The following is a 60,948-nucleotide window of genomic DNA, read 5'->3' as shown; positions in this document are numbered from 1 at the left end:
CCTAAGCCAATAAAGTGAGATGAGCGCCGCAACCCCAGAGTCGTCCGCGACTAGACCTAATGGTCAGGGGCCCGTTCACCTTTACCTAGATACACCAGGGAATCTTTTGAACATGGGACCTCTTGCAGGATTGGCCACTGAGGTATTGCATGATTGCCCTCTGGTGCTTTTCCTGTGCTTTTTCCTGTCTTTTCTCAGCAGCGGGGGGGGGGGGGGAGGCAACAGAAAACAGGCAGTACAATCTTTCCACATGAGTATAGCTTTAGCACTACATCCCCATCTTCTCAAAAAGGCATTGTTTTGATATATGCAATGATATACGTATCAAGATGTTGAACCAGTAAACATACTCCTGTATTACCTTTCCTGTAGGTGCATTTTGGGAATACTTCCATTGATCTTTTACTTTATACTTTCCCACCTACATAGCTCAGTTGGTTAGAGCATGGTGCTGATAACACTGAGGTTGCAGGTTCGATCTTTGTATGGAACAGCCGCATATTCCTGCATTGCATGGGGTTGGACTAGACGATCCTCAAGGTCCTTTCCAACTCTACAATTCTATGATTATATGATCTTTTAATATTCCAGAGGTAGCCAACATGGTAACTTCCATATTATGATGGACTATCATTCTCATCATCCCTGACCATTGGCCATGCTGGCTGAGACTGAAGGTGTTTTACTGCAAATTTTAAAGCATGATTTAAAAAAACCTCCACTGCCTTTCTTGTATTTCCAGTTGGCACCTTTTTACCACCATTTTAAATAAGGTTTCTAGTGTTATTTTTTGGTCTACTATTTAATGTTGAAGGTAAGCACTGAAACTTGAGTGGTGTTTTAGTGCAAATTAAAAAAAAACTGTTTTGCAAGCAGGTTTTAAAATGGTATCCTCAGGTGAAATGTCCCTCCCCAGCACCAGCAGTCATGTCCACCAGTGTGAATGAAATGTAGCAGAGGAAACTACAACAAAACCACAATACCACTCGAAGTGTGGAACATCAGCTGCAATTCTATTCACAGGAGAAGGGCAAAGACTGGACAGGGCTTGGAGCTGCCCGTATGAATTCACTCTAAGGTTTAAGTGGCATGCAGACTTGCAGAAAATAACCACTGATTATCTCTAGGTCATCCCATGCCAACAGAACTTGTGTTTGAAGAACATGGGCAGTGACTTATAAAAGATGAAAAGCTTCATATTACATCCATAATGTGCACAACAGAAATTAATGCAAACAGCCATAACATGATGTTTTTTTTATAGTGCTTGGTCCTGTCAAGTTTTATTTATTTAGCCTTTGATCTTCTGTTTTAATTTAATTAAATGGGGTGGAATAATATATCAGTGTCATGGTGCGACAATTTCATCAACAGCTGCTAATGATTCATTTCGTACATTGCCACACACACATATATCATACTGGATTAGGTTGGCCCTTAGCATTGAGACAATTATTTCTCATTAGTGGTCACCAGCAAGATTTCCCATGGCTTTTAGGTGACTATAATTTTCAAATTTAACAAACCTCTTGATTCCCCTTCCTTTTCTTGTAAAACACACACACACACACACACCAAACCATGACTGTTACAGCAACAAAGAAAGAGGATGGTTAGGCCTGGTAAGCCTTTAAACTGAAGAAGGGAAGTTGAGGATGTACACTTGAATGGGTCCCACAATCTAAATGACACCTATTCTCACTCTGCAGCTGTGTCGATCACATCTGTGCTACACATCTGCTGTACAGATGTGTGGAATCAGCATAAGGGTACTGTCTACATCCACTGCCAGTAAGTGCTATTTTGGCTTGCATTTTGCCTGTGTGAGCATTCCATTTTAGCAGCTGGGCTGTCTGAAATGATTTTGCTGCCCCAGGTGAGATTAATCACCTATAGGCACCTTGGTCTATGCAAGGGGAGGCAAAGGCAAATTATGCTTCCCTGTACAGCAGTTAGGGTATCGGACCAGGACCTGGGAGAGGGGAGGAGAGTTCCCACTTGACCATGAAGGAAGCTCACTGGGCGACCGTGGGGTCAGTCATTGCCTCTCAGTCTAATCTTCCCCACAGAGTTGTGGCGATTAAATGAGGAAGGGGAGACCCAACCATGTAGGCCACTTTAAGATCCTGGAGAAAAAAGGTGGAATATAAAAATTGCTGCTGTTGTTGTTGCCCTTTGCAAGGGAACTCTAAGGGACACCTACAGCACCAGGATTTTTAGATCAGTAGGGATGCATTAAGAGAGAAACTGTCCTCTCCCTTTATATGATTTTTCTCCAGTTACAGGCCCCTTCCCCTACTCTCTACAAACAAATGGGACCTTTTGCTCCATTCATTTGTGGAATGAAGAAAGAGGGAATTGACTGCAGGCTGAAAAACAGGTATCTGGTGTGTATGTGTTTAAATTCCTCCTTGAAGGATTTCCTGAGTAGCCTGGAGCCCTGAAGTTCTACTCCCTGGGCAGCCATCTGTCCTGACTATAGGGATTGTGTAGAACTATAATAATCATGATATTATTTGGAGGCCCTTTCTGAGGTTTAATGGTCCTGAGTGCCATGATAAAATGTTTGTATTTTGGCCTGCACTTGGCTTCTTTAAAATCTCCTTCAGCTCAGAATGCGGTATTCCATCGTCATAAAATCAGGGAAGAAATAGCCAAGGCCCCTTTCGGAGGAAAATTGAGTAGCACAGGTAGCCAAGTCAGCATGAGAAGCAAGCTTCCTTTGCCAGATGGGTGGGGTATAATAATAATAATAATAATAATAATAATAATAATAATAATAATATAGTGTAAAGACAAGGCTGAATGGAGAGAGGTGGGGAGCCCTATGCCTAGGACTGCAGGAATTTGGATGGAACTGCCTTTGCACACTTTCAGACATGAACATATGGCAACCTACCTTAGAAGGGTGTTGTGGTACAAGCACGCACACAGAAAACTAAATAATAAAAGACAATTTAAGACTGCCTCAGAATGATGATGCATAATGTGTGTCATTAGCGATGAGGCTAGTCAGTGTGTGTCACTCACTATCCAGGATTGGACAAATTACAGGCTCCCATTATATGCAGGGTTGCATGGAACTGAGGTCTCTCACATAGAGTTCATGTATATGCCAGCAAACCCGAGCCTCTGGACTTCACTTCAGACTGTAGGTCCATTTGCATGATGGAACATTCTTCTGTTTAAAAACAAACAAACCTCTACACACCCAAAATACATAGCCATAGGTGATGACAATTCTGTGTGGTGATCTTTTACACCACCGGTGCTATATCATCTTGATGATGCGGCTGTTTTAAAGGAGAGAAGCACACAGCGGCTTAATCTGATGGATATGCTCTAAAGAAACTGAGATATAAAGTCTTGTTTTTAAAAGCAGGAAGTCCCGTGGGTTTCCATGGGGCTTACTCTCAGGTAAATGTGTACGGAACTGCAACCTAAAACCCACTTTGTTGACCACGCCCTCAAAAGTTAGCCACCCCAGAAATGCACTCTGCAGATGCTCAGAGAGCCCCTCCTTAAATCTTCCTTTGCTGTTCCTGGCATTCAGAACAAGAACTGTGGAACCTTGGCAAGCCAAAGCTCACAGGAAACGAAAGATTGTCTAGTCTCCCTCCATTGCTTAACAAAGAGCAGCAACATGAGCACGCCATTGCCAACTGCCTTCGCACTACACACCCCACAACCTTTCGCTGCAGCTCACAGCACCTTCAGTAAAGATAATCCCTAGCCAGCAATAAAACTGCGCGTCCCGGAAAGCCATGCTAGGCAGGAATGCAGCATTCTGATTGGCTGCTCTGACGTCACACTCCAACCCGATAAAGCATTGTGCAGCAGTGTATTTCGGCCGTTCCTTTTTCTTCCCTCCCCCTCCAACCCCCGTTCCGCTTTTGCTCCATAGCCTTATGAATGGGTGCGTTTGTTCCTTAAAAATAAAATAAAATAATCCAGCGTGCTGAATAAATAACTACCCGTCACAATGTCCCCCTCTCTCGCCTAGGCATCTCCCATTAACAATTTAGCCCTTCTGAAATTATGCCACGTAATGAATTAGGCTTTAAAAGAATTGGTTGACGCTTTCACGTTGCCAGGTCTAAATTATCTCCTGCTGGCTGATGTATAGGCATTAAATTGTAACTCTGATTTGAAAAGAAATCAGAGAACAGTTATAGTAATTTATTAATGTATATTTTCACTGTTAGACATGCTGTTCTCTCTCTCTCTCTCTCTCTCTCTCTCTCTCTCGTGTGTATGTGTGTGTTCGTTCTACCCTACCATTCTAAAACAGGAGTGGTTCTTACTTTATGTGATGAAATAACTGGATTCTGGCCATCTTTAACACAAGTTGGGAAGACCAGAAACTTTGCACATTTATACAGTACCAGGAATAAAAGGAGTCGTGGGCGCGATCCAAGAATATGTAATCCTGAGGAACAACTTCCTATACAATTCCAAATATTGTTGGTCTGCTGGAGATTTTTTATTCACATTCACTTTGAGGGTTACCCGCTTCAACAGATAAGAATCTTGGAGGAAACGTTATATTTTTTTGAAATCGGGGGTATTTCACCAACAAGCATTTCAAAGCGCCCTCCCCAAAGGCTGATTATTACACTTCATATATGTGTGTTTGCGTCACACGAAGAGCTATTCTATTCTATAAGCTGTATGCGAGATACTATGACTGCATTCTATTCAAAACAAGGACAGTCTGAATATTTGTTATATTTATCGGTCGCTTCATGCAAGGAGCCTCTTCTAAGCGACGTACAATAATGCAAAGCAAACATGGAAACTTCAAGTCTAACTGAAATCTAGTTAAATAAAAAAATTCCTTCAGTAGCACCTTAAAGACCAACTAAGTTTATATTTTGGTATGAGCTTTCGTGTGCATGCACACTTCTTCAGATACACACTTCTTCAGATACACACTTCTTCAGTGTGTATCTGAAGAAGTGTGCATGCACACGAAAGCTCATACCAAAATATAAACTTAGTTGGTCTTTAAGGTGCTACTGAAGGAATTTTTTTATTTTGCTTCGACTCAGACCAACACGGCTACCTACCTGTAACTGAAATCTAGTTGACTTCAGTAAAGAGATGTTGCACCCTACTAGGCAAAATTATGCTTATAAACTGCTGGGATCTCTTTGTTTAACAAAGCTGCCCCTAATCTGGAGGATTTCTCTCATTCTTCTTCTAAATATTAATTTGTAGACGGAAAAGGTAAACCTGCATAAATGACAGGCGCAAATCATCTAAAAAGGAAAGCATTGGTTTGTCTTTATCTTTACTTTGGAACGTAATCTAGCAATTGAATTAAATGGGGGGACTCCCTCCCACATCCATAGGTGGGATCGGGACGGCAAGGTTTGCACATATACAGTCACTCGGATGTCAAGTATAACTAATTTCCAGGTAATTTCCAGGTAGGTATCCCACTATCGCAGCCTAAATTATTGGCGAAGGGTCGAAATGAACGAAAAATGTATACTATTCATGGAATGATGCGTTGGTCACAACGGGGAAAAACAAGAAACATGCACATTTCTTTCTTCACTGTAGCCTTTATTACGATAAATTGCTAATAGTTGCACTGTTACACACACACACACAGTGATCCCTTAAACCAACAAACATATTTATTGTGGCATAAGCTTTTTGTGCGCTACAGCCCATTATCAGAAGCATGGAGGGTTTTCTTGATTCGCTCTGTGGGCAGACATACAGGTATGCATGCATACATAGGGATAAAGAAAGCACTGGGAAACAGGGAGGCAAATTTTCCAGAAGCGTTCTGTCTCATCAAAAACAATGAAGCGTCTTCATAGCGGATTTATTATGGCATTGGATTTCCTGAACTGCAGTCTATTTTATCAGGTGCATGAAGTGATTACCTTGAGTTGCAGGTATATGTGGTGTGTGTGTGTGCGTACACTCAGACATCACACACGGTTGGAAAGGGAAAAAAGCGATGCGGACCGTCTGTGAGATATTATCTATGTATGAAAACCTCAAATCTGTGCAAGGGAACCGCAGTGATAGTTTCCAACAGCAGTAATTGACGATAACATAAACCTTCGTAGTTTTGCTATGCGATCAGGATGTTTACCTTTATTATTTCTGTCTTAATTCTATAATCATCTCCGTACAATTCCCCTAAATAACCAGAAAATTTAATTTGACATTTAATTTTAATAACAGTAACTTTGAATAAAAGAGGAGAGAGAAGGCGCACCAAAGCACCGGGACATATTGCAAACTACTTCCCCTTATTTCTGCCTTTTAGTTTTTGTTCCCGGAAAATAATCCGGTGATAATTAGGGGCGGCTGTGTGTGTGTGTGTGTCATCTTCGTGATCACGAAGTTTTTACCTTATAATGCACCGAATGCAAATGTAAATGGAGAAAATTTTTTAAAGGTTTCCGTAGGAATTCTAGAAATACTTAGCCAAAATATTGCCTGTCCCCAACAGTCTCTAGCCTATTCCTCCCACCGACGACTTCTTAAAAGTCTTCGTGAGGCTTAGATTCCTACCGTAGGTAAAACTTCATAGTAAAATACTGGCAAGTTTTTAAAGACTTTCCTGCCATAAAAAACAACAGACAAACCGAATTCATAATATATGAAGGCCAGCTTCCAAACATATTAATTGAGAATGTTGTATCTTCCGACCAGGAGGACTTACTTTCACTCAATATAAGGATCAGAGTGTAAATAAGACTCTTTTTAAAAAAGAAGAAGTAGTTTATAGATTGTTAAGCAACTGAAGATTTCGAAATTAATTTTACTTAAAGATAAAAGTGAAGACCATCCTCCCAGGTTTTGTGTTTTTACGTGAAAGAAATGTTTCTGTTTTGCTACACATTTTTATGTTGTTTTCAAAGGCTGAATCCCAAGCTGTGCCGATTTTTAGCTATTCCTAATTCCGAGTATAAAAATTGCAGCAATCGCATAAAAATGAAGGGAATGTCTGTATATGAAAGCATAGAAAGGGCCCACGGCTGTCCAAACTCAGCTATTCCATACTCTAAAGGCTGCACAGTCTTAAATGTATATTATATTTATTTGCTTGTAATCAAGAAGGCTAGAAGCATGAGTTTTGATTCTGATCTGAAATCTGATTTTTTTAAATCCTAGTGCTCCTGTTATGAGTAGGGCGTAAAGGAGATACAGTATTTGCTGGCAGAATGTCATTTCGCGCTGCTTCTCTGAAGGGAGGAATCTTATTATTTCTAATAAGAAGGTTATTCCCCCCCCCCCAAAAAAAAGTGGCAATCCCCTTCTCTTACTCTTAAGGTGCCCGGGCTATTTCGATTGCCTCTGATGATAATAATAATAATAATAATAATAATAATAATAATAATAATAATACCATTTATACTGTATATTTCACAGTTTGAACAGCGATTCACGTATATTACCTCGGCAACCAATGAACACTTCTGAAAACAAGACCAACAAATAACAACAGTAAGTTAATTTATTAATCTTAAAAGTGTATCCTTAAGTGAAGTAATGGTAGAAGAAAATCCGAATGAGCATACAGCTTGAAAAGGGTGCTGTCCGTGTTTACAACCACTGCAGAGAAAACTATAAGGGGCGGGGGGCGGAGGAGATAAAGATTGAGACTTCTGCATTGTCCATATTCGTATTCGGATCACGCCTGCCTGCAGTTGGTGGCGTGGAAATGGAGCGAGAATGTTAATCAACTGCAAACTCTTGGGGAAATCCGCGGGAATCGCCCTTTATTTTTATGCTATGCTTGAAACTAAGTAGGCACGTTTTTCTTTCTCATCCCCCACCCGCACAAAATCCTCACCAGAAGAAAAGAATTCCTTTCCCCCTTTGAGCCAATGGACGTCAATTGCACTCCCTCACCCTAAGCATCTCTTTTAGTTCATTAAAATAAAGCCTAATTGCAAGCAGCAAGGGCCCTTTCGGTCTTCTGGGACTAGCTATCAACTGACTGGCGCAATCTTCGAGGGAGTTGCGCTGCCAGAGCTAGCTTCATCCGCTCCATCACTTCAACAACGAGGGTTGCTCAGGAGAACTTCCTGGAGGCTTCGGGCCCTCCCGTTGCTCAGCTGTGATGCAACCGGTTAGCAAATCCCCAAACTGCCTGTCGTTGCCAATTTAGCCGAGGACCATAGCTGCCAAGTTTTCCCTTTTCTCGCGAGGAAGCCTATTCAGCATAAGGGAAAATCCCTTTAAAAAGGGATAACTTGGCAGCTATGCCGAGGACAGCTGGGTCGAAATGATGCACTCACCACTCCGCAGAGGGGGTTGGGTGGGGGTGGGGAAAGAACATTCGGAAGACAATCCTGCAACACGTTGCCAAATGTAACAAACTTACACCATACCTAACGATCCCGGTGTCCGGAGCCAGACGAGAACAGCATTGCAGCCCAAAGACAGAGAACCGTTCCTCTCGTTACTCCTTGTTCTAATTCCAAAATCTCCCCAAAGCCCTCGCTCTATCAATCGTACATCTTTTTTAAAATAAAATAAATTTTGGCTAAAGGGGGGGGAGTTAAGAAATACCATGGATTTCTTCATTGAAAAGGCCTGGGTGGGGATGGGAGAGGACACACGCTCACACCTTCTCCCTTCCTACCTCACCTCCCCCTCCCCCACCCCGGTGAATCACTAAAGTTTAATGCTATCCTCTCCAAATACTTGTGGGGGTCAAAGAATGTTTACAACCAGGAGCTCAAGTTCAATAGCAAAACACTTTGCCGACCAAACAGGGCCCCTCCCCCTTCCCACCATTGTGGTGTGCCTCATGAACTTGAACAAAAGAAGAAAGGAAGAGAGGGAGGGAGGGAGAATGAAGGAGAGATAAGGCAGTTGACTGGAGTCTAACTGATGTTGAAATGTTTGGCTTTCCCATGGCCACAGGTACATGATAGGCAGCAGAGGGCCTTGTGGAGCGGGGAACTCAGGCCAGAGAGAGATTTGGAAAGGGAGACCACGCATAGGCGTTTGTATGTGGATGTTAGAGGTTTATAGACTTTTATGGGGAGGGGTTGGGGGGGAAGGCTGGTAAAGTGGAGTGTTGGGCATTGTATGGAGAAAGTGGAGAGAGTGGGTTTCCTTGCCTCCCGCTCTCATCTAATAAAGCTGAATGGCCAAGAATTAGGAGGACATTCAATAAAAGGAAGTCCTTCCTCATCCAAAGTCAACTGGATCAAATTTTCAAAATATGTGATGGCCACCAATGTAGACTGCTTTATTTTCCTTCCTTCCTTCCTTGATTTTTTTTTTGGGGGGGGGGACCTCAAAGCAGTCTACAAAAACATACAACAACCAAACTTTAAGGATGTGTGTATGTCAGGGTGTGAGAAGACAAATTCACCAAGAGCAGTGCAACACTGTACACCTCTACCCAGAAATCAGAACATAAGACGACACTGCTGGATCATGCCAGTGGTCCATCTAAGCCAGCATCCTGTTCTCACAAGGACCAACAAGATGCCCATCAGAAGCCTGCAAGCAGGACCTGAGCACAAGAGCACTCTTCTCTCCTGTAGTTGCCAGCAATTCAGAAGCAAACTGCCTCCAATCGTGGGGGCATAGCCATCAATGAATGGGTCTTGCTCCAAGGTAAGTGGGTTGAGGATTTCAGCCTAAAGTTATCTGTCAATGGCTGCTAGTCATGGTGGCCATGTGCTCCCTTGGAGACTTTGAATGATCAAGTCCTAAGGAACAACCATAGGAAGAGGGCCCTGGGCCCTCCCAGTGGGCTTACCTAGAAGCATTTGGTTGACTGTTGTGCAAACAGGTTGCTGGATTAGATAAGGTATTTGATCTAACCCAACAGGACTCTTTTTATGCAGGCTCTGAAAGAAGGAAGGAAAGACGGAAATATATCAAATAGATTGGATTAGGTAGCTGGGGATTGCAAAATAAAGGTCCACGGGTGAGAAGGAAAGAGACTAACTTGTTATGAAGAGAGGGGAAATACACACATTCGAAAAGATTAGAAGAAAGGTAGCTGTTATGGACAAATACCAGGTCGCAATTATGATGATGATAATGGATTATGGATGGGTGGGTGGATGAAAGCTAGTGTAGTGTAATGACTGGAGTGATGAACTATGGCCTAGAAGACCAGGGTTTGAATCCCCACTCAGCTGTGAAGCTCACCTGGTGACCTTGGGCCAGTCACCATTTCTCAGCCTAACCTACCTCACAGGGTTGTTGTGAGTATGAAATGAGCCGCAGGAGAAACATGTACACCACCCTGGACTGCTTGGAAGAAAAGGTGGTATATAAATGTAATAAAAGAAAATGGAAAGAATGAAGGAAGACAGCCAGTGGCCCAAAATATGTTCCCTTTCTTTGCCGTTTCCCCTCGAAAACAGGCAGGCGCAGAAATCCTACTTCCTCGCCTACACAAAGTTCATGAATAAAAAGTTAGACACGCTCCTGTTTTTTCTGCCTATAGAATTGAGGGTGTCAGACACGGATATAAATGCAAACACGAGACGATACAATATAAATACCTGGGGATATAAATGCAAACACGAGACGATACAATATAAATACCTGGGGCCTTTCCCTGCGATATGGAAAGTCTCAGGAAGATGCACACCATAATTGTCTCCATAGGGAAACTCTCCTGGGGTGCAGTCCTATTCCTTTTGAAGTACTGTATATAGAAAGCCCCCCCCTCCAAAATAGAGCATGGATTGAAGTGTGTGTGTTTGGGCAGGGAAAGAAGTCCAAGATCATTTGGGGTAGTGATACTAGTACTTCTAGCATCACCTGATGGTTCTGAACAGGACACTTTTCGAAATTAAAGGAAAAAGAGAATGAATTGCTATGGAAATACCCAGCACCTGTCCCCATCCTAAGCACACGGACTTAGGCGTAAATACCTTTGCTTTCAGCGGAACTTACTTGAAAGTTATGTATACAGCTCATAGCTCTTATTCCTCTGTTCATCTGTTACAGCAGCTCTTAATGTGTAAAAGTTACTATTTAAATGACCTATGGTTAATATTATCCTCTTTTATATCATTATTTATATTTCACTCTTCTTCTGGAGAGAAAAAAAAGTCTGGGCAGCACGGGATTTTTGTCCTTATTTTATCCTGCCAACAACCCTAGAAAATGGATTAGGCTGAGAGATGTGGATCAGTCCAAAGTCATCCAGTGAGCTTATAGCTAAACAAAGAACTGACCCATGAATCACAGGTCCAAACAAAAATCTAAGTCACGCGTCTGTTTTGCTCAACTTTTGTTTAATTAAACCTGTGTTTGCTGTCCATATTTCCTTGAATTGTAGAGAGGAGTCCAGCCCTACTTTTTTAAAAAAACAAACAAACCCACAGCTAATTGTTTTGATAGGAATAATCTATTCCTAACACTTTCTCGTCATCAGAACGAAACCCCCCTACAGAGGGAAGGAGCTCCGTTTGAATGAATGGAGTCTCCTTGCAAGTCAAGATTTTGTGGATTGGTTTGGAGAAGAATTCTCCTGGCCCAAGAAGAGAAGAGAAGTTGACCCCTGATCCAAGAATCGCTGGGGATCAATGGGATCTCGCTGACTTTAACGCTGCAGTCTTATTGCACCTTTACCTTAGAGTAAGCCTCACTGAACACAAAGGGATAATTCCGAGTAAAAATGCACAGGATTGTACTTCACCTCCAGACTTTCTTCCCCCTCCCTCCCGGTGTGTTCGTACACACACTCTCACACGTGTAGAAATCTATGTCTAATCCATGAATCTCAGTGGGCACCCGTCTCTTTCCTCCCTCTCCCCCAACAACCCGCTTTCCCATCCTCCACCCAGTCTGTTTCCCAGAACTGAGTGATAGATGTCTCTCTCCTCCGGAAACGGCTGGAAGGCGGTTTTTGCCATTGAACTTGACAACAAAAACCCGATCTCTCTCCCCCCCCCTCCCCCTTGTTTACTAGGCCCTGGGAGGTTTTCGTAAAGCCTCATTCACAGGGTCAAAAACGTGGAAGTTGAGGGAGGAGGGTTAAAAAGAAAGAGAGCGATAAATAGCTAAATTGGAGGGGGGGGGAGGGAAGACCTTTTAGACACCGTTAGACGGTTGGGGAATATAGATACAGAATATAACGAGCTGAAATATAACCGGGAGGGAGAGGGTCCAGGCATTCTCCCCACCATACTTTTAAAAAAAATCCTTGGAAAATTCTTGATTGTGACGTGTTCGTTTCCTTCCAGGATGTTTAACAAGAATTTCATGCGTGCTTCATCCACCACTGGGTAAGATCTTAATGCTTCTCAGCCAAACTTCCCCCTGACCATCTCCAAATTTCTGCAGCATTGGGAAGGTCCTCTCCCCCTGCTTCTCAGATGAAAATAAAATAAAAGAGGAATGAAGAACAGATGCATTTTCAAAACCCATGTATTCCACAAGTTGGGAAGCTAAAAGCATATAATCAAGGGGTGTGCAGTTTATGGGAAGAAGGAATGTGAAAACCTTTGCTATCTGGAACAGGGAGAAAACCTGATCCATCTCCAGGTGCTCCCCAGTGGTTCGATTACAAGTCAGTAGGGTTGCACGAGAGTAGTGTGTTATTAATTGTGGCCTCCTGTATGTATTGCCAAGTTATGTCATAGCAAGTGATGATTCTAAGACATCTTCTAGGAAGGAGGAATGCAAGCGAGAGAACAAGAATTAATCTTTTGTTTGTGTCTAGGCAGAGACAGTGTAATAAACAAGCTATTGATCCACAGAAGCCTCAGAGGGGTTTGCGCTGGAAGGTGATCCATGTCGCTGTTAGCTGCTTTAGATAGAAGTAGTCCTCGTAGATAATCATGCAGCTTCTTTTTGTATGCATTGGGCAATAAAGAAATCTTGCTAAAAGAAACAACCCCAAACACCAACACACTGTTTCTGGAGGTCCCTGGCTCTCTAGTTGTTTTAACTCTATGCAACCCACTTTCTGCATGCTGCGCTGCACCCAGACTTCCCACAGACCCTTTGCTGTGTGCTGTTCTGAAATGCACAACAGGTTTTTTTGGGACTGAGGCATAGACTATGGGCGCCATCGAAGCAAAGGGTTTTAATTGCCTGAGTCTAACTAAGGATTTTTATTCGAAAGCAAGTCCCATGAAATACAGTGGGATTTACTCCACAATACTGTAAAAGTGCTTAGGATTGCAGGCTTAACCACAAAGGCATTTGTTTTTGATGTTCGGTCGGTGGTATTTTAGTGGGGGTGGGGACTTGCCATACTGTCGCCGCTTATCTGGGAGTAAGCCCCGTTTAACTCAGTGGGACCTACTTCCAAGATAGGAGGGGGCTGCTCGTGTTGCATTCGGAGAAGGAAAGAAAGACGACCTGTGTCAGGCAGACCGTGACATCATTTCTATTGGAATGAATGGGACTTAAAAGGCACCACTTTGAGCAGGGTTTGCCTGGGAAGCCCAGCGCGCTTGTGTGAGGGAAGGAGCATTTCTTTGTATTTCGGAACACAGCAAACATTGCAGGCAAATTTAAACCCTTTTAAGTGCCATCGATTTCAGTGCTGTGGCAATAAACACGCCAGTGAGAGTCCGAGAGATTTTAAAGTGCTGCTTTGAGCCCCATATTCTTACTTTTAAAGGCCTGTTTTAAGGCTATGAAGGCAGGCTGTAAAATACACCCAAGAAAATGTAGGCACAGGCACACAGACACACGCACACAAACCCCATGATATCCCCTCCACTTTTTTCTTTTTCTTTTTTTGCCGTGTGCCTCTTCTCCTCATCATTTGATTCAAATACAGAACAGAGAGCAAGGATTGATCTTCTAGATAGCACGTTTGGTCTCCCATACGTCTTAAGTTCCAGACTCCAAACAAAAGGCAACGTCTCCATTCAGACTTTCGCGGAGACGAAGCTTCCTAGAGAAACTGAATCAGAACTAAAAGGGATTAAGGGAACCTTGTCCACAGCTCCATTAAATGAGTAGGGAAGGAGAACTAGAGCAAAACTGGTACAGAATTTTAGACTGTGGTCTGTATCAGAAGGGGGAAGTGTTTGAGGGTTATTCATTTGAGGATCATTCGTTTTGGGTCAATAATATGTACGATACACAGAATATTCCCCCCCCATCATTTAATATAGGTGCTTCTTAATCTAATGTAACCAAATAATAATATGACACACCTACGTTTTATTCCATTTTCGCTTGAGCTAGAATGAGAAAACTTGACGCCTGTGTACACTTACTAGTAGAAACTACAACCCCTGGGGTTTAATCCCCCCCCCAAAGGAAGTAGATTTCAAAAATTTAAGGTTTCTGCAACTTGTTTAATTTTCTCACAGGAGGAGGCTTTTCACTCCCAAAGACTATCGTTTTCCAAGACTTTAGACTTGCTAAAGATTGTACATGCAACACCCGCATTTGAAGATGTTTTCCTAAAGACCGTTTACCCGGATTTGCAGGCAGGTGGGATTCGGTTTCACAGAGTAAAGCATTCCAATAGGAGCTTTTTAATAAATAAAAACTGGGCTACCCAATTTCCCAAAATTGGAATTTTTACATTTGATTAGCACCAAATCCCCCATGGGGAGCGGTGAGGGCTGGAATATCAATAGTCAAAATTATATCTTGGGCACAAAATAAAGGGTTCAGTTCAAGGATCCTACATACCGTATAACCTGATCCCCAAGTAGGAGATATTGATTTTTCAATAACATAACGGTAAATAAATAGTAGCAGTAGACAATCCCAGAAAAAAACAGCAGTATTGGAAGGTGAGGAGATGAATTGGAAATATAGTTTGGAGCGCATGTGTTAGTTTGTAAAGTCCCAAGTTAAAAAAAATATGAATAGATATTTATTCAAAATTTCACACAGCTATGGATTCAGTGTGTGCGTCCTTGGGCCCGTCATTTACCTAGAAGCCTCAGCCTTGCCATCTCTGGAATGGGGAGAGTACAGGACTGCCTTAAAGAGAGCGCTATAATTCACAGTGTACGGATTAAAGAGACAGGGCATGCAAACACCTCGGAGGAAAGCGTTACCTAAGCATGGCAATCCTAGTTTGCGAGGGGCACAGATGATGTGGTTATTCAAGATTCACACATGCACTCTCTTCTGTATATTCCTGGCATTCCAAGGAGGTCCCGTGTCTAGGTCGTGAAAATTCCGGTGACAATTCGATCCCCTTTTTAACGCATTTGTTTAGGTGGGGTTTTCTGGGATGTGTGTGAAGTTTTGTGTAGCCAATTGGCCCAGCCTTAATAATAATAATAATAATAATAATAATAATAATAATAATAATAATAATAAATCACACACTGCACCAATTTCTTCTTTTGCCTCGCCTCTTGTCCCATCTGCTACCTGATTTTGGAAATAAGAAAAGATCTTATCCCACACAACACACGCCCACAAAATTGCGCAGGAGCGCGTGCTTAAGGGAGTGCAGAAGAGTGAAGCCAAGGAAAAGGCTATATACTGTATAATCCATAACATTACACTGATACGCGTGACCGGAAGGTGGAGCTCCTGACCTAATCTTGCAAGCAAACGCAAAAGCGTCATTTCCCCACCTCCCCACCCCCGTCGCAAAAAGAGGGAGAAAATAAATGCAGTAAACTCCTTTTGATCTGAAGAACCTCCTTTTCCGGGGAGCGTGAGGAGGGGCGGGCTGGAGTCAAGGTCAACACCGCCTATGTGCCAGGAGTAACCCGACCTCTGGGGTCAAAGTTAAGGCCTGATTTACTGTGCCTGGGAAGCTGCTCCTCCCTCGGTGCTGCTGGAGGTGGCGCATGCCGGCGGACAGAGCGGCTTCCTCGGCCCTTAGGCACAACCCCCACCACGCTGGGCCCAATCCTGATCCACTGGACTCATCCTCCTGGGGTGCCATTCCTCCTTCCTCAGTTTCAACGACTGAGAGGGGGAAAGGGAGGGGTTGCTAACACACCCTCACTGCAGACAGCAGAACACAATTTCTTTCCAGGGAAACCTACAAGAAAGGGGGGGGGGACGAGCCCCGCCCCTCGCTCCAGCAACCACAATACATGCTTGCTGACAGTAGATGCAACGGAATATTGCCTCCGAAATCGAAATCACAAGCCAGGCAGATTGAGATTGTGTATATGTATGTATGTATGGAAGACAGGAGTGCCTGGCGTGCTATGGTCCATGGGGTCACGAAGAGTCGGACACGACTAAACGACTAAACAACAACAAAATGTATGTATGTATGTATGTATGTACACACACACACACACACACACACACACACACACACATTTTTTGAAAGAGAGATCTCACCCCCCACCCCCACCCCCGCAAGACAATCTCAATCTGCCTGGCGTGTGATTTCGATTTGGATATATATATAATCTCATCAGCCTCGCTGCCTCGTTGCGGTCTTACCAAAGAGAGAAAGAGCAGTTCATCTTTGAACTTGGCCTTCCATTTACGCGAGCGAACTGATAATGAACTTCTCATTAGATGTTCTGTATTTAAATCCCAGGTCCTTCTGAGACAGAACAGCGCAAAGGATCTGACAGGACCAAGCACTGGCAGAACAAGTTGTGAGATGCAAGAGGCGAGCAATACACATATATTGGGGGTGGGGGGCTTAAAATGAAAGTATGAAGCTTTGTTTGAGGTTTGAGGTTCGACACAAGGGAGCTACCGAGGGGGGAGGGGATTCAGGAATGTCACCAACACTTGTGACGGAACAGAGCGAAATAAACACTGAAACACAATCCCCACCCCTCAGAGTCTTCTCACCTCAGAATCAGGTGAGTTGGCTACTTGAAAAATACCTTTTTTCCGACTGTCTTTTTTTTGCGCATTCAATTCTTTTATTTCTGTTATTATTATGTTTATTAATGTTTGGTCCTGTGGTGTCAGATAACGAGCACCGCTTATGCAATCAGTCTATGGCATTCAGAATAAATTATATACATGCGTATATAAGTACAAAATAATAACACTAATAATAATAAACAGACAATTATGAACATAAGACACTCTCATATATATATATATATATATATATATATATATATATATATATATATATATATATATGGAGCAAGCTGCATTGAAATCAGTGGGTGGTTACTTCTAAACACCAAAATCAGACTGTGGGGGCTTAACAGTACCAAAATCATACGGAAACAACCCACGTTCTGCGAAAGAATTTCCTTTGATTAGGAATACCACCCCCAAGTAAGGCACATTGATTTCAGTGGAAGTTGCTTCAAAATAATAGTAAAAGGTGCAGTCCTAAACGCACAGTTACTTGGAAGTAAGCCCCACTGATCTCAGAGTGGTTTACTTCTGTGTAGATTCTCATAGGATTGCACGGTTAGTACAGGAGTGTAAACAAAGTGTAGGCCTGGCTGTATTTTCTTCGATTTCGAAAACCTCCCCCTCTCTTCTCCTCTAGAGAATCAGAAATTTTGAACTAAGGTCTCATCACAACGCCCCAGATAAATAATTTCTTAAGGACCTACAGTCACCGCACTATTAGTATTGACTAAACCAGAGGTGGCCAATGTGGCGATTTTCAAATGCTGCTGGACTACATCTCCCATGATCCCTGGCTATAGGCTGTACTGCCTGAGGCTGATGGGAGTCCGAGTCCAACAGCATAGAGAGGGTGTCCTATTGGCTACCCTCGTGCTATGCACTGGCATTAGGACAGGCATACCCAAACTGCGGCCCTCCAGATGTTTTGGCCTACAACTCCCATGATCCCTAGCTAACAGGACCAGTGGTTAGGGGCTGATGGGAATTGTAATCCAAAACATCTGGAGGGCCAAAGTTTGGGGATGCCTGCATTAGGAGAAGCGTCTGCTTCCTGGTCCTCCTCTCACCGCCCCCCCCACGCACAAACTCCCCTTTAAATACCCGGATTCTAAACCAATTCATTTAGAGAACTCCAGTAGCTCCCAATTTTATGTAGCTAAGGAGCAGGACGTCAATAATAGTTAGGCAACATCCAATACAATTTACATTTTTTAATTATTTACCCATCCATATTTACTTTCCAACAAGATTCGCTGGATTCAAAACGATTTGCCCCGGTTCTGAGGGTGCATATATGGTTTCAGTCTTTATGTTCCATTGTATTATATACAGACAAGCAAAATAGGCCTTCACGCTTTAGCAGGTTTTTAATCCGTGGGGCTGGGCTTCAAGGGAAGTCCTTTTTCTGGAGTGGTAAATAGGGAATGACAAATAAAACATTTAAAGTTGGCTTCCCCTTCCAACTATCTGTATGCTGTGTATTGTAAATTCTCTAGCGTATCGTTCAGTGTCTTCCAAGGCACTTATTAACTTTTGGTAGTACTCAAATTCATTTAAATGCAATCGATAAAGGGATCATTGTCACATGATTAATCAACTCCCCCAAAAAAGTCGTCAATCGGTGGTTAGCCTATATACACGTACATACATATACATATAATTTACAAGCCATTCTAAAATATTAATTTCGTCATATGCAATGCTGAGATTTTAATATAGATTATAACCTTTCAAATTTACAAGTCCCCTAAAACATAGATTATGTTGTATGTATGTATGTATGTGTAATAGATTTTCTTCGTGGTAAAAATTCCTATCATTATTTCACACAGATTAAAGAGCAGTCTGTTCCTTCGCTTCTGCAAAATGTTCCCATTCAACGAACAGACAAGCGGAACCGAAAGCAAGCCGAGCCATCGTGGTGGTTATGGAGAATTTATTTAACATTCGGTTCGATTGATAGGCAGTTGTCGTTTTCTTGGTTTTATTTTCGTATTTCCCCCCACCCCCTAAAGCAGCTCTGAATTACGGAACTTCGTACAAAGAAAAATAGAATATAATTCGCATAGCAATGGCGCTAAGGCGGCAACGCCCCTCCCCCCGAAAAAAAAACACACATAAAAATGAATTGTAAATTGCACACGGCTTTCTTCTCCCCTTCCCAGCTCCCCCCCAATAATAAAATAATAAAAAACAATAACAACGCATCGCTTAAAAATAAAATAAAAAAACACCGTCTGCTTTGCAAATCGGGTTTTAACTTATTGGAGGAAACAGCAATAACAATAACAACGACGATAATTAACTTTTTTTTTTCTTTTTTAAAGGAGAGAGGCTAGGAGAGGCCGCCGGCCACGCCAGCGCTAAGCGAATTTCGTTGGCTTCCACCGAGGTGGAGAATGGAGACGGCGGGAGGCTGCAGAGCGGAGAAGCCATTGAAGCGTCCACGTGCGTAATTCTGCTCTCGTTTCCTCCTCCCTTCTCCTCCTGCTCCTCCGCCCGCGGCCTCCTTCCCCCCACCATCTCCTGTTCCCTCAAGGCCTTGGGGAGGCAGCAGAGAAGCCTGCGTTAATTTCCCCCTCTCTTCCTCGCGGGGGGAGCTTCTTTTCCGCCGCCTTTCCATTGATTCCTCCTCCGAGAGTTTGTCCCTGCGTCTCACGGGGTGCTGCTGGTGCTGCTGCTGCCGCCGCTGTTGCTGTTGCTGTTGGTGGTGGCAGGCGCGGGCGCACTGGTGTTTTTGACCTTGGCCACGACCTTCTTCTCTTTGACCCTGCGGTTCTGGAACCAAATGGTGATCTGTCTCTCGGTGAGGTTGGTGGCGGCGGAGATCTTTCTCCTCTTGTCCTTGGTGATGAACTTGCTGTTGGAGTATTCCTTCTCCAGCTCTTTCAGCTGCCCTTTGCTGTAAGGGATCCTCTTCTTGCGCCCCCGGCGGAAGGTACACCCCTCGGGAGGGTGCTGGCCTACAGCTTCTGACCGGCAGAAGGGAGGAAAGGAAGAAAAGAGGAGAGCGCATTAAACTCAGACGAGAGTTAGGAAGGAAGGCCTACCATGGGGAATGAAACTCATAACCACCACCGCCCAGTCCTTTGTCTAGGAAATCCCCCAAGGCCACAGCCGAGCGAAATGGACTCTTCTAAAAATCGCTGGACTTTCTTCTTGGTCCCTAAACTCACGAGTGAAGACTCTGCAGAATATTATCCGTTTTATTTCATTCTCTCTTGGTTATCTTTCACCACCTCATTTTCTCCCCTGCCCGATTTATTCTCACAGGCATTGTTCCCGAAACACAAATCTGCCGCCATCATGCCTTTTTCCCCGGCCTCTGTCTGATGCCGGTGAGGCCGTTTCTCTGCTTTGCGAGAGTACAACCCCATTTTAGAGAAGTTTGCTTTGCTTTGCGCGTAAAATCCCACTGAAATCACGGCGCGTAAAATCCCACTGAAATCATGTGGAGGTTGTGCGTAAAAAACAAAAACAAAAACCCAATTCGGCCAAATGTGGGCTGTCAAATACAGATGTCGGAAAATTTAGAAATCGATATTTTTCTACCTAACTGATCTGCCTGCCAACAATTCCTTTCACTTGTTTCCAACCCATTTTAACCAACGGTATTTAGAAGCAAAGTGTGCCACATATTTTCCTGTAGGTGTTTAATTTATTATAAAGAGTAATAGTGCAGGGTTTAAGATGACAAATTAGTCTGGATTAAGATGTCTTTGTTGGGGGGTTCAAATCAGCTGAGCAACTTCTACACTGGTTGTAAATAATTTGATGCAAAACCCTATTGATTTCAATGGAACTGATTTCCAAAAATATTTTGTTAGGAAAGGGGTTTGTGTTATGAAATTCAGCACTAGGTTTTGATTACCCACATATATTTTAGCAACCATCTTCACATTCACAAGATTTAGACAGACAGACAGACAGACAGACAGACAGACAGACAGACACACACACACACACACACACACACACACACACACACACACACCTGTATATTAATAAATTATTGTCAGTGTTTCATTTCTATGTAATCATTAACACCAAACAGATTGCTAGCCTTCCCATGTCCTGTTTTGGACATGGCTGGAGGTGAAGACTATAGTAATGAATAGCGCTCACAGAAAATAATACTGTGTTTTGGTACTTTGTATGAATATAACCTGCAGAACTGAATGGTACAAGGAAATAATCCTCTTATAGTTACTTGCTGTTGCATGTTACTGGTATCTGATGGAAAAAGCCATATGCTGATGGTGTTTTGGGACCTGAAGTGTTACCTAAATAAAGTGAGTGCAGAAATAATTTTAGTAGACAGAAGCATACAATTTCATAATGTGTGGATTTTTTTTTAATAAAAAAAATGTAATAAAGCTTTTTAACAAAGGGGATTGCTATGTTCTTACTGTGGGAATGTTCCCACACTTACAGACTGTGCTTTGAGGAACTGTTGGGTTATGATGCAAACAAGCAAGATGCTTTCATGAAATTTCAAGACTGAGCTACAACTTTTACTTCCAAAAATAAGTAAAAATGGGGAAAGAGAAACAAAAGATCTGGCTGGGTTATTTATTAATTTTATAGTGTGCTGCTGTGTTGTTGTTTTTTTTAAAAAAAAAGCTTATGACCTAACACTTGTGACCCAACACTTAAGCATCTTTGTGGTGTAACTTTATGAAACAACAGTCAAACTGTTTGGGTGGTCAATGTATGGCCCATAGATCTGAAAATTAACGTGAGATTATTTCATCCGGGAGCTATGCTACATTTAAATATCTTGGGTGGGACATCAGTTAACATAAATTATAGTCATCATCTGCAATTCAGATCCTCAGTTGAGTCTTATGATATTTGGTTGTTGTTGTTGTTGTTTAGTCGTTTAGTCGTGTCCGACTCTTCGTGACCCCATGGACCATAGCACGCCAGGCACTCCTGTCTTGCACTGCCTCCCGCAGTTTGGTCAAACTCATGTTCATAGCTTCGAGAACACTGTCCAACCATCTTGTCCTCTGTCGTCCCCTTCTCCTAGCGCCCTCAATCTTTCCCAACATCAGGGTCTTTTCCAAGGACCCTGTTATTTGGTACATTTTACTAAATGAGTTTTTAAAGACATGGATATGATGCAGCCAAGGGTAGATATTTTTATTTCCCATTGTATCTTCAATGAAAGAGATGTATGAACATGGTTAAAATCTACCACTGGAAGCCATAGATTTAGAAGTGCTTAACTTCAAATGTGCCCATTAATATATTGAGAAAATATTTTACTAAATCTTTGAGACAGAGGTTTTTGCTTGTGTGTCCTGTCTGTCTGGAGTAATTATTTCCTGCCTAGACACCAATAAATAATGCTAGATGCTGGTGGTAGATAACCTTACACAGCGTTATACATTACTGAAATATTTATATTCCTTGGGGGCTATACTGCCACAGCAATACAATGCTGTGATGATCGAAGGCAGCACACATTATTGCAGTATAAACGCTGTTGTTGTTACGTAATTTGAATAGTTATGAATTTATTTCATTGCCCACTGTTCACTGTGCAGTCAGTTGTAACTAATAGCAATCGTATCAGTATTGCATAACTGAGTAAAAACATTAGAGCATCCCCAATGGAAAATTCTCCTGCACATTCCCCATTCAGATGCATGGAAGGACCCATTCATTTGAGTGCGGTTGCATGCAAAAGAAAATGGTATAAAATTATATTAAATAAGTGTGTGTGTGTGTGTGTGTGTGTGTGTGTGTGTGTGTGTGTGTGTGTGTGTAATAAGTATGTATACACACACATTAAATAAGTGTGTGTGTGTGTGTGTGTGTGTATGTATGTATGTATGTATACATACACTAAATATTAAATAAGTATGTACACACTCACTTATTTAATACAATTGTATACCACCCTTCATCTTATGAGCTCAATGTGGGTTACAGATCAGTTACAGTGCAAGCAACCTAAGAAATAGGCAGAGAAGATAAAACATGCCTAAAATCAGCTGTAGATCAATCATAAAAACATCTCAGGGAGCCAACACAACTCCATAGAACAACAGGCGCTACTCGTAGCAACTCAAAAAAGTCCAGGTAAGCAGGTAGGTCTTAACCTGGTGCAGAAATGTCAATGTCAGGCATATTTGCTGGAGGAGGATATTCCATATCATCCTGCTATTGCACCCTTACTTTTTGTTGTTGTGCTGGTGACAGTTAAAGACATGAGATGTGAAATACTGAATCAGCATAATTGATAATGTAGGGTTTCACACGAGCAATTCTGAAACAAAATTGCATTGGTATTTACTGGGAGCACAGAGCACTGTGAAGTTGCTACTACACCTAAAACATTGGGAGACACTGGATTGGGGCCTACAGCACCAAAATAGTTACACTGATGCAGAGTATAGAAAGTTACTTGCTCATAAATATAAGGTCATCATAGAATGCGCTTGTCATATTTATTTATTTTCCTACAGAAATCTTCTCTTCTCATACCAAATTTTATTGCTCTGATATTGTTTCAGAATCTTGTAAAAAGCTTTGGGAGGTTGTGCATCAGAAAGGTGGCATTTTAAAAAAGGAAAAGGAAAAAATAAAGGTGGTATATAAATGCTTTATATAAAAAATTTGTTTCACTGCTTTTAAGATTTTTGCACCTTTTGGCTGAATTATAGAAAAGTACATACAGTAATTGATGCTGCTGCAGCCAGCAAAGCTAATATGTTGTGGCTTGGAAGATGTGTCTGCTAATAAAAGTAATGAGGAGATTGCCAGTCTACAACTACATTCACAGAAAGCATTATGGGCACTCATTTCGAGGTAAATATACAGATTTACCATGCTCTGTGGTTCACTTTTAAGAAGTTTCAGATTTATGAGTATTAGGGGCAGGATTCCCCCCCCCAACAGTAATTCCCTATTTGTGGAATTATCCCCCCCCCCAACATACACACATCAGGAAGTATATGTGGCCCCATTGCTGGCAGTTTTTAAGAGAAATCTTAATACATTTTAATTTCTGTTTCATTAATGGTTGTAATACATTTTAATTGATGTCACCAATTTCAAAGATGTAATGTGATGGCTTTATATACCACTACATTTTGTGGATGAATTTTTGTATACTGCCTTGTGAGGCAAATGTGCCCTGAAAGATGATTTAGAAATAATTCAAGAAAATTGATAAACAAGCAACATTTCCGCACTGAGGTTGTATTTTGTGTTAATGCTTAGCAGTGTAAATGTAGTGCAGAGCAAGTTCATTATTAATAAGCAGAGAAGCAGATGAATGATCTTTTCTTTGCCCCTAGGAAAAGTTTAGCAGCGATTCTAAACAAACTCAAGTGGAAAGATGTCCCACAGAAATTAAATGAGATTTATTTCAAGTAAATGCAAAAGTGGATCAGAAGTCAGGTCATTAGACATAGGTAGGGGTTGGGTCTCCTGTAATTGACTGAATTTTTTATTTAATTGAATAAATATTTGTTGTTGCACTGCAAGAGGATTAAAACCTCAATCTTGGGCTAGTGTAAATATATATCGGTATGTTTTGTGGAAGAAGCTTGGTTGGGGTTTTGCATACCCGGTAATTCTACTGCTTGATTAAAAGTTCTGCACAACCTCAAACCTTACATACTTGGCTCCCAACTTAATTTGTTGTTGTTGTTTGTTATAGACTTGGGAGATCTATTTTCAGACTCAACAGGTTCACTTCTGTTAAGACATCTCACATCTGATAGTCCACCAACTGCTCATTAGATATGCAACTGAAGGCACACTTACCCCCTGAGAATTCCTGCAGAATTTAATAGGGCTTGAGCCGGAATGAATGGTTTGGTAGGTTGCAGTCACACACTGCAATGGCCGCAGGTCTGTGCTTAAAGCAGGGGAAGATTCTACGACCCCTTGTGGCAAAGTCATATTAAACACCAGTTAGGTGAGTGGTCACTGGAAGGCCACACAGAGACTCATGGGAATGTAGTAGCTGAAAGGAAGTACCAGTAGTAATCTAGCCCATCCTATTTGCATCAAGATGGCTCTCCCATCCACATTAAAAAAACACCCTGTCCGTGCATGATATATTTAAGGCAATAACCCCTCTGCCTTAGGCCCACCACAGTTAACTATGCTGTTGTGGATGTAACATGTCCCTACCTACTTTAGGACTACTGTAGTCTGTCTCAGGGACTTGTCTCCTCTTTCTCTATTCCATCTTGCAGGGTCTCCACTCCAGACCAGTAAAGCAGAAATACTGAGGTTAACCTGCCTTCCTTAACACACTGGTTGGTAGATAGTGAAGCTTCATTTGTTTCCTTAGAGTCAATTTGCTCTAGACTGGCAACATTAGGCTTCCAGCGGAAGTACCAGTAAATGGTTCCTATGTCTCAATTCTACAATCAGTGTCCCACTGATACATTGGGGCGCACGGCAGGAATAGCAATAATTTCCAGCCTTAGCATTGCCTATAATTTTCTGCATCTGCCCTAAGGCACTTGGAACCAATCTGATTGTGCACAATTTTACTTGGGGGTGTTTATTTGGCCTTCTTATAAACACTTTCCCCCAACACACACACACACACACACACACACACACACACACACACACACACACACAAAGGAACAGCCCTGAAAATGCAGACACAGAAAGCTGGATGGGTAGGAAATCTAAGACAGAGTATTCTGCACCTGTAGCAATGCCAATATATTCTTGCTCCTTTATAGAGACTGACCTGATTTAATGGGACAAGATGTGATAGCAATATTGATAGCATAGCAGGTACTGGAGATAGAGGGTGCTCATACAGAGAAGCCCTCGCCCTAATTCTGGTTTGTGATAGGGGCGGACTGGGGACTACTCAGCGATGAGGGAAGGGCACTCCCCACATGCTCAGAGACATTTATGATTACACTACCCATGTGGTTTTTAACGTTATGATTACATCAAGCCTACTCCACCGTTGCAGAGCTGGTTCATATTAAATTCTAGATATTATCTGAAGGATCCAAGGTATGTAACTGAAGAAAATAAAATAAAAAGCTCTAACCTGCCATGTCATATTGGGTGTTGAAAAATAACCAGTAGGTGAGATTTCACAGCCTTTCTGAGCAGAATTTTTCATACACAAACTAAAGCAGCAACAACTAAGAGCATAGAGACTCACACACAAAGGGCATACATAGTTGTCTAACCTCATATATAATTTGTAATAATATTTCAGGTGACCCTGAGAGCAATTCATACAACAGTGAAATTAGCCACCCTGCCAGTGAAATTAGCCACCCATGTTTGATGCCTATATCTGCGTGTGCAGCTGATTTAATTGCAATATGAATTGCTTGGAATTATACACACTCCCGAACACAATTCTCTCATATATATCTCTCAGAAGCTGATGGGGGCACCATTAATTTATCATACAACTGAGGGAAATTAGGCTGGTTATATTATATTGGATCGTATCTTATTGTAGCGTGGGTGGGTGTGATATATAGACACCTACACACATGCAACGCAGGTATCCCAAGAACTAAGCTAATATAGGGATCGGCGCCAGAACAGATGGCGAATATTTGAGAACAAAGATGATTTGGACTGCATCTGCAAAGTTTCCAACCAGGACTACCCGCAGTCACTACAAACACACACATAAACAAACAAACACACGTCTAGGTTGAAAAGCAGACAGGATGGAGGCCCCAGCTCTTTTCCTTCTGGGGATCAAGCGCTCCCTGATGTCTAGTCCACCCAGCTCCCTGGAAAACCACGAAATCAACCCCGAGGATCTGGCGGCCTTGTAGGGCAGCGGCAGTGACAGGGGTGGGGCGGAGGGAGAAGAGAAAGAGGCGGCCGTTTCTTTCTTTCTTTCTTTTTCTTTTTCTAAAAAAATGCATTGGTTACCTGCGAAAGCAGTTTTCCAAAAGTGTCCTGCTGGGCTTTGATCTTTTGGACAACACATTTGGTTGTTCCATCCCCCGGCCAAGGCCCAGGGTTCGTGGTAAGGGTCCACGGGCAGGAGCGCTTCGTGCCTGGTGTCGCCAGGAGGCCCTCCGATGGTTTGCACTACCGAAACGTCCAGGTAGCTCGCCATCGGCTGGTAAGGCCCCGCCGCGTAACCCGGGTAGAAGGCGAACTCGGCTGGGCGCGTCTGGTACTCCTCGGGAGCCGCGGCGGCGGGCGCCGAACTGCAGGCGTCTAGGTACTTCTCCGCTGCCGTCGGGTAGCCGGGCTGAGGCGGCGCGGGGCACGGCTTGAGGGAACCGCGGGCCACTCGGTACGAGCAGTAGGCACCGCCGAAATATCCGCAGGAGAAGGGCGAGGCGCTGGTCGTCGAGGATGCCTGCGGGATGGCCGGGCACGGAATGCATTGCTTTGTCGACGCGTCTCCGGGGCCGGAGGAAGGAGGGCCGTCCAGGGCCGGAGCGGGGTACGCGGAGCCGTGCATCGTCGGGCTAAGGCCGCCCAGGGCCACGTTCCTACAGTGGCCGCCGCCCGGGAAGGCCGTCGGCGAGCTCAGCAAGCTGTCCATGCTCTTGGCGGGCACCTCATCCAGGCTCCTCCGGGCTTCTCCGAAGGCGGCGTCGGGGTCCATCCAGCGGAGAGCGCGGCGGGAAGGCGCATGGGCGCCCGCGGCTTGCTCCGCTCTGCTCTCGGTCGGGGTAACCAGATGGCTCACGGCTTGGACGACTGGGGGGCGGGCGAGGCGGCGAGGATCGTTTTAAAAGGCTGGCGACTGCCAAAGGAGGGTCGCCTAGGCGCCCGGCGTCAGCTTCTCTCCCCGCACCCGCACCCCCACCTCATCTTCCCTCCCTCCCCCGACGCAAAGGAGGCGTCTTTCCCGGAGTGGCGCGCTCATTGGCTGAGGCGCATCCACTGGAGACGTGCTGGGGAGGAGGGGGCCAGACAAAAATTGCGAAAATGCTTTTATGGCAAGACAGGGAGAGAGAAGGAAGGGTGAGGGGAGAGAGAGAGGGGAGAGGGGAGAGAGAGAGACCTGCACACGTGACGGACTTCTGTATAGGACGGATGGGGGTGGCGACATTTATTTATTTATTTATTTATTTATTTATTTATTTATTTTCCACCAGACCAGATTACTGCCCCCCTCCCCACATACCAGCGTCTATTTCCCTGCTCCACACGGAGTGGACACAATTGAATGGAAAGATCTAGAATTGGCTGATCTAGAAGGAATAGTCTGCAGTGCTATAGTGTTTCGAACTTGAAATAGAAAAGAAAGAAAGAAAGAAAGAAAGAAAGAAAGAAAGAAAGAAAGAAAGAAATACCGTGGGTATATCACTAGAAAACCATTAATTCAATTATGATCCATCTGAGATAAATGGGAACTGTATCCTGCCTTTCTGAAACTTCCTGATTTCCTCGAAATTCTTTGGCGAAGTATCCAAAGTATCTCCAGAATGCTTCGTCAGTGCATGGTCAGTGTTTTATGCGCCGGTTATCCCTTCCCATCCTTGCAAGAACGTGCTTCTGAATCCAGGGTTTGAGGTGGCTGACATATTTTATTCGAAGCATTATTATTTTTTAATACACACATCTCACAGAGACTGCAGACTGCATTGCGAGAGAGAGAGAAGCTGCAAGCTAAAGGACTGGGTAGAAAATGCATGTGCAAAGCTAAAGTGTCCCCCTTTCCTCAAATATCTGCAGAAATCATGTTTGGAGATACTGCGCTTGGTCAGGCGCACCAGGCCTTTTTTCTTCGCACTAGAATCTAGATGCTGGGAGGGAAGTGAGCCCACCAACTCAGCCTCCCTCCGCAGGCAACTCTGCACTTCCGAAATGACATTTCCCAAATCTTCATACGTTAAGCGGTTTGAGAAAGGTGAACCGAATAATGCCGTGCTCCCAAAGTGAGGCCCTGGTGTCCGATTAGACGGAATATACTGTACTAGATGGTACGTGCACGTGTGCGCAAGACAAGCGTTTTTCCTATGAATGCAATCAGAACATAAAGGGTGATCGAGAGAGATGCACGGCTCCTCCTCTTAAAAATATGCCTACCTGGAAGCTGAGAATACATAATACATCTACTGCAATACATAAATCTGACTTTCTAAGGTAAATCAGGGTAAAGATGCACGTTTATACAACCACACGAACGCACCTATCAGCGTCAGTCTGCCTCCCCATCCATCACTTTTTGGCCTTGAAAGTGCGCCTCCCGCCCCAAATACTTTATCTCCCCCCCACACGAAGTCTGTTAGAATTATACCCCCCCTTTCTAAAGGCATTTCCCTCTCGCAACACTCATCGCCGCGGTCAAGCCGCCAAAACTATTGCAGTGCAGGAGTTTCCTCCTTAATTTTTGTCTTGACTTACACGCAAAGTGAAATCGCAGTGAGCCAGGAGAGGGAAAAAATGCCTGCTTTATCCTCGAGGAACTCCACTGCCTCTTTTTTATTATTATTAAGGGGAGTGGGACGTTTAAAATGCACATATAATGATTTAAACATAGATTCATTATATCTCTCCCTTTCCCTCTCTTGGAGGAGAATGAAGTGTAAATATATAAAAGGGAAGGAAAAATAAAACAGAATCTCCACATACACACCACACAACAAGGCCTTAGTCTTATTCCAGTTTATTTTATTTTATTGTTTTGTTCCACTTTTCAAACTCTTGTTGTTCATCCAAGGCCAGGGAAATGCTCTGTGTATTTTGCTGGTGGCATAAGGTTTTGTCTGGTTGTGAATAAAGTCAGAGAGGTGGGCCTACTGGGTGGCAAAGGCCTGAGTTCAAACATTTCCTCGTCCATGGACTCAGATGGTGATCTTGAGCAAAGCCACCATAGTACCTGCTCTGTAAAACAGAAATTATGAGAGCTGTAAGCTCTGTTTTGTAAGTTTGTTGAGAGAATTAAAAGCACAGAGAGCCAGAGTTCTCCCTCACACCCCACCAGGGCCTTTAAGGTGGTATAGGGCTACACAATCTAGATGAAGCAAAAAGAAATCAATAATAATAAATCACAATACCAGGCGCCACCTTGAGAAAGTGATGCCTTCTGGCTGTACTTTAACCTTACAGCATTTAAATGCACAGAAATTTGAAAGGTCCAGTAAAGAGATTGGTCTGGGTTTAGAGAGATAGGCAGAGGCAAGCCTTGATTTAAACTGAGAGCCCCTGTTGCTTTTGTGTCTTCTTGGTAGATGGAATCTTTGAAGTTTCTAATTTAAAACCATATGTTGAAGAGGAAAGAAAGGAGTGGTGTCTTTTTGTGCCTTGTCCAGTCCTTAAGTCTGCGCGTCACACATTCTTATTTGCTGCTAAAACTTTAGTTGATTTGTCTGCTTGCTCTAAATGGGTTAAATTCCACTGGAAAGGAAGGAAGGAAGGAAGGAAGGAAGGAAGGAAGGAAGGAAGGAAGGAAGAGAGAGAGAGAGAGAGAGAGAGAGAAAGAAAGAAAGAAAGAAAGAAAGAAAGAAAGAAAGAAAGAGTTTTTCTACATACATGGAAAACTGGGGAAACTATTATGGACTCTGTATCTGGTTAAACTTGACCTCAGCCAGATATCCAGTGAGTGACCTTAAGACAAATCACTATCTCTCATTTTCAGTTCCCTCCCTGTTAATGTGAAATAACTGTAACTTACTTCATAGAATTGTTTTGAAGTTGAAGTACATTAAACCATATGCAGCAGCAGCAGCAGCAGCACCTCCCCCCCCAATGAATAACAAGCTAGATCATCTAAAGGAAAGAAATTTCAAATTAAATTTTGAAAGAAAAAAACATTTGTGATTCCTATTTATTGTATTGGGGGCAACTTGACAGAACTCCTTATGGACCGGGATTTGACTCGACAGAATGATTTGGCATTCATGGGGTGTGTGCTGTGAAGTTACATGTATTCCTTTGCTTTCAAGCCATACCCCAAATAGACCTAGAAATGTAACTAATTAATTCATACTGAGTAAAGGGACAGAACTGAATCCTAATGTTCCCTGGAGGCCTTGCAGGGTTGCAAAATGCGCAATAGGCAATAAATATATATATTGCTGATAGTGGCAGTGCTAGAGTACAGTATTTTTATCAGTAGATCCAAATTACAGTTCCTTGCTTTGCTGGGTATGGTGCTGTAATTAGAAATCCAGGCTATTTCCCTTCTTTAGAAGCAAATTCCACTGAAACCAATGAGACATACCATCCGAATTAACTCGTTTAGGATTAAAGGGTAGTTTCTGATAACTCACAAGGTGGAGCTCCCAGGAAGTATCTTCACAGGGCAGCCAAAACAACAAAGAAACGCCTTGGATGCTAACAGGTTTATTATGGCATATAAGCATTTCTGGACTGGTGAAATACGGATTTCATTCGTGACCAAGTGCTTAAAGGTAAAGGGACCGCTGACCATTAGGTCCAGTCGTGACCGACTCTGGGGTTGCGCGCTCAGCTCGCATTATTGGCCGAGGGAGCCGGTGTATAGCTTCCAGGTCATGTGGCCAGAATGACAAAGCCGCTTCTGGCAAACCAGAGCAGCACATGGAAACGCCGTTTACCTTCCCGCTGTAGCGGTTCCTATTTATCTACTTGCATTTTGACGTGCTTTCGAACTGCTAGGTTGGCAGGAGCTTACGCATGTATAAATTTGCTAGTCTTGAAAGTGCTGCAGGAGCCTCGGTTGGTTTTACCATGGAAAGTACGTCATTAATTTCAAACATACTGAATAGGATAACTGGAAGCTACTTTATATCGACTCAGATTATATACTGGCTGGCAACAGCCTCCCCAGCGTTTCACAGAGGGGGCCTTTCCTCGCCCTGCTCGGAGATGTCAGGCTGTGAAGTCGGGACCGTTTTCTGCAGTGAAAGTGTGCTTGTGGCACGGAAGTCAGCCCTTTCCCAGTTTTGCTCAATATTGTAATTTATGCTGATGTACCAGAATACTGAATTTTGCTAATAAATTAAATATACACCCCACATACATTTCAGTTGTAAGGTAGATAGATTGGCAGGCAGGCAGGCAGGCAGGCAGACAGAAAGACAGATAGACAGACGAGCTTCTGTTTCTGAAGACATGGAGAGATGTCATCATCACTAGTTTTCATTTCAGTTGGGTCCTTTTATCGCAATAATATACCCTATTAGTTATTTCTAGAGGAATAGTTGTATTTGCTAAGGGTTTTGCAGCAAAAACACACGCCCAACACAGAGTTTTATGGAACCTTGAACGAATTTATTATGATACAATCTTTCATGGTCTGCGGTCCATTTCATTGGATAATCTGATTAGTTATGTAGCTCTTTGGAGCTCATCATTTTTCACAGTCTCTTGACGGGTTATATTGCATAAAGGCAACCAGCTTGCTTTCTAACCAGTACTGACGTGCGCTTGTTTGGGTCATGGTCAGTAAAGTAGAGTCATAGAATTGTAGAATTGGAAGAGACCCCAAGGGTCATGTAGTCCAGCCCTCTGCAATGCAACTAGTTGCCCACCCGTGTCCACACCCTTCTCAGCAAAGGCCCCATGCAGCACATTCCATCCTATGGTTGGGGATCGAGCCTGACCAGCCTACGTCTTTGGCAGCGATTGGTTCTCCTCGAGTTTGCTTCCCACCACCTGACTTGCAATACATTATTAACCCGTCCTAGGTTCATTTTGACGTGGGGGAGGGGGGAGCTAGTTATTCCTCCTAATAAAGAGTATCCATCGCTGATGACGTGATAATATCACCAGGGGCAGGAAAAGCGAGCCGAGCCATTCTAGACCTGTTGTACTCACATGTAAGTCCTATCGAGTTCAATGGTGCTTCTCCCACGTAAGTACGGTAGGTACAGGATTTGTAGCCTAAATAAACGGCAGGTTTATCCATAGAGAGGTTATGTATTTGGAATGTAGCGCCTGATCTTGCTTGGACTAACTAACACGTGTTGCTGAACGCCGTAAGGAGGTCGTTTTGGTTCCTCTGCAAACCCTTTCACACGACCAAGTCATTGCAAGAATGAGCTTTCACCTTCTCTGAAGAGCTTTTGCACTAGGGGATGGTAAATGCGAACCTGGTCCTGCATACTTAACAATGAACTCGTTTTGTGTCCTGGGATAGGACACATGCCTAATGCTCGCATTTTGCGGGTGGGAGAGGGCATGTAGGGCTGAGATCCAGACAGGGCTTGATCTGCGCCAGAGCCCAGTCCTGACACCTGTTATTAAACGACAGGGACTCTACCCTGGACAAGGGAAGTAAGAACTTCCCCCAAAAAACGGCAGAGTGCATTTATCTGGCCACTCAGTAGCCTAACTGTGGAAAGGTCAGACGCACAAACACACGCACCAGGCAGTAAAGGAAAAAGCGGAGGTTTTTGCACACAGACTTGGTTCCCGGCATCTCTCTTCCTATAAGTTACTGTCCTATAAACAGTTGCTGGGTGGACGTTTGCTCCTGCGTCCTGTCTGGACTTGAAAATCTGCGCCTCTCCATCCTTTGATTGAGTAAAACGGAACAAGCGCTAAACTCACAGAATGTACTGTACTCGGATGTTCTCAGGAGAGAATGCAACAACATAGCGGATACGATTCCGCAGGACGGAAATTCATTTGTACATTAGATTTAATCTCCAGAGAAATTGCGCGATTGGCCCGGAAACTGGAATATTGCCCCTGTTGTCATTTGCTTGCACTTCTCTATGTAGAACCCTTGTTCCCCCCCTCTATTCCGAATGGGTGATCGAACAAGTATATTATCGTGGAATCTTATGGCATCTTCATTTATCCGAACTATCACAAAGACCGCTTCTGGAACAATTGCTTACTTTTTAACAATTCAAGGTTGAGCACCTCACGGTTTCTCTTTCTCTCTGTGTATGTGTGTAAAAGAGAAAGCGAGAGGTGAATAAATTTTAAAGGCCTTCAGTGGTTCTCAAGTAAGAACCAATACTTTAAACTTGAAGAAGCTGCCTTTGTGAGACACACATGTGAAGACAGGTATGTATATGCGCACGAAGACTCTGAGGAGCAGTACCGAAACGTCTGAAGGCTTCTGAATTTCCCAAAAGCCTTTGGTAAGGCTCTAAGCGAACCTTACTCCACTAACGTGTGCTGCGTTGTATGGAGTGTGTAAGCAGGGGTGCCAACTTTAATATAATATTGGGGGGGGGGTAAGCCCCACCTCGCATAATTAATCCCAAGACACGCGTGCACACACAATTTGAATGGCAATTCCCATCAACTGGGGGGGGGGCATTATTGGGGTGGTGGTGAATAGACCTCGGCCCCTCGGAGCTGGCTCCTATCTGGGTAAGTAGCTACACGAGACAGTTACTGAGAGCCAGTGCGGTGCAAGTGGATAAGATTGTCGGACTCGGACCTGGGAGATCCCACTCAGCCATGAATCTCCATGGATGACCTTGGGCCAGTCACTGCCTGCCTTTCAGCCCAGCCTACTTCACAGGGCTGATGTAGGGATTAATGAGAAGGGGGACAGAAACATGCGCGTGCACCTTGAGCTCCTTGGAGAAAAGGGTGGGATACACTTACAATAAATAAATAATAATAATAAATGAACATTTGTGTCACATTACCTACTGTAGATGGCGACTCCGTGAGCACCCGTGTCAGACTCACCAGGTAACCCTTCTCGCCATGCACTTTTGTATCTCCCTAGCTGAAACTGAAGCGGCCGAAGGCGCCGATGGAGGGAAGTCTTCACGCCTAACCAACGTAACCCCCACCCTCACCCCTTTTGCTATCTGAAACTGTTTTTCATTCCCACTTTCTCCCTGACTGCGATAGATTCTAGTCACATGGAAGAGGGGACAAGCTTGTTTTCTCCTGCTCTAGCGGGTAGGACTGGAACCCATGGCTTCGAGTGACAAGAAAAGAGATTCCGACTAACCACCAGGAATAACTTTCTGACAGTAAGAGCTGTTCGGCAGTGGAACGGTCCCCTTCGGGAGGTTGTGGACTCTCCTTCCTTGGCCATTTTTAAGCAGAGTTTGGATGGCCATCTGTCATGGATGCTCTAGCTGAGATTCCTGCATTGCAGAGGGTTGGACTAGATGGCCCTTGGGGTCCCTTCCAACTCTCCAGTTCTATGATTCTAGGTTATCCCCTCCTCTGCTTATATACCATACATTTAAAGCACATTCCCCGCAGCAAATAACCCTAGAGCTGTAGTTCACCCCTCACAGAGCTACAGTTCCTAGGGAGTCCACGCAGCCATAGATAAGGGGAGCGAGTCTATGGCTTAAGCCTTAAGGCATGGGTAGCCAACTCAGTGCCCTGCTCATGTCGTTGGACTTCAGTTCCCATCAGCCCCTGCCAACGTGGCCATTGGTCAGAGATTATGGGAACTGTAGTCCATAAATATCTGGAAAGCATCATACTGGCTATTCCGGGCTTAGGATAATTTCTCACCAGAAGGTAGCAAGAGCCCTGTGAAAGTGCCCTGTGACTTGGAAGCAAACTCCGGGCAATACAAAGGGCCATGGGTATGTTCCATAGCTGCCAAGTTTTCCCTTTTCTCGCGAGGAAGCCTATTCAGCATAAGGCAAAATCCCTTTAAAAAAGGGATAACTTGGCAGCTATGGTATGTTCACACGTGCGTGTACACTTGAAGCTGTGATGGACCTACCGGTACTCTGAAAGGTGTGTATATGAGGTGAGATGAAGACACTGCCACGGTTGAATTAAACACAAACCGATTTCTTGGGAGCGGATCCCCAACTGCTTTTAGTGGATCTAACTTACGAACCAGTATGCTCCAGGTGTAATCTTTTTACCCACATTAATAACTATAATCTTCCTTATACAAAGGCATGCTACTACTTTGACAAAAAAAGGACAACTCCTTCCCCCCCCCAAAAAACCCCACCTAGCCATTCTGCTGTCTGTTTGCGGGCCTCAACAAGCGTAATTATTAAAGGGAGAGGTTGTATTTGGCTGAGAGGGGATGAGGGGATAGCATCGAAGCCGCTGTCACTGTTGCTGTTATTCTTGTTTATGTTTTCCTGACCCACCCACGACTAAAGGACCACAGATCCTTTTGCCTTAGGATATGTGAGATCATGGGCATCACTTTAAGAACTGCTGCATCTAAAATAACCGTTTCTTCTGCCTCTGCATTATCCATGGCAGAAGCGTTGCGTTTCCATTTAAGGCTAAAAAGTAGCCATCTCTCCTCCAGTGGGTTTCTGACCTTTCTCGCGTTGATTTCTCCTTTCTCCTTCCTTTTTGTGAGGGAGGGAAGGGGTGTGTGTTAAATTTTCTTGCATCCTGACATCTGGAAGCAGACAGCCTTATGCCAAGCCAAACGCGTGCATATATGTATATGTATATGTATATGTATACCTACATGTATACACACACACGCGCACGCGCGCGCGCGCGCACGCACATATATGGAACAAGAACCGAAGAGGCCAACGGGAACAGTTCAAGACGCGCCATCCCATAAAGATCAACTCTGAGACGGAAGTTCAAGGTCAAGTTGAAAGTCAAGGGTCTGTTGACTTCTGCTGCACGGCCCGTCCTGTCTGCCGCCGCCAATTCAGCCGATCACTTCAGGATTCACTCTATCTATGCCTCTCCAAGCCAGCAGGAACCAACACCTCACTACCAAGACATCCATTTAGGCAGCCTGACCGTCTAAGTCCTTATTTATTTGGGAAAGGGCTGTGGATTTCAGGGAGGGCAAAGTTGTGTTATGAAAAAATAACTAGGCTAAAGGAGGGCAAAACTGAGTGCTGTATATAAAACAGGCGTAAACGCACAGACGTTGATTTCAGAAAATCAACCCTTGCCCTTTATTCTAATGTATAGAAAAGAAAAAGCAACAACACACATCCAGCCTCTGTGGAACTTTGCCCGCAGATTCTCTGCTCCTAAGGGCCCTTCACTGATGACGATGGTGAGAACTGTTGTTACTATTTTTCCGGCAGTTTATCAGGACACAATGGAAGGAGAACCTCATCCAAGACAAACTTTAAGAAATGTACTCTTAACACAGTTGGAGCAGGGACTGTAAATGTTTGCACGAGGTCTCTGCTTGTTGAGAAATCAAACATTTATCCGTCCAGCTTTGCTCTTGAGGCTGCAAGTGTATATTTCCAATTAAGGGGTCTCTCTGCTCGAAAGTCCTCTGGGCTTCGGTTCCAAAAGGTCCGTTTCCGAAAGGCCCAAAGCAGGTGCGTGCCCGAAGTTGTCTTTCCAACTCTGAAATATCTCACATTCAATCAGGGGGGGAAATGCCTTTTTCTCCAGCTTCTTCTACATGAACAATTGAAAAATGTTATGGATTCAACCCCCTATAATTCTGCACAGGCTCTCAGGCTGCAATCCTAAATATGCATACGTGGGAATGGGAGACACTCAAATAAAGTGTCCTAAATTGCTGTGTGGTTACAGGGTGCCAGGGTATGATTTAGGGTGCTATTCAGATTCTCAAAGAAAACTTCCACGGCCTCGTAAATGTCCTGGTCCTCTAATCTAGACAGAAGCAAGTAGCCTATCCGCATATTGCTCACAAGCCAAGAGCAGATCCGCCTCAAATGCCAACATTATTACTGAAATAAGCGCAGAACATTAAGAAAGCGAAACGCAGATATCCCCTTTTAACCGCGTGTCGCCTGGTAGCGCATAGCCAAAACGAAAACAGACATCCTTGTACTGTATCTCTGCATACATTAAGCACCACTGTCTTCTGCAGGACTTACTCCCCGGTAAACGTGTTCATAGGATCGGGTACAAGTTAAACCAACGCGGAAGCTGGGAACTGCAACCTGAGAGATACTGCAGCCAAGTAAAACAAAACAAAAAACAAACAAACCCGTAGATGTTATCACAAAATGGCCAAATAACTATCAAAGAATGTGGGGCTGGTTTTGCTGACAGCACAAGTTCGGCCAATAGCTCGGCTGATGCCCTGCTCTTATATTTGTCTTTTTAACTATAAAGTTATATTCGCTTTCTATGTCTGGTGTTCGTGCCTCGAGGTGGGGGAAGAAGAAGTTTGGTGAAGTTATCGGTATACGGTACCTGAATAAAACTTCTTTTCTCAAGGTTTGCCTTAGGCGTTTTCTTTTGCCTATCACCTGGAGAAATTCCTGAGGATCTTTTGCTTATCTTTTAAGGACTAGTTACAGTGCTTTTTTGCTGGGGAGACGTAGAGGGACTCATACCCCGAAACATTTTGTGAATCTAAGTTTGGCCTCATTAAGGGGCAATATTTCAATATGAGTAGGAAAATGAGAGTACCCCAAAACATTTTTATTTTTATTTTGAGAAAAAAAGCACTGGCTGGGTATAGGTAATGTAAAAACTCGGTATTCAGCGTCCTGTAGTTTTTCCCCAATTCATTCTCAGCCCCCGCACTTCAATGAATCTGTCATACTATCTAGCAAGAAAGTTCTTAGTTCGAATCCCAGTTATGCCGAAGTAATACAAGGCTTTCGAAACCGATCGGCAAGCTAAACCACTTCTGGCGAATTTACACATTTTAGCGACACCTTAATTAATATGCTAAGACTTCCTCCTAATTGCACCGCTCTTTGGACGGTAGATTAATGGCAACGAAGCGTGCATTTCACAGTTGTTTTCAGGCTGTCTGGTTATTAATTTAATTAACTGGATCCAGATTTTATTGTGTGTAGGGCGGGGGGGGGGAGAGAATAATTCTCCCCCTTAGGGTCGTCCTTCCACCTAAAACAGTAAATGAAGACGGCAATCTGATCATTAGTTTAATTAATTTCCTGCTACAGCTATTACAATGCGTTTTCCCCCAAGTGGAGGACTATTAAGGTTATTTTCAATAAAGTCTGCATTATTTCAACTTCACAAACCGGTGCTATGAACGTGTGCTCCTAAAACCCAAGTACCTGCGCTCTGTAATGCAGCCGCGTAGCGCGATCCTAAGGACTCGCCACTCAACGCAAGGCCCCTGAGGCATAGCTGCCAAGTTATCCCTTTTTTTAAGGGATTTTTCCTTATGCTGAATAGGCTTCCTCACGAGAAAAGGGAAAACTTGGCAGCTATGCCCTGAGGTTCATGAGTATAGGATTGCTGTGTGTTACAGGACGAATTTATCTACTGAAACGTCATTTGGAAACGCACTATTTCCCCCCTCGAAATTCTGAAATAAAACCAGCATCTTGGGGGGGGGACTTCCCTGTGCGCGGGGGTAAGGGTGGATAGGATTGGGGGGGGGCGTGTTGGAGGGGTCGGAGAAAAGCAAGGACCTCAGCCGACCAAACTGCTGCAAACAATGATTAAACGCTCACTTTTCCCCCTAAAAGGAGATCCAGTTATTAAGGACAGATTTGGCCGCTGATTTCTATTTCTTGGCGTGCTGCTGCTGTTAATGGAAGGGAGTCCTTTTGGAAAACATAACCTCGGCTCCGCAGTTTCTGCCACCCCCCACCCCCACCCCCATCCCCGAAATGCATCCCTGTTCAACAGCTATTTTGCGAATCCGCTTTTCCTACACGAAAAGACTGTAAGATTCCGGACAGCAAAACTGCTCTTCTTCCTGAAACTTAATCAGGGCAGATAACCAACAGCATGCGAATGTGCTTCTCGCTTTGCACCGTCTCAATTCTGTGTCTTGTTTTCTTCTTAAATGTAAGAGACCTGGGAGCATTCCCACCACGAAAGCAGCAGAGCGATCCTACACAGATCTGCTCGGACGTAAACCTCATTGTTGTCAACGGGGCTTACTTCCCAGTAGGCCCGTACAGGATCGCGTGGGTCGTTACAATTCCCCAAACCACTGCACTCTGTTGACTATTTTTGTGAACAGGAGATCAACTACTACCCCAAACGCTCAGTTGCGATCTCAAAGTTGGGCCGTCCCTTTGATTTTTTTAATTGGAAATGGGGACGTGGTGGTCGACTATCTCTGAAAGTGCTTCGCTTTGGCCGGATTGGATCATTTAATTGAATGCTGGTCCCTGCTGAGCCCAATGTCTCCTTCCAAGGACGGAAAAGGCACATTGCAGCCTTATTTATCAATGCTGACTTGACAGTAGTCTCCATTCAATGAAATAGGACTTGTTTTCGAGGAAGGCTGCTATCCTAGACACATTTGCCTGGGAGTAAGTCCCATTTGAGCCAGTGGGACTTACTCCTGAGTAGACATGCATGGGATTGCTTTCCAATTACAAATAAAGAGCAATCAATATTCCTCCCCGGGAGCATTTCCAGGATCCAAGAGAGGTTCGCCTATTTATGGATGCAAACAAGCATAATTTCCTGGAAGAAGGACCCAGCTGTTCCTTATAAATCAGCGGGACTGACTTCCAACTAAACGCATGTAGGAGAGTAGTAAAATTATTTTGACGGGTCAGACTCTAAATTCACCCCTGAAATAAACGGAACTGTTGACACTACAGCTTGGGATTCGAATATACATGAATGCCTAGCATTTTTACTTTTTAGCGTGGAAACAATAATAAGGACCCCAAAAGCGCTTCAAGCATTATTTGCCGCCATGTAACAGATAATAACGAGCAATTACAATACTACAACCCGGGGATATTTGAAAATGGAGGGAATAAACTCGTCCACTCGGAATTAAGTTCCACTGAGTTGAAGGGAAGTTTCTCCCAGGTAAAATGGTATGGAGTCGAAGTCTTAATGTTTCTTCCTTGCACCTCGTTCTTTTATTGTTATTATTATTTCGATTTTTGAAAGGTTGTCCGAATTATATTCCAAAATATATTCCGTTCAGGCAGCATCTGAAAGCATCAAACATTAAGGGATAATTATTATTAAGAAGACATAACTATTTCTTTTGGCCGGTTGTTTCAAGCAGAGTAGTGTTTCGAGCGTGTTTATATCCAGCCCACGCCTTCCTCACATCGCACGCCTGGGGATTTTGACACTGGAAGTCTCATTTCTGAACAGATTCAGAATCTGAAACACTATTTATTTCTTTGGTGCGGGTGTGTGGCTGGATGAGAGAGGAAACAGTCAGGCACGCTTGCATTTCAACAGACATGTGGATGCATCCACTGTCTCGTCATTGGAAAGCTATTGTTGCTAACATCCGGTTAGCCCCCTGCCTTCTTGCAATAAAACGAACGAATTTAGTTATCTAACGCTTCGGAGCAAATGCCTTTTGCACAGCTCCCTGTGCAAACCTTTAACAGAAAATTGCCCTAAGAGAAACGCAAACCTGGAGATTAGAAATCTGCACGGGGATCTTTGCGTGCTTTGAAATAAAGAGTAAGCACAATAAGGGCTGCAATCCCATACCCATTTATTGGAAACTAAGCCCCACCGAACGCAATGGGACTTGTTTCTGAGTGGACTGGCATAAGATTGTGATGTGAGGCTGCAATCCAAGCACACTTACATGGGAGTAAATCATTATTATTATTATTATTTTATTGGATTGATATACCGCCCTATACCCGAAGGTCTCAGGCGGTTCATACATTATATAAAATGAAAATAAAAGCAATAACCCAATAATACCTCTCCCCCTGCCCCATTCACAATGATGGCTTGTACAGAGAATATATATAATATATTTACTCTCATGTCTACTTTTTTTAAAGGATGGAGGGAAACCAAGTTGGGGAGTTAGTCTGGCCAACTATGCTACATTCTGTATCACTTCTGTCACGCCATGGTTTGCTTTTTTTGCATACTGTACTTTGTAAAATACCTAGCACTTCCCATTTCTCTTCACCACTCTTCCTACATCCTCTGGCTCTCTCTGTGTGTCAGTTTCACTGCTCGGCTCCATTGGCCCACTCTACATAGATGCAGACACACAGTCATAAAGAAGAAACATTCTTCTTATGATACTACATAGCTGGAGAGTCTCCCTCTGTTGAGTTTGCTCCAAATAGCTCAAAAGGAGAATGTTATGTAATATGGTTATATAAGTCTCTGTTAAGTTTTTCAGGCTCTATTATTGTATCTGAAACTTCTTATGGAAATGTAAAAACAACCAGCCTTTTTTTAAAAATTTTTTTAATGGAATTCTGAGGTTTTGAAACATTCCCTTGCATTTTCTGTGTTCTGGTAAGCTTCTCCTCACTGTTTTGAAACAGCACAGAGTGCAGACTGGAGCGTAAATGGCAATATTTTCAGTTTGGAATAATGGGGGGTTGGGCAATTATTAACATTGATAAATCTCTTTATACAAAATAAAAAGTCCAAAAGTGACCTGGCAAAGTAGAATACAACACATAAAAAGTAAAGGGACCCCTGACCATTAGGTCCAGTCGTGACCGACTCTGGGGTTGCGCGCTCATCTCGCATTATTGGCCGAGGGAGCCGGTGTATAGCTTCGCAAATATGTTTATTCGGCTGTACGCCCATCATAAAACACAACACAACAAAACAAATCAAATAAAAACCGCAGACTCGTACAAACCACAGATAATATAACACAATTCACAGCTCACAAGGACAAATATTAACAATTCGAAAAACATATCTTGAAGGTTTAAGATTAAGATTAAAAATTTAGGCACCTAACTAAAATCAATATCTGATATCATTAAAAAAAAAATTCTTATAACTATCAATAATCAGCTAACATTCCATTCCGTCTCTTGTACGAGAGGACGGCTGTTAGGAATTTAGCAACCTGTAGAGTGATATAAGGGTCCACATCTTGAAGAACCCAGGCTAGCTGAAGGTCAACTGGATTGTCAGCCATAGGCTGGATTATGGAGTTTAATATACTAGCACGAGCCGAACTGTACATAGGGCAGATAAACATGACATGGTGTAAAGATTCAGTTGATTTCATTTCGCAAGCACACATTGAAGAGACTTGGCCCTTAGTAAATCTATGTCTCAGCACGTTAGTTGGAAAAACATTGAACCTAGCTTTAAGGAAGGCATATCGATGAGACGCGGCCGTAAGCGTTGTTAAGTAGGATGGAGTACGGTAAATAGGGGTTATGCCGATATTTAACGGTGAGCAGACTCCCCCGCCAGCTAGACAATTTTGGTATAGCTCTGCATCATCCAACCTTTGGTTTATACACCTTTTTGCTGCATTTAAATCCAGTTTGAGCAATTCAGAGGGAGAGATCTCATAGGACAACAATTTGACATGGATTTTTCCGGTCCACAAATTTGTGAAGTCATCCCGCCACATGCATTGAATAAGATAGTGGTTCGGGAGATTATGCCATAGGGATATCCAGTAAATCAAAACTCGCCTCCATAAGACTAACTCAACTGAAGGGATCTTCATTTCTAAACGAATAGCAGCATTACTTACGCATGTTGGTAATTTTAAGAGTCGACGTAAGAATTGGCTTTGAAGCGACTCTAAAGGTGAGAGATTTGCAAAAGCAGCCCATAAAGGGGCAGCATAGGCCATTGTAGCCAACACTTTAATGGTATACACTTTCAAGGCCGCAGGGATGAATAGGGCCCCCTCAGAAAAGAAAAAACGGAGGAGGGAGTGCAATAGGGCTTTTGTCTTGTTTTGAAGGTATTCAACATGCGCTTTCCACCCTAAATTATACTGAAAATAAATTCCTAAATATTTAAATTTATGTACTTGTTCGATTTTCGTACCCTCCAGTTTCCATGAATAAAGTTTACGACTCCTTGAAAATATCATTACTTTGGACTTGGTGTGGTTGATAGACAGATGATTAAGAGAGCAATAAGTTGCAAAAATCTTTAGTGCCCTCCTTAAACCCACTCTGGAGTAAGAGAGTAACACCGCATCATCTGCATAAAGAAGTAATGGACAGTGATAATCAGCTATTCGAGGGGCATGGATAAATTTTTGTGAGTCGGCTAATGGGTTCCTCATATCACTGATAAATAAGTTAAAAAGAAGTGGCGCTAAGATACAGCCCTGGCGTACTCCCTTATTTACTGGCACTGGGTTTGTTAGGTCGCCAGCAGGGGTTAATCTCACCCTGGCCACAGACCCGGCATGAAGTTGGGAGATAAGCCACAGAAGTCTTCTATCTATACCCCAACGGGCAAGTTTATCCCATAGTAATTTCCTCGGGATACTATCAAACGCAGCTTTCAAATCTATGAAAGCTGCGCAAAGTTGGCCCCGTCGAGGTGACGAGTATTTCCGGGCTAAGTGATAAAGAATAATTGCCTGATCTGTTGTGGAACGGTTTAATCTAAATCCAGCTTGCTCGTGCTTAATCAGGTCAGCCTCAACTGACCACTTCATCAACCTTGCGAGCAAAAAACGGGCATATATTTTCCCAATGGATGATAGCAGACAAATATTCCGGTAGTTCCCTGGGTCACCGGGGGGGCCTTTTTTATAGATAGGAATTATAATGGCCTCCTTCCATGTTTCTGGTATTGAGCCCGTGGCATTTATGGCGTCGAAGGTTTTAGCTAAAATCCCTGCCCACCATGCAGAGTGTAGCTTTATAGCCTCAACAGGGACCAAATCCGACCCGGGAGCCTTACCAGTTTTCAGCTCAGCTATCAATTCTAAGATTTCAGCAGGGTCGGTGTTGGGCCAGACAGGAAGGGGATTAGAGGAAGGTCTCCAGTGAGTGGTCGGAGCTTCTGCCACTGAGAAATATTTTCTCAGGAACTGCTCCCACGTAGGGGCCGGGATCACCGTTAGGGGATAATTCCTCGTTCTTCCCTTTATTAAAGACCAAAATTTCCGGGAGTTATGAGATTTTGAGGCAGTAATTATAGTTTGCCAACGATTTAGTTGCCATTTCCTTTTGGCCGATTTCTGGGCCTGTTTGTATGCTTTTTTAGCCAGGGGATAAGATGGAGGTAATGCAGGAGCACCGGAGAGTTTATAGTCATTATATATCGTGTGTAGATGGAGTCTGGCTTGTTTGCAAGAGGAGTTGAACCAAGGGGCGCCAAATTTAAAATAATGGTTTTTAACTCCATAGGCTGGAGAAGTAAAAAAGCGAGTTAAAACTACTATCAGGCAAGAAAAAAACCTCATACACTTAATTGGATCATGCGGGGCTATTCCTACGTCCGGCTGGTCGCCAGGAAACTTTTCTCGGATAAAATCCCTATATCTATGGGCAAGGGCAGGGGACCATTTAATCCCCTTTATTTTAGTAGTCGACTCCTCAATCACCGGGATTGGGTGGGAACGGTCGAGCAACTGCCAGTCAACACAGAACTTGGTTGACAGGGGAAGATGGTCACTAAATTGAGCATTGTCAATTTTAAAAGAGGTGACATTCAAAAATAGATCCTGGGAGACCAATACATAGTCAAGGACACTGTTTGATTTTAACCCTAGATGGGTAAATTCTCCTGGAATATCTGGAGGACATCTACCATTTAATATAATTAAATTTAGGCGTAAAGTCATCTGATAAAGCATCACTTTATATATAGTATAGCTTCCAGGTCATGTGGCCAGCATGACAAAGCCACGTCTGGCGAACCAGAGCAGCACATGGAAACGCCGTTTACCTTCCCGCTGTAGCGGTTCCTATTTATCTACTTGCATTTTGACGTGCTTTCGAACTGCTAGGTTGGCAGGAGCTGGGACCGAGCAACAGGAGCTCACCCTGTCGCAGGGATTCGAACCGCTGACCTTCTGATCAGCAAGCCCTAGGATCAGTGGTTTAACCCACAGCGCCACCTGCCTGGCACTTTAAAGCCAGAATTATTTTTTAATACAACAGATAATGCAAAATTCATCACATGCTCGCTCAGTAACATATTACTAAGGACAAGTCCTACCACCCCACTAAAAGATTAATCACCATAGGGCTGGGTCAACAAAAAGGTCTTGGTCTGATGCCTAAAGAGCGACAAGGATAGAACCAGGCAGGCGTGTCTCCCTGGGGAGAACATTCCTCAGATGGTAGCCACCACTGAAAGGACCCATTCTTGTGGGGTCACCCTCTGCCTTCCCCCCCCAGGGGGTGGAGCACATGGAATGCAGGAAAAGTGAAGGTTCAACATATCCAGCTTATCTTCTTAGAAGTTAAATCTCACTAAATTTAATAGGGATTGTATTAATAAGCATCTTTGGGGGGGGGGTCTCATCTTAAAAGCAAAGCTTTGGTTCATTAGAAGTGCTCTCAATTAATTATAGACCATAGCTGAGCTAGCATATCAATTTTAAGATAAGAGGCAAAAAATGCAGGGAGAGAGAAGAGGAGGTTAGAAAAATATAATAGATTTCAACATTCAGACAGTAACGCAGCAGAGTCCTATAACATTCCTTACCTGATCACTTGGACCAGCCTTCTTCAACGTAGAGTCCTCCAGGTGTTGTTGCACTACAACTCTTATAACCCCAGACCACTGGTCACATTGTCTGGGAATGATGGGAGTTGTAGTCCAACAAAATTTGGAGGTCCACAAGTTCAACATTCCCACCACAAAATACATAATTAGACAAAAGCGAACCAATGACCCCCACACCCGCAAACACAGTTAAAAGACCATAGAATGTTAATCAGCCAAAGTCCTGGTTATACAGAAACATTTCTGCACGGCGCCTAAAGATATGTAAATAAGGCACCAGGCAAATCTCCCTGGAGAGAGCATTCCACAAATGGATGGCCACTGCAGAAATGGACCATTCTGGAGTTGCTATGGGAATGTTAGGGATGTGGATTAGGATATATTATTAGATAGATCCTATCCAAGCTTGTGTTAGCAAGCTTCCAATATCAGCAGAGTGACATTCCCCTTTTGTGCGCAGCAAAGCATGTGCGTTAGATTCGCTAGAATCTCTATAACAATATTACACTTTATAGTTCAATATTACACTTCCTGGCAAAGGTCCCCTTTGTCCCTCTTAAAAGAAATACACAACACAGTGTTTATAAAATAAGATAGAGTTTACTTACAGTTTCATCCTGAGTTACAGCATAATCTCGGAAAGGCAGGCTTGCTTAGAAAAGTTACAAGTATATATACATCTAGAGACTACTTAGTAAAGTAAGACTCCATTTGGTCTCACTCTTGGCTGCAGGCCTAGAGTGAGAACCATGCTAACTGGAGATTCTCTGGAGATGTGTCCTCATCGAGGGAGGAAGTAGCTAAGAGAGAGAGTGATTGCAGGCTAGGGCTTTTGTCTAATCCAACTCATTTGCATGTCTGAGGGAACAGGAACTGACCTGTAGTCAGGTGTCCCTCCAGGTGAGTTCCTGTTAGTGGACACTCTAGGAACTGTTGTGACTTGTCTGCCCCAGTGTTCCATCCCACAGTTGCCACCCTCTGGACCATAGCTGCCAAGTTATCCCTTTTTTTAAGGGAAATTCCATTATGCTGAATAGGCTTCCACGCGAGAAAAGGGAAAACTTGGCAGCTATGCTCTGGACCTCTCATGGAGGAGGCACACAAAGAAGGGCCTCTGATGATTATCACAGGGTCCGGATTGGTTCATCTGGAGAGAGGCCATCCTTGGGGAATAGTGGTCCTGAGCCATTTAAGGCTTTGTAGCTCAAAGCCAGCACTTTGAATTGGGCCCAGAAACTAATTGGCAGCCCTGTCCAGATGGGGGGGGGTCTCACAGCACCCAGACAGTTGTTCTCTCACAGTATAGGAATATTGTCTGGGAATTATTGGCCTTAGAATATGCGTTGATGAGTATAATGAACTCCATATGTTGAACAGAGTGACAGTCCCCTCTAAAGCCTTTGTGACCAGAACGCTCCTCTGGTACTCTGCAGCAGAAAGCCTTTCCTATACAGTGGTATCTCGGTTTAAGAACAGCCATGTTTATGAACTATTCGGTTTACAAACTCTGCCAAACCAGAAGTAGAGTCCTGGTTTGCAAACTTTACCTTGGTCTAAGAATGGAATCCGAACGGTGGAAGGGCACCGGCGATGGGAGGCCTCAATAGGGAAAGTGCACCTCAATTTAAGAACAGTTTCAGCTTAAGAACAAACTTCCGGGACGGATTAAGTTTGTAAACCAAGGTACCATTGTATTCCCCAACACACCTTCCGAGGATATTCCTTAAAACACACAGACACACACAGACACACACAAAATGCCTATGGGAAGGTCACAAGTAGGACATGAGCATAATACACTCGAGTGTAGGATGTGGGATGTATTATTGCTAGAGCGGTCAAGTACAACATTTTCCTGATGCCTAGAATGGACACACAGGGGAATGTAGCTCCAGAACAGGTATGACAGGAAGTCCTCCCTGTGTGGAGCCACATTCCCCTGTGTGTCTATTCTAGGCATCAGGAAAATGTTGTACTTGATCGCTCTAGCAATAATACATCCCACACACCCATTCTCATGCAATACAACATACATTTATATACATAACTTTTTTTCGTCCACCCAGAGTCCCAGCTTGACACGAAGGTTCTGGAAACTCTCCTTTGGTAGGGGGCTTCATCAGGATGTCTGCAGTCATCTCCTTGGTATGGCAATAAAACAGTTCCACAAGTCCCTCTTTGATAGCCTCACGCAGATAGTGGTACTTCACCTCAATGTGCTTTGCCCTTGCATGGAATTTCTCACTCTGGGACAGCTTTAGGCAACTCTAGTTGTCCTCCACCAGACTAACAGACCCCTTTCTCACCAACCCAAAGTCCTTGGTTAGTCGATTGAGCCAGTGCCTCACATCCATTTGTTTAGAGGCTGCTTTGTTAAGAAGCATTCTTACCGCTGCTGTATTTGACGGTTGATGTGAAGACTCAATTGTAGTTCTCCCCAAAATGTTGATTAAAACCTTGAGCCACAGGTCTGGCTTTGTAGTGCTGCACTTCCTCTTCTGCCCCTTGTTTAAAGGAAGGGACAGGAAAGACCACTTACTTCCTATGGTCTTCTTTCCAGGTGGTAGGTCAATAAGGGTCTACGTCTTGTTTTGATGCAGTGCATCTATTTTCCTTCTTTTTCTTTTTGTTGCTTAAAAGGAAAGGGTTTCTGTGACTTTGGAGCTCTGCAATTCTTTGCAATGTGGTCTTCCTGGTCACAATTAAAACATACAACATTCTTAGATGTGGCATTGGCCTTCACATGATGTCTAGACACATAGTTAGCGTCATTTACCCTTGCACTCCTAACTGGAGACTCATCTCTTCCTTCACATTCATCTTTTAAATAGGAAATTAAGTATTTAAATGTTAATGTTTCTTTAGCATCCATCAGAGTTGCAAAAGTATCAAACGTGGGTCCTAGTGACCCTAGGAAATAGCAAATTATCTGCTCTTCAACCAAAGGATAATGTGTCAATTCAAAAAAAAATCCTTCCTGTAGCACCTTAGAGGCCAACTAAGTTTGTCATTGGTATGAGCTTTCGTGTGCATGCACACAAAAGCTCATACCAACGACAAACTTAGCTAGTCTCCAAGGTGCTGCTGGAAGGAATTTTTTTTATTTTGTTTCGACTACGTCAGACCAACACGGCTACCTACCTGTGTCAATTCAAGTTTCTGAATGATTGCTGTACAGTAAATGCATTCACATGTTTCAGAAAGTCTGTCTTTGAATCTAATTTTAATTTGAGGATGCTTCGCATCAACTTTCTGTGAGACCTTTTGCTGCTACTTCCATACATGATTTCCAGATTTTTAAGGATCTTGGTGACATAATCTAATGTACAGTATTAACCTGTGCCATTTGCACAATTGTAATTGCACTTAAAATGGTAGCTCTAGCTTGGTCATTCTGATCTTCCCATAGATTAATTGCTGCAATGGAATCTTCATCTTCACCAGTAGGCTTTTGCTTAGTAATTGCCTTTAAAACTTTCTTTGCCTGAAGAATTGCTATGAAATGCTTTCCCCACAAAATAAAAATTCCTTCTTCTAATTTTGGCATTCTAAAGCTTGCATCACTGAAGAAGATTCCACTTGCCATCTCAAAATCAAAATCTGAAAAATAATCAAAAATTTAAAATTTTGAGGAAATTGTCAAAATTCAAAATCAAAATATCAAAAAAATCAAAAATAACTCTTCACTGCCAACTCAGAGGGAAGGGGGGTAAGGCTTAACCCCCCCAACGGAATATTAGACCATGTGCTTACCAGGAAGTAGACAAAGAAAAATGCTTTTCAGCTCAGGATCTCAATCCAGTACCATCCACCAAAAATACTCAAAAATATTCAACTCTGGGCCCCATAACCCTTTGAGGGAATGTTAAGGAAGGTAGGAGAGGATACATTGTTTTGATATTATTCCTCCTCACTCACGCTAGTGAGTAAACAGCAGAGCACATTCCCATTGCAACTTATTGGAAGCAAGTTGCAATGTGCTCTGCTGTTTACTTGAGGTGGTAGATTTTGTCTACCTGGACTTCATCATAACCAGCAAACTTTCCATGAATGCTGAGCCCAAAAGGGGTGGATACCAAGACAGACTTGATCTCATGGAACAGCTAGGTTGTGTTGTTTTGTTTTAATTGTCCTTTTTGGAGAACGGGGGGGGGGAGATACACAACCACCAAGGAGGAAGGAAGGAAGGAAGGAAGGAAGGAAGGAAGGAAGGAAGGAAGAAGGAAGGAAGGAAGGAAGGAAGGAAGGAAGGAAAGAAGGCAGGAAGCCTAAACTTACTAAACTAAACATACAAATACAGTATGGTAAAAGTAAGAGGACAACCAGAAGATAATCAGTTCATATTTTAAAATAGTTTTTTTTTGTTTTTTTGTAATATGCTACAACAAGGTACAGCACCATTTGAAGCTACATACAAATCCATAGCACAGCATGCTGAACACGAGATTGTGGAAAGAGAAGAATTTGTTTTATCAATAGGCATATGCTAGGGAAGTATCTGAATATTGGTATAAAATGAGGATAACAAGGACCAGTGAGGATAACAGAAAATGTAGCTATTACTGTTCTATTGTCCTCTGTTCTCAGTTTGTCTACATAGATTATTGATTGCTGCAATTCAGTATTATTAAGTGCAATTCAGTCATTATAGAAAATGGAAAGAAAGAAAGCATTTGACATGATGCAGGTTAGCAGAAGACGCCTTGGGCCCATTAGACTGACACAACCTCAGTCCACAGAGGAAAAGCACGTATTACCATGGCATTTGCTTGGGGGAGAATTGCTGCTTCCCAGCAACTGCAGTTAGTAGTCCGGTGCTGGGAAACCATGATTTACTGACAGCGGGAGCATTTGGTGAAGTGACATCATCTAAGCAGATTCCTGGTGGCTGTACAGGCCGCCAGGGGAAAAGTCCATGTCCATAAAGGCCTTCTTCATCCATTCCTAATTATCTACCTATCCAGCTCAGACATTATCTGCAGTAGGATGAGGGTAAGATTAATCAGTGCTGAAATCATACAGTATTAAAATATGAACTATGTTCCCACCTTAATAAGATCTAGGTTCCCAAAGGAGAAAAGCAACCGCAGCAGCTGTTTGTGCACAACTAAGAAACTGCCAACTGATTTGAAATGGGCAACCTCTTCAGGCGAGCCAAGTCTTCCGAATTTGAATATTGATTTCTTGTGCCGTGTTTTGCTCTCAGACTTCACACACCAAGCAATATCTTCTTCAGGTGGGGCATAGGACTCTCCTCCTAGAAAAGGTGAAAATAATAATAATAATAATAGTTGGCACACATCTTTGGAGGGAACCGACAGGAAATCTCTAGCCAGACTTTTTACGGAGTCCTGAATGCAGTCTAGAGGGTTTGATGGCTTTAAGAGCTAGTAATTAAAGTACCTTATAAATGTGGTGGTTTTTCTTCAAGATGTTTTCCCACTCTGTGGGTTTCATCTTGCTGTGGAATAAATAGTGCCAGGAGGGGTGCATTCATGGATTCACACATTCCAGCCACCAAAAGGTTTAATTTCAACTTTAAAAGTCTTCTGTAGATTGTAGTTTTTGTCATCACAAATGGGATGCTCAGTAAGAATATATTTATCCCAAGCATGCTCATCCTAGCCTTGTGTCTGATGTACCGGTAAAGTACTGGAATTTCTAATAAAATCAGAATGTGATTCTTCTTTTTTTGAGTTAGTTAATGATAGTAGAAACTGGAGATTGTCAGCCAGCCCCCAGCATATCAGGGTAGATGCAGTGGCAGTTCAAAACCAGTCATCCCCTTTAAAACAGGTTTCTTTTAATGAAAAAGCTGAATTTCCCCTTCCACGTAAATTGCAATGGATGAAGGAGAATGGCATCACAGATAAGCAGATCCTGTGGGCCTTATTCACCAACAAGTTACTATTTTTTTAAAAAATATCATTTTTATTCAATTTTGAAAACTTAAAAACACAGTAACTTCAAATTCAATATATGTTTCTCTTGCAAAATGAGCAAGGTGACTTCCTACTCTCTGGTGTTTTTATTCCTACCCATAATCTACTGAATTATGTGTCAAACTATATCTAATATGTATTTCCTCTGTTACATTTATTGTCACTCTCAATCCACTGCTCATAATTGAAATCCTGTCCGCAAATTCATTTGACTATAGTTCTTTCTCAAATATTAAAAAAGAAGGAGTTTACATTCTTCAATAAAAAGTTTGGCACTTTGGTCTCTCACTCTTGCTGTCAACTTCCTCAGTTCCAATCAATCTGGTTAACCTGATCCAAGCACACACACACACACACACACACACAGCAAATCTCACTACAGCCAAGCAAAGACAACCAACCACACCCTAGACCACCCCCAACCTCTCTCGCCACCAAGGAAATACAACAAGTGAATAGTAAGAGAATCCACACAAGTGACGCTGACACAAAACCCCACACATACACTACGTAGAGGAATAGAAGCATTGCCACCCCACCCCACTCACCATTCCCCCTCCCCTTTTCTTCCTAACTTTTCCCCTTTTCCCCTCTTTTCTTCCTAACCTAACAATGTATGCAACACTAATATCTCACAACAAATGAAACTGATCTGTAGAAAACACAACTTGTAAAAAGAGACAATGCATGTATTTTTGTAAACTAATAAATCATATACATATATGACTTCCCCAGTTCCTCATAGTTCATTAGTTTTGCAGTCCATTCCTCTTCGGTTTGGACTTTTTCTTCCTTCCAATTCTGGACTTATAGGATTCCGGCAGCTGTTGTTGCATACATAAATAGTTCAATCATATTCTTTGGGACATTTGTCCCCAATATCCCTAGAAGAAAAGCCTCCGGGGGGGGGGGGGGAATTACCAATTATAACATCTTCATTTCATTATATATCATTTCCCAAAATCCACTAGCTTTTTCACATGTCCACCACATCTGAAAGAAATGACCCTTCAGTATGCTTGCATTTCCAACATTTACTTGACACAGTCTCATACATCTTAGCCAGTTTATTTGGCGTCAAATACCACCTGTATAACATTCATAGGGTTTCTTGGCAACATAGTACCCCAGGAAGGTTCTTTGGGCATATTGGGCAGGCTTTGGTTGGTACCTGACTGATGGCAGGCATGATACATTGCAACCTTTTAAATCACTGGCGCTTACATTGCTCATTCCTCTGTGTCTCCTCCCTCAAAGTGATATGAGTCCCAGTGGCACCTGGTGCTCATTGGGGTTGGTAGGCAAACGATGATAGGTGGAACCAGAGACAATGACAGGCAGAACCATCTAATTCTACCTTTGTCCCCTCCTCCTTCCTCTTGCATTCTACAAGGACAAAACTGAGACCGAGAAAGAGGAAGCTGGCAACCAGGGCCAGCCCCCTGGGTTGGCTGTAAGTCAGATTGAGTTTGGCGGGGCAGTGCCCCATCCACCCGAATGGAACAGCTTGATTGGTCTTCAGACATCCTTAGTTCCTGCTTCCCAGCCAGGGTGACATCTTACCTGCACCACCCAGACACACATCATGTTCTCTCTAATTGCCTGTGTTCCTGAGCTGAGGACCGCCAATGGAGGAGCAATCACACACATTGGGGGAAAATAAATATTTGCACACAATGATGTGGTGGATGGTTTTCTTAAAAGCCTTTCTGTGCTTTCTATTGCTAAGTTACCCGAGGAATGGATGCTTAAGTCAGTTTGCAATGTGGATTCATATTATCCTCCCTATTTGCATTTATACTGGACACAAAAAGGGGGGAGGGCTCAAATTTTGGGAATGCTCAGGAATGTGGATGAGGAGATATTGTTTAATATATCCTATCCTAGCTTGCGTTAACAAGCTCCAAACTTAGCAGTTACATTCCCCTTTTTAATGCACAGCAGAAACGGTTGCTCAGGCTTGCTGAAGCCTAGAATAATATATATATTTCCTGGTACTTTCCCCCTGAATCCCTCTTAAAAGGAAAGACACAACACAGAGCTGTTTAAAAGTATGGAAGAGTTTACTCACAATACATCCTCAGTTAACAGCACAATCTCAGAAGGCAGGCTAGCTTAGATAAATGTATTTACAGGTAGAGTCCATGCCTTATGGGCCATAGATCCCTTTTGTTCTCTCTAGGCTGGAAGCCTTGAGGGAACATTCCTCACTAGAGATGTTGCTTCTCTGAAGTCAAAATCCAAAGAGAGAGAAATGGCTGCTGGCCAGTGAATTTACCTGGCAGCTTACCCATCTCATTTGCATGTAGAGGAAGTCCATCCCAGATCAATAACAGGAAACTGACCTGGTCAGGTGTTCCTCTGTATGGTCACTCTAGGAAATGTTGTGACTTGACTGCACCTGGTTTACATCCCCACACAAATAAGGTGCTTTCGATGTGCGTTGATGTTCAAACAGGCCTATAGATCAGGGCTGCGGAAACTGTGGCCTTCCTTATGTGTCTGGACTAGGTACCATCAGCCCTCACCAGTGGCTGTGTTAAGTGGGACTGATGGAGTTGGAGTCCAGCAACATCTGTGGGACCACAGGTTTCCTGTGTCATAGATGGGGGGGAAACTACCTTTACTTAGCTTTGAGTAAACTCCTTCCATGAATGATGATGATGATTTATTAAATTTGTATACCACTCTTCATCTAAAGATCCCAGGGTGGTTCACAACAGAAAAATGTAAAATAAGAATATGAAATACATAACAAAAAACAAACCCAAACAGTTATTGAACTCCCCTCCCACAAACTCCTGTCGGTTCCCTCCAAAGATGTGTGCATGCACACGAAAGCTCATACCAAAATAAAAACTTAGTTGGTCTTTAAGGTGCTACTGAAGGAATTTTTAAAATTTACCTTTACTTAGCTTTGAGTGAACTCCTTCCATGAATGATGATGATTATTTATTAAATTTGTATACCACTCTTCATCTAAAGATCCCAGGGTGCTTCACAACAGAAAAATGTAAAATAAGAATATGAAATACATAACAAAAAACAAACCCAAACAGTTATTGAACTCCCCTCCCACAAACACATTTATAAAGCCATAGGTTGTTAATCAGCCAAATGCCTGGTTGAAGAAAAACGTTTTTGCCTGTTACCTAAATATATGTAATGAAGGCGCCAGGCGAATCCTTCTGGGGAGAGCATTCCACAAACGGAGAGCCACCACACTGATGTGCTACCTTTTGATGGGGAGGGAGCTTTTGTTGTGAGACAACATTCATTTGTGTGCTTCCCCCCCTCCTGCGCTCTGAACTGGAACAGTCTTAGAACAATAGTACCACAAACCCCTCCCTGAACTGAAAATCTGGTGTTAGTATTTCCTATGACAAGGGCGAAACTAGGCTTTATTTCACCTGAGTAAAAGACCAAGTTTCACTTGGGTCAAAGACCCCCCCCCCACACACATTTGCTTACACACTGGGAACCTCAATGGTACTCCTCAGAGGCTTCACTTGAGTAGCTTACTAATCCCCCTGAGTAGCTTACAGCACAATTTCCACACACCTGCTCTGAATTACATTGCATGAGTTCAGTGGGGCTTAGTGCCAGGTATTGCTTATAGGATTCTAGCTTAAGAGTAGGACCGCACAACCCTCTCTTGCAGTTGCTGGGTGACCTTGGGATAGTCACACTTCTCTGAAGTCTCTCAGCCCCACTCACCTCACAGAGTGTTTGTTGTGGAGGAGGAAGGGAAAGGAGATTGTTAGCAGCTTTGAGACTCCTTTGGGTAGTGATAAAGTGGGATATCAAATCCAAACTCCTCCTCCTCCTCTTCCCCTTCATCTTCTTTTCTTCTTCTTTCCCCCTCTCCCCCCTCTTTCCCCCTAATATTTCTTCTTCTTCTTCTTCTTCTTCTTCTTCTTCTTCTTCTTCTTCTTCTTCTTCTTCTTCTTCTTCTTCTTCTTCTTCTTCTTCTTCTTCTTCTTCTTCTTTTTCTTCTGCAAACACTCGTAGCCGAGTAAGATTGTCTTCCATAAAAATGGTTTTAACAATGAGTCCGTAAGTGACTGTGGAGCCCAATTCTGGATCCACATGTCCTTCCACAGTGGAGACATTGGTTTCCGGGTGGGAGTTTGCCAAGCGTGCCTTCCTCTTAGCATGTTTCTGTGGGATGGAACACTGGGGCAGACAAGTCACAACAATTCCTAGAGTGTCCACTAACAGGAACTCACCTGGAGGGACACCTGACTACAGGTCAGTTCCTGTTCCCTCAGACATGCAAATGAGTTGGATTAGACAAAAGCCCTAGCCTGCAATCACTCTCTCTCTTAGCTACTTCCTCCCTCGATGAGGACACATCTCCAGAGAATCTCCAGTTAGCATGGTTCTCACTCTAGGCCTGCAGCCAAGAGTGAGACCAAATGGAGTCTTACTTTACTAAGTAGTCTCTAGATGTATATATACTTGTAACTTTTCTAAGCAAGCCTGCCTTTCTGAGATTATGCTGTAACTCAGGATGAAACTGTAAGTAAACTCTATCTTATTTTATAAACACTGTGTTGTGTATTTCTTTTAAGAGGGACAAAGGGGACCTTTGCCAGGAAGTGTAATATTGAACTATAAAGTGTAATATTGTTATAGAGATTCTAGCGAATCTAACGCACATGCTTTGCTGCGCACAAAAGGGGAATGTCACTCTGCTAATATTGGAAGCTTGCTAACACAAGCTTGGATAGGATCTATCTAATAATATATCCTAATCCACATCCCTAACATTCCCATAAAGGGTTATGGGCCCAGGACTGCGTATTTTTGTGTATTTTTGAAGGATTGCTTTGGATTGTGATTTTGAACTGAGTAGGATTTTTTTCAGTTAGAACTTCCTGGTGAGCACATGGTCTATTGTTCTCCAGTGTGCCTAGGGGATTAGCTACCCCTCCCCTCCCTCAGAGTTTACAGCACTGAGAACTCAGAGGCAGTGAAGATTATTTTGCATTTTGAGATATTTTTAGAGATTTTGATTTTGGAATTTTTGGCAAATTTTTGAATTTTGAGAAATTTTTAGAAGTTTGAGATTCCAAGATGGCTTTTGCAGATTTTGATAGTGGAGTTAACCTAGGATTAATGGCTTTAGATGACCACAATTACGTATTTTGGAAACAACGCCTGATAGCATTTTTAGATGCAAGGAATGTTTTGGATGCCATTGAAAAACCTATGCCTACTGGCACAACAGCAGAGGATTTAGCCAAGATAGCAAATTGGAAACGCATGAACAGCGAGGCCAGATACATAATTTTGAGTGGACTTCGCAACAGGCATCTAACATCAGTTAATAGCAAAGATGATGCAGCTAAAATCTTAAAAGATATTGAGCGCAGGTATGGAGCATCTACTAAGAACTCCTACAGGAATTTAATGAGCAAATTAACTGCGCTGAGGATGAATTCAAGAGAAGAATTCACTGACCATATCAGCAAATTTAGTGAAATTGTTCAGAGGATTGATCTTACTCCTAAAGCCCTTGATGAAGAAACAAAGGTTTCATTTTTGATAGCATCTCTAGGACCAAGCTTCAGTTCATTCAAGAGTTGCATGGATCACAAAAAGGACCTGACTTTTGAAGAACTGATTGATCATTTGAGAGAGGAATGCAGAGATTACCTTGATTCTTCAGAAAGGAATACAGGGAGAAAGGACACTAATTATGCTTCCAAGCATTTCCAAAGGTCCAGACAAACGCCAAAGGAAATAATTTGCTTTAACTGCAATTTAAAAGGGCACATGGCGAAGGAATGCCGGGCACCTAGGAATAAATCCCGCCCCTTTCCACCAAAAGGCGAAAAGAAGGGGGGTCGTGGGCGTGCAATGATATTGCAAGAAAGAAATGTAGCTTTCCAGAGCTGTGAAGGAAAGTGCAATAAGTGGCTTCTGGACAGTGCAGCAAGCAGCCACTTCTGTTACAAAAGGGAATATTTCAATGAAATAGACAATAATAAACAGTCTGAGATTGAAATTGCTGATGGAAATGTTATAAAGTCAATAGGTGCAGGATCTTTGAACTTGAATTTCAAAGTGAACAATGAGTCTTTTGATACTACAGTGAGTAATGTTAAGTATGCACCAAAGCTGAACTGTAATCTAATAAGTGTGTCTAGCTTGGACAAGAAAGGTTTTGAAATTATATTTAAAAATGGACAATGCAATGTGATAAAAGATGGTGAAGTGTTTATTCAAGCCAAACTAATCAATGATGTGTATGAGATTGATATTTCAGAGAATGAGTCTGCAAGGGTTGCACAACCCAGCAAAAAGGATCAACCAGATCTGGAACTCTGGCACAAAAGGCTTGGACACAGGGACACCAACGTTATCCTGAAAATGCAGAAGGAAAATCTGGTAAAAGGTCTACAGGTAAAGAATTGCAGTACACCAATGCCAAACTGTACAACTTGCATAACTGAAAAGGCAGTCAAGCCTTCCTTCCCACGTTGTACAGAGAAGAGAAGCACAAAAGTCATGGACACTGTTCATACTGACCTATGTGGTCCGCTGAATGTACCTTCCCTAGGAAACAATAAGTACATTCTGATATTTATAGATGACTTCTCAAGATATTGTGTTGGATATTTTCTAGAGGAAAAGAGTCAGACACCGGAATTGTTCAAACTGTACTTAAACATGGTGAAGAACAAATTCCAGAGAGCTCCTTCCACCTTAATTTCGGATAATGGTGGAGAGTTTTGCTCACGGCAGATGAAGGCCATCATGGCACAAGAAGGCATAGCACATGTAACTACAGTTGCTTACACGCCTCAACAGAACTCCATTGCTGAGAGAAAGTTTAGGTCTATTATGGAGATGACAAGGTGCATGTTAAAAGAGGCCAACTTGTCACAGAAGCTATGGGGTGAAGCGGCGAATACGGCGATTTATCTGCAAAACAGATTGCCTACAAAGGGTGCAGAACGCACACCATTTGAACTTTGGCACGGGAGAGTCCCAAGTCTGCAGCACATACGTGTGTTTGGAAGTGTCTGTTATTACCACGTGCCCAAAGAGCGCAGACACAAGCTTGACTCCAGAGCAAAAGCAGGTATTCTGGTTGGATATGCTCCTGGAGGAAAGGGATATAGAGTTCTAGATCCAAAGAGTGGCAGAGTAGACCCATATCATGTGGTTCATTTTGATGAACTAGGAAAGTTTGATACAAAGAACACTGTTATTGACTGTTCTAGAGAGTCACCAGATGAAGAGTTTATAAGTTTTCCTTTAGCACAAGGAACTAATATACCTTCTAGTGTCACAACACCCCCTACAGGCGACACCCCAGAAGACGCAGAGGTCCAGACCCCTGGCGGCACCAGAGACGAAGAGGAGGAGCTGTACGTGGACATGCCAGCGTTGGAGGAGGATGAGGATGCTGATGCGGTTGCACAACCAAAGGTCAGATGCTCATCCAGAACCAACAAGGGCGTTCCGCCACTACCACTGTCCTACTTTGCAGGGTCGGCGTCTCCACCAGAACCTTCCACTTGGGAAGAGGTAGAGCAGATGCCAGCCACCGAAGCCAGTCTCTGGAGGAAAGCCGCGCAGGAGGAGATTGACGCACTGCACAAGAACAAGACCTGGACACTCACAAAATTACCTGCTGGTAAGAAAGCAATTGGGAGCAAATGGGTGTTCAAGGTTAAAAGGGGTTCAGAAGGGGAGGTGCAACGTTACAAAGCAAGACTAGTGGCACAAGGTTTTTCACAGCAATATGGCCACGACTATGACCAAGTCTTTGCACCGACAGTAAGATACAGTAGCGTAAGATTACTTTTAAGCATCGCAGCATCTAAAGGGATGGAGGTGAAACACATTGATATAGCTACTGCGTTTTTGCATGGGGAAATTTCTGAAGAAATTTACATGAAGCAGCCTAAAGGTTTTATAAAGCCAAATGAGGCACATTTGGTTTGCAAGCTTCAAAAGGGACTGTATGGTTTAAAACAAGCAGCCAGAGCCTGGAACTTGAAATTGCATGGAATGCTGGTGAAACTTGGGTACAAGCAAGGTGAAGCTGACAAGTGTTTGTACACTAAGCAGAGTAATGGACAATTTTCTTATATTCTTGCCTTCGTTGACGACCTTTTAATCGCAACGTCAAATGACAGGGATTATAAAAATGTAGTCCAGCATCTCAACAAGGAAGTGCAAGTGAAGGAATTAGGACCAGTTGAGTATTACCTCGGGATTCAAGTGGAAAGAGAACAGGATGGTTCATTTCTACTCAATCAGAAGCAAAAGATAATTGAACTGTTGGAGAGTATGCAATTGCAGGATGCAAAACCCGTCGACACCCCGATGGCTACAGACTTCTTAAAGAACCAAGAGGATTCGAAGCTGCTGCCAAACAACACCGAGTATCGTTCAGCAATTGGTAAACTTTTGTATTTAGTTACCACATGCAGACCTGATTTAGCCAATGCAGTAGGGATTCTCAGCAGGAAAGTGAGTAGTCCCACTGAGCGTGATTGGGTTGGTGTGAAGAGGGTGGTTCGATATCTTAAGGGTACAATGGATTGTAAATTAAAGTTACCAGCTGTCAGTGACCCTAAGCTCATTGGGTACACTGATGCTGACTGGGCGGGTGATAATTCTGATTATAAATCCACAAGCGGGCATGTCTTTATGTATGGGGGCGGAGCTATCACATGGGGCAGTTATAAACAGAAATGTATAGCTTTATCGTCTACAGAATCGGAATATGTTGCGGCTACAGAAGCGTGCAGAGAGATTTCCTGGCTGGACCAACTCCTAATAGACTTTGGCGTGGAGAGAAAGGAACCTATAAGCCTGCTGGAGGACAACCAAAGCTGTCTAAAGCTGGCGCAGAATGAGAAGTTCCTAGCACGCTCAAAACACATTGGGGTCAGGTACCACTACGTTCGCCAGATGATACAAGATGGACTTGTCGAACTGTCGTACTGCTGCACATCGGAGATGACAGCAGACATCCTAACAAAACCCCTGCCAAGACAGAGTTTCCAGAACCTGCGTGTCAAGCTGGGACTCTTGGGTGGTTGAATAAAGTTGCTTATGTTTTGTTTTGTATGTAATGAATGTTGTG

The 60,948-nt window shown here is 43.2% G+C and overlaps 1 protein-coding gene across 1 annotated transcript; it reads right to left on the bottom strand.

The window, feature by feature from the left end:
* Positions 1-18,928: 18,928 nt before the first annotated feature.
* Positions 18,929-27,471, bottom strand: HOXB13 (homeobox B13). The gene is made up of 2 exons (XM_035137155.2): positions 26,650-27,471; positions 18,929-19,721 (listed from the first exon to the last, which is right to left on the bottom strand). The coding sequence occupies exons 1-2, from the start codon at positions 27,338-27,340 to the stop codon at positions 19,405-19,407; spliced, it is 1,008 nt and encodes a 335-aa protein (XP_034993046.2). The 5' UTR covers positions 27,341-27,471; the 3' UTR covers positions 18,929-19,404.
* Positions 27,472-60,948: the final 33,477 nt, after the last annotated feature.

Source organism: Zootoca vivipara, chromosome 13, assembly GCF_963506605.1.
Source record: "Zootoca vivipara chromosome 13, rZooViv1.1, whole genome shotgun sequence".
In the NCBI taxonomy this organism is placed as follows: domain Eukaryota; kingdom Metazoa; phylum Chordata; class Lepidosauria; order Squamata; family Lacertidae; genus Zootoca; species Zootoca vivipara.
The sequence above is the reverse complement of the archived record's forward strand: the minus strand, read 5'-3'. Positions and strand labels throughout refer to the sequence as shown.

Bases quoted from the DNA above. Each gene is read 5' to 3' on its own strand.
- HOXB13 (XM_035137155.2), bottom strand. From the start codon at position 27,340: ATGGACCCCGACGCCGCCTTCGGAGAAGCCCGGAGGAGCCTGGATGAG. The intron at 19,722-26,649 runs GTAACCAATGCA...TCTGCCGGTCAG, and splicing joins TTGGAAAACTGCTTTCGCAG to AAGCTGTAGGCCAGCACCCT.